Source organism: Gobius niger, assembly GCF_951799975.1.
Source record: "Gobius niger genome assembly, chromosome: 12".
NCBI classification, from domain to species: domain Eukaryota; kingdom Metazoa; phylum Chordata; class Actinopteri; order Gobiiformes; family Gobiidae; genus Gobius; species Gobius niger.
The window spans coordinates 11837159-11894053 of NC_136863.1; the positions used below are offsets into that span (position 1 = coordinate 11837159).

A 56895-nucleotide genomic window follows, 5' to 3' on the forward strand; every position below is an offset into this window, starting at 1 on the left:
TTATGGAAAGCAAACATTGATTCCATGTCTCTTCATGCAAAATCATAACTTTGCAAATACCATCACTTCACCTAATGCTACCTTTAACTTTCAAAAAAAAGGCCCCTGAACTATGTTGACAACCGTGCCGTCTTGGATTTACACCGTGAAAGATTCCCACTGCGCAGGTGACCCGAGCCCTCACATGACTTCCAGGCTGGATAAGGGGGCGCTTGTCCCAATGTTTGTCACATGCGATTATGTAACGTCCCTATATCAACAACTGTGATAACACACCATATGTAGTCCTGTGTAATCCGCTGACTTCCTTTACCGACCAGTCATTAAGAACATTGAATGGCTCAAGTATGGTGCCTGAGGGTGTAGTCATGGGAACTGGCTCTGTCATGACCTTTCTCCTTTGTCGCTGGTCTGATACAAAAAAAAAAAAACACTTGATGATAAACTGTCTTTTGAATGTGTACCTTTCAGAAGACTGATTGGAGAACTTAAAATTAAAAGCAGTTGCAGATCAGTAAAAACAAGCTAAGAAAATGCATGAAAACAAAGCAATACTGCTGTTTTTTTTTTAATGATCTGTCCATCTACTCTCTGACATCCTTACAAGTGCCCCTCAGTAATGCTCCATAAATAACCAAACAGGAACAGTCAAACAATAGTGTTCAAGGAGGAGACTCTTGACTTCCCCTATAGCCCAGACACCTGCAACATGTGGATCTCTGTGGGCTAGTAAAGTTCTGGTTTGGTCCTGAGTGAGTCCTGGTCAAATCTGAACTCAGTAGCAATTTAGCACAGCAATTTAATACAGAAAAGGTGTTGGCAGAAAAATCAAAAGTGATACAGATCTGGCAGTGTTTTTTTTGGTGTTTTTTTAGAAAAGGAAGTCGTTCACAGGTTGCACGGTTTTGCATCTTATCATGGCTTCCTGTCATCGCTGTTGCCTTGGTGATGTTTGTTTGTTTTAACACTGCAGTGACAAAAAAAAAAAAAAAAAAAAACTGTGGCAAGAGCAAGTAATCACACACCGAGAAAGATCAGCATGAGACAGATTGAATACTGACCAAAAAGGCAATGACAAACAAAAATAATCCTGATGAATAAAAACAACACAGCTGCACTATATTTGTCATTTTCGCTTTTGTCACTACATTGGCCTCACAGTTTGGAGGAGCAAACAGTAACAGCATCTGTCAACAATAGGTATGAAAAGACAGAAATGGAAAATTCTGATAGATGCCAGATCCCAACATCCCATATTTAATGCATCCAAAGTGGCTATGTTTGTGCGTGCGGAGGTGAGATAATGGAGATAACTGGTGAGGACCCAAAAGTGGGTTGTGGAACCGTTTTCAGTGGTTGGCGAGGTAACACTTGCCGCCTGTCCGTTTCAGGGGGTCGGGTTAAATGGTAAATGGTCTCAACTTATATAGCACTTTTCCGACTACATTAAGCACTCAAGGCGCTTTACAGCAAGGATCCACTCGCCCATTCACACTCGCATTCATACACCGATGTTCGCAGACACTGGGGGCAATGTGAAGTGTCTTGACACACAACAGACAGTGTTCACCTTCAGGAGGCCGGATTCGATCCCCTGACCTTCCGATCATGAGATGCCTAACCTGCGCCCTAACCTGCGCCACTGTCGACCGGTTAGGGATACGGTTATGATGAGGGTTAGGAATGGCAAATGTCATGTAAGTTGTGTTTCACTCACAAAGATCTCCCACATATTTTTTAGAAACTGGAGGGTCTTGGCTTTCAAATGAAGTATCCCACTCATAATATGCTTTGAGATTTGTGTATGCATTGTTAAAACCTATTGGGCAATTTTGGTCTGAAATCATATTTGCTTGTTTAACAAAAAATTGTGTGGAAAAATACAATATTTTTTTACGATATATGACAAATGACATGATTATTTGGGTTGTGGCTTGTCATTCCAGGCAGGGTAATGAAGTGTCCTGAAGGCACTTGAAAACCACTGGCTACAATCTGGCATGGCATGCTTACATGCGACTCATTTATTTTTATTGACATGCACTGTCATTACCAGATGAAGTCATAATGATAATTGAGGAATATAACCCATGGCCTTCTGCATCAGCACCAGTGGCAGAAAGCACCTTAGGCATCTTACATAGGCTACAAGGATACTTGCATTGCGTGGACCATCTGCAGCACATGCTGCTCTTTGGCTCTCGGACTGACAAAGGTCTGGCATTGTTCACATGAATCCCAGAGCCAGTCCTTCTTTGACCTGATTTAATCCTAGTATAATAATACTTTAGGGGAGGTTGAGTCTTCACATTCATTGCACAACATACTATTAAACTGGTTACGTCTGTTTACAGACTCAGTTCTAGTATTCATGGGAAGAATTGGCTCCCTCGATGCAAATATTGCTGAACCTTGGCAACTTCATGTATTTTCCTGACTCCAAACTGGATTCTTGAAATACAATATTTACCCATAAATATCAAAGAAAAACTCAGCTCTTTCAAAACCATTTATTTAGACTTCAAGTATAGTATGACATCTATGCTTCTTCATGATGCTTTGAGCAGAAGGTTCTCCTTTATTTCAAGTGACAGAGTGTCCAAATCTAGTGATAAGCAACGGCAGCCATAGACACATAAAGAGCCAGATTTAGACAAACCAAACAGAGAAGATGGATTAGACACATATAGACTTTTCAACTGAACAAAGTGTGGCCTAGTTCTGCCTTGGGAGAAACTCTGACATAATCTGAAGTGGTGTGTTTTTAACGGGTTGCTGGGTCAATGAGTAACCACTAAGGTATGACGCAAGAATGTAATTTCACTTTATTAAGCCTCCATGTTGATGATCTGCTCTCGATCGTTGTCATTTTGGTCAAACAAGATCCATTTTAATGCGATAATGTGTTGGAAATCTAATCTCAAAGTACATGTGTAAAGGGACAAGTGCACGAGGAAGTAGTTACCAAGACATGTGAAGTCGGATGTTGCGTGTAACACCACTACAAGCACTTGGGGCGCAATCCCTCTATCTGCCTATCTATCAGCTGCAGTAAAGATGAAAGACTCAGATAACCTTTCTTAAGTTTTATGTGCGATTAGTTATCTTATCATGTAGGGCTTTTTCCCATTGTGTGACTAGCTTTCCCGATCGAATCTCAGTATTTTGATCACCCCTTGGACAGTATTGATTCCAAATAGGACAGCATCTGGAATTGAATGGGAATTTTGAGAATTCTTGTGGCTCAGTAAGTGTGAAAGAGGATATGAAACAGGGCGGGGAAGTTCTTTGCTAAATGAGTTCCCAAACTGTTCCGCGCAACATTGTCCTCATGAATGGGGAAAGCCGCAACAGTCGGAGCATGAGTTATCTTCAGATTAAACATCAGGCTGCTGAGTCAGCTATGACGCACCCATCATCAACTGTTTCCATGACGGTGAACAGGAATCTGGACACACAGAGGCAGATGTGGTGAGGACTTTGTGGCAGAGGCCGACCAAGAGGACCACATCTGTAATTCTGAACAGCAACATCCTTAGTATCACAGTACAGGATGGTGAATAAAACACATCTGAGTATAGTAAGTCTTCTACAAACATGAGTGGTATAAACAGCTTCAACAGACAGAGGTAATGCCCTTAGCCCAAACAAGGTAATGCCCTTAGCCCACAAAGCCAAAGGTTAATGATTTGATCCCTGTTCTGAGCATTTCCATGTACATTTATACCATTGGGCAAGACATTTTGCTCAGGTTGCCTGTGCAGAGTGCGTCTGAGTTTATGTGGTCAAAGGCGCTATTGGAGCAGATTGCGAGACACATTTCCATAGCAAGACGCTTCAAGTTTCTCTACAATTTTAAGGATTATTTATTCACTACTTCTACAATTACCAATCTGCAGCATCGGTTTCTCTGACCACCACCCACTTATACACACTTTAATTGGGCTTTCTAATATACACTTTCCCAATCTGCTTAGCTTCTACAATCTGACGGTAACAGCATTCACAAGGCAGTAGGGCCTGTCAGAGAGCAGTTGTTGAACAGGAAGTAGCTTATCCAAAACTGAGCGTAACAGCAGAACAAATGACTATAAAAGTGTGTCTTTAAAGGTGCTAATTCATATTAGGAGTAACTTTGTGCTTTAGGGTCACTAAGACTCCTTGCATTGTTATGAGTAATAATCAATAATGTACACGGCCTCTGACATCACGACTGAACTCAGGCTCACTCTCACTGATGTGCCTCTGTGGGCGGAGAGCTTCAAAGACCTGGCGCTGTGCTATGACAACATGCCCAGCTCAGGGTTTGTGTTTGCCCACTGGGACATTGCACGGTTGTTTCAGACAGTGTGTCACACATACTGTACATCCCACAGGAATGTCCCGTGTCATCCCCCGTCCACCAACATCTCGCTAGCAGATTGGGTCCCATGAATGAGGGGAGATGGGATTGGTGTAATCTTTATTACACTTATAAAGAGGAAACTGAAACCTCTTGAAACATCAACAAGACCCCAAACATCTACCAAGATGATGACGTCATCTTGCGATAGTGAATCACGACTGCGTGAATGTGAGAGTTTCATTGGTTTCACTTTAAAACTTCGAGTGACTTATGTAGGTGGAAAAGTGCTATTTAAGTTGAACCTTTTACCATTTGAAAAGTAGCTTGAACACCTTCTCTGTGAGGAAAGCCATGGGCCCCCCAGGGCAAGCAGAAAAGCTCATTTTACTCAGAGGGACTTTAAGGCACTCCCATAATTGGACATTTTGCACAAGAGGATCACAGTTTTAATGGGAAATGAGAAGTGACAGCATGGTGACTAAAAGAGTAAAACAGAAGAAATCCCCTCAACAGAGTGACGATATATCCAATGTTTAGATGGGCCAAGTAACTTCTGAGTAACATGGCTTTGTGGTGAGTAAGTAATGGCTCCGTAGGAAAAAGGTCAATCCCGTGTATGGAATTCACCAGTTATTTTACATTATAAGCCAAAACGTATAGGCAGTACATGTACCTCGTTGTCAATCAAATTGTAGATTCCTCTTTGTTGCATAAATGTGCACAGGTCCTGGTACATTTCTATCTACAATAAAGAGTAGCTACTGCATGTGTTGGGGTTGAACTTTGAAAACCCTGCAGTAAGAGTGAGCCGCTGGCACCAGATTCAGTACCAGAATCCTGGTCAGGAGAACCAGGGCATGGCCTGTATTTCAGGTTGATGAAGGAAATGCGGAACCTTCTTGTTGCCAAAGTCCTGCTTACCAAGTCATCATTACTATAGTATAAAGACTGTTCCATGATGCATTAAGAACATCAACAGACAGTGGTAGAGATGAATTACATTCTGTAGGTGCGAGACTGAATGATGAATGTAAAATACCCGCTCCTTTTTCGCTGGACGCACTGGCGAGTTACTCACACATTCCATTTATTGAAACCCATCAGGCTTCCATCATCGCAACACATCAAACAGCGTATCTCAAGGACGTCCAAATAACGCCGGAAACACAAGTGCAGGCGCCCACTTCCGTCGCCATAGCAACTGCCCCCGTCCCGTCCCGCCCGCATGCTGCGTGTCCATGAGCCTGACCTCCACTGGTACCTTGGTCCCCACAATAACTCCCCGGCCTGTGCGTCCAAATCTCGGTGGGTACAAATAGGATTTCGGATGTCTGGTGTCTGTCTAATCCAGCGGTTTCACAGAACAAGATTACTGTGGAGATTGAAGGCGGCAAAATGTCAGTCCACATCCAGAAAAAGCCAAGGAAATGTCAAGATGGTGTTTTGGTCCAGTGGCCATCGAGGTGGTATCGGAGAGGGATAGATGTGTTGTTGTTTCATATAAACAGTGTCATGACAACCAGGGATGAGGTAAAACTTGCCAAATTTAGATACAGACATACTAGATGGTATTTGGTAGATTGCAAGATAGAAAAAGGGCTCTTTCCTTTATATATCGGAGTTTTCTTTGAATTAATGTTGCAGTGTTGGCATATAGAAGATAAGAGGTGTGCAAATCTGGCCCATGAGTGGATGCTGACATTTGTAAGAGATGTCTTTGATTCAATGGACTAAATATAATGCCAATAGTTGATAGGGAGACTGGCTTATGCTGCCTTCATGTGCTCTGGTAAAGATGATCCCTTCCAGTTGTGAAGAGGAAGTTACAAGGGCATTGTCTCTTTTGTGCTTTTGTGTCATAGCAAAGTGAAACATAAATAAAAAATACACCAATAATCATGATACTAAATTATCACAAAGTCATCAAGAAATCGCTGAACTACTGCAACTATGTATCTGCTTTTGTAAAAAAATAAAATAAACACACGTAAAGAGAAAAGACAGTAGTAAAGTTGAGAAACTAAATAGCTAAATTCATAGTGTCGGCTTCATAATTAGCTGAGAGACCCAAATGTTGATTTTCGCTCATCTGTTGTGTTGAAAGGTCAAAGGTTATATCATCTTGGAAACTTGGGCATCAAAATGATCTCCCAGTTTCCCAGTGGAAAATACCAGATGAGGTGGTGTTCATGTGCAATTTTCTACTCGGCAAGTGGTATTTACGAGACCACATGAAGGCAGCATTAAACTTGTGTTTTTCCCACTATGTAAACTTGCTGCGGTGGTCCTTGGCTGTGGTTGGTGGATTGTGTTCGGAGTGCACTTTTCTTTATAAAAATATAAAATCTGATGCAAATAGTTTTGTTCTGTGTCTTAAAGGGACTATACGGAGTTTAAAATTGTTAAGACTAAGTATTTTCATCCCCCTATGTTCCAGCCATGTCCTAATGTGTAGAATGAGCTCAGACCTATTCACCACAACTGCCTCTAAAATCCTGCAGTCACCCAAAAAGGTGTTAATTCGGGTCCGAAGTGCCGTCATGCACAAGCTTAATATAGAAGCTGCAGTTACGCATAAGGCCTAAGGTAGCAGTAGTGAGCATAAAATTACTAACTTGCTTCTAGCCCCTTTAAAAAGGGGGAAATCATGAGGTCATTAGAATGAAATGTCTTGACCCCAGTCAGATGGTGACTTTGTGATGTGGATATTGCATCAGCCTATAGAGGCAACCATCATTTGTCGATATACTGTGAAGCCTAATAGCAACATAATAAAGTTTCCACTTAGACTTGGCTGGCCGTGTTAGAGGGCGCCGCGCTTTTATGTGAATGTACCTTGCGTCTCCGTGGTAACCGCTATGTTAGTCAGTCCTGAGGTCTGCCTGTAATCCACCCTCGGCTTCTCCGCCTGCTACTTTCATTATAGGACCCTGCTCAGCACAGAGTACACACGTCTTTATTTGATGCCAGAGCAACCAGAACGAAATGTGCCAGAACAACAGCCGAGAGATTAACAGATGAGTGAGATGCAAAATCAACACGAGCAGTTCTTAACCCTTGCTCGTTCATATTGATGGATAGAAGAGATATGCTGAATTATTTTTTAAGAAGGAATTATCGGTGACTAAGAAATAAGGTCGTCCCACACTAAAATGTGCTATAAAAAGGAGACACACAAGTTTACAGCTGAAATAATGTTGCACAAATGTATGTAAGGTTGAACAGTTGTTTATTGGCGGCATGTAAAATTAATGTACTGTATTGCAGTAAGATGAAAAGTCCTTGATGTGGCAATCGTAAATTTGTAAGCAAATACGTTTATGTTAGTTAAAAGGTGTCTGCAACAGATCTCAGTAATAAATATAATGGACAAAAACACATAAATTGGCTGCAAATTGATAAACAGGAAAAGGACTATATATATACACACCGGAGTGCTATACAACCTCAGTAGTTTAACATGTGTCACCCAGTGTCTTAATGTCGTGAGGTTGTTTTTACACCATATTGCCTCCTCCATGACTGAGGCAACAACTGTACAAGAAGACCAAAAGCTGACATTTCATAAATAACTACCAGGCGTTCAGGGGCCTGGCTACACATACATGGATGTTTTGTATCAAGACACATTATTTGAAAACAAGTATTCCAAATAACAGTCAATTAATAAGCACTTGATTAGCACCTTTTATTGTAACTGCAGTGGTTGGTAGATACTGGGGGATAATCTTATAAACATTAATGAACAAGAATATGCTTCACTTAAAATACAAGAAGTTTGAAGAAATCAAATCCATCCACCAAATCTATCATCCATTCGGGGTGGCAGTGGCTCAGAGGGTTGAGCGTTGGACAAAATGCATCCCCCACAATGCTTCTGTGAATGCACCTGATTGAGGAAGTGATGGTACGTAAGTTTGTGGTTAGGTAATACTATATACTTCCACATTTGCATTTGACCTATTCTGCAATGCTGCTGGGGAAGTAGGGATCATAGCGCGCTTGGGATGGGCCCAATCTTTAGATCTTGTGAAAGGTTCAGCTAACCACTGAGCCACCGTACTGCCAACAAGAGAATATATAATGCAGATCGCGTAGTTAATATATTTCAAGTTAGCCTTTTACAGAACTGAAAAATGTTCAATGAATGAATGCAGAAGTCAATCTTCCTGATTTTAAGCAGCAGATTTCTCAACATAAAATTCCTGTGACTGAAATATACATGTATAGTAGCCAAGTCTCTAATCCAAACAAGAGATACTATCAGACCTTTGCTAGGAAGTTTTTAAATCTGCGTCAAGTTATGTCCATTTACGCCACGGCCATGCGTTGGGGCTGCTCCAGGTTGGCTCTGAACTTATCGAGAAAGCGCGAAGCCAATTCGTCATCCACCAGTCGGCCGTCGCTGGAAAGTGTAACGGTCATGAGCTGCCTGGTCCGGAGGCCCTGCTCGTCATCACTCAGCTGCAGTTCCTGTCGGGACGTCCCGACGGCGAGGATACAAGCTTGAGGAGGGTTGATCACCGCGCTGAAGCCGCTGATGCCGAACATGCCCAGGTTGGATATGCTGCAGAATCAATGAGGCAAGAACAACATACAGTCACAATAACCAGGGAGAATAGGAACGTCTGATGTTAAATGAAAGTAATGAGCGTGATAACTGTTAGTTTTCTTACTGCTTGTGGTATAAAACATGTTTGTGTTTTGCAACAGCAATCCCTGACAATGAAAGTAACAATATGGACACTGTATGAGGACACACATCTATAAGGATGTGCCTTGTATCATGAGACCCCACACCTTGTCAGCTGTGTTACCCTTTTCCCCTTTAAAATACATGCTGCAGATGAAGCTGTGATACCAAATTAGGGAAAAAAAAACAACGTTCAACTAATACCCCAAACTGCTTTTAAAATATGAAAAAGTAGGTCTGACCGGTCTAGGCTGGGTTGATACAATATTATTTAGTACCCCTTGAAAACAGTCCACTGATCAGTTGAAGATGAGCACATTATGAAGTGAGTAAGCCTCACCCTGGGGCCTGTAGTCTGCCATTCACCTTAATGAGAATTCTAACCCGAGGGACTGAAGGCAGAATAGATCAGCGGAGCGCGTATACAGCCCCTTGAGGAAAAAGACGAGCATCTCCATAAGAAATCATCGCCTCTGCCTGACACAGAAACCCCATTCAAGTCTAAATGATGCCATTAATTCTAACGAGTTGAAACGCCTGCCTCCCACTTTTCTCCGACTGATGGCACAGTAACTGATAGTCCTAGCCTCGCTCGAGCTATAATAAAATGCAGAATAGGCCAAAATGAAATAATAAAAGGTGTCATCCGTTTGCATCTGAAGATAATTATAATTCTTTTTTTAATATTTACCTGAAAGAACCACCCTGGTATTCTTCTGGGAGGAGTTTGCCATCTCGGGCCTTTTGAGCCAACATCTATAAAAGAGGAAAAATATGATTTGAAGTAATAACAGAAGATGCAGAAAACCCATTATGTCTTTGGACTACAGCCTTTTACAAAAAATAGCATTTAGAGACACAATGACTGTCATTTAAAAGTTTTCGAAGTGAACAGTTTAGTTTAGTCCTTCACAGTAAAATGTAGGGGCTCACTTTCATTGTTTGTAGACTGGTTTTTAAACTTGAAAGCGATCACCAATAAATATACAACCCTTGTAAATGCATCTTTTTTTAAATCAAATTACATAGGACAGCGGTGGTGGTCTGAGAATGTTTTTTTGGTGTTTTGTGTTCTTTCTTTAGCCTTTTTTTTTGCCAGACAGAAGGGCTCCAATCGAAAACCCAGCCAGGCAGGATCCACAACAGAAAGAGGTGAGATAAATGGGAGCCAGCAGAGTGTGCAGTGTCAGAATGAGAGAGGGGAATAGACAACACCCAAATGAGGAAGCAGAGCACCTAGACACACGTTATCAGAGGCAGGTTTGGTCAATCCATAAACAACTAGAGCATGACAAGCAGTGTCCGTCGCGACTGGCTGGTGGTGGAAAATAAAGTTTAAATGTTTAAAAAAAAAAGGAAAAGGGAGAGCTATAATTCACGATTTGAAATGATCCTCTGCAAATAACTCCTTGGAGTCTTTTCACATCAAAACTCAACTATGTCGATGCTGGATATTTCTCCAAAATGCTTCAGGCCCAGACTTATCTCATTGTGCTGTTCCGCTACTCTAAATGAGCTCCAAAAGGTTATCACAAACCACGCCAACGCAGAAAAGTCAAGAGTGAGGCAGCCTGGTAGACAATGTGTTGCTGTCAGATGGCGTCACAGATTTGACAAAAACAGACCGAAGCACATTCATACCCAAATGGCCACAACTGACCTTTTTTTTTTAACCTCATTCATATTGCATGCTCATTATATTCAAGGCCAATTAACACCAGCATGAATAATTAGCCTAATGGAGGTGGGTCACGCCAGTGGATGGCTTGTATTCCCTTGAATCCACAGCTTCCCGTTGTCTTTCACAGCATCCACAAGCCTTCATTCAAAAATGTAATAAAATGAGTGGTTATAAAGTTTTTATAGTTGACCTTTATTGACCATTGACGCTGGGGACCCGGCAGCACACAGCTCCACAGGTGAAGCTGAACAAACGGCTGAACTTCCAAAAGGTGATTTGAACCAATCTACAAACAAACCAGCACTGCTTTACCCCATTTCCTTGACTATTCATCAATATTTTTGGTGCAAAAAACATCACGGGTGGCGCCATATTGTTTTGGCGCCACCCGAAAGTATGACACACGAGGAAGTATGAATGCGGTAATAGCCTAAAGGGGCTTTTAAAGCACAACTATGTAACTCATGACCCCAGAGGCCATAAGCGCCACTGCATGTTTTTTTTTTTTTTACACATTAATTGTCCGTGAGAGTAAATACTGACAGAAAAAACAAAGGGAGAGAGGGATATTGTACTTTGTGCCACAACTCAATTGAGATTTTTTTCACTAAAACTTGACTGTAAACACTGCTAAAGCTAGCTTTGCCCGTTAGCCTGTTATCTTCTTCTTCGTGATTCTATTAGTGTAGTTGCAAGGGTGATTTTCTGGACAGAGACACCAGGGGGAGATGAAAGACCCCCCAATCAACCCATTAACATGAAAAGGATTTATTAAGGTAAACAACTTACTTAATTCTTCTTTAAATGGGTGGCTCTCACTATGCAGTATGCACTATGTGTCATGGCTAATTCCCTTAGCTGCCAGCGGAGGGCGCTCGAAGCAACATACAAGCTCCCTAAAAAGCAGTCTTTTACTCATCAATTGTATTTTCCATGCATACATTTATGTTTAAAACTGAATAATCAATGCTGAGGTGCCCAAAAGAAGGTTTATAAGCTCGTTTTATAAGTCATTTTTTAATAGACTTTTCCAGAAATTAGGACCGACTTATTTGTACATCCATAAATAAGATGTCCAAATTGAGATGGTTGAGGAAACTTGCATTCATCCAGTTAAGAGCGAGGCACTTGACACATATTTATGACTGAATGCCGCGTACACTGACACCAAATTAAAAGTCTGGTCTATTCCCAGAAATGAGCCGCAAGATACCCATTACGCAATCTACTGTACTCTTCGCCATGTGCTTGAGAATGCCCAAGCCAGTAAATTTTAAGTTCACGTGTGCTATAAATGTCTGTCCCCAGCTGCTGTCTGTGTGCAGGACAGAGAGACAACAATCGCTGCTTTGTGCTCCATATGTGGCCACTAACAGCTGAGACAGTCGAAGCCAAAAAGCCGGGGCCGGCAAATCCAACCAGTTCTCGACAGGAGCCAGGACGTGTCTAATGGGGTATGCTGCACAGGTTTGCTGAGCACAACTGAGCAACCAAAAGCAATTACCGATACATACAATACACATCACTGCCAACAAGACTGTGGGCGTCAGTACTTCTTCTTCTTCTACTGCTGGGAGTCAACATAGAAAGGAGCGTATTAACAGCAGTTTGGCAGGACATAAGATAAATGCAATGGGTCACAATATTCAGATGTTGTACGGTGCATAAACAAGATCTAGATCAGTGTTTGTCAAACTGTGGTACATGGATTGCTTGTGGTGGGGCATTCAAGAGCCCTTCACAAACAGTACAGTAATGAACACAATGAAATAATTCGTTTGGTACTTTGGTGTTTTTGTTGTGAGCAACCGAGGAGGCAGGAGGGGAGATGGGAGCGGTGCATGATTTATGGTAAATTTAATTTAAGCACTATACCCGATGTAGCAGTGGAGCTAAATTTGTTTTGTCCTCCTTTAGCATGTTGTAAACTCTATGTTGTAAAACAGAAAGGATTTATATCCAGTTCATGAACTTGCAGGCTACTTTTCTAGCATTTCTGTGACGTTGACCCTGTAGGAAAGTAGGAAACTTGTAGGAAAGTTAGGAATGAGCTTGGACCACATTGCGATTGTTGATATTTTCATCGATATCCCACACAACCAAACCATAACAGAGAAATGTGAGGCATAAACACGTGATGGACTATGCACAGCCTTCGAGCGCTGCCTTTCCCTCAAACCCAAAGTGCTGTTAACCCCTCCGTTGTACCCCTGCTACAGTTTTTCTTTACGCATACAGTTTTGCTAATGCTAATACTTCATACAACTATTTAATCACTTTTATAGACACTGGTTTGTTATGAAAACAAGCGAGTGCCAAGGCTGTTTACCTTGGCATTAGCGGAAATCTCCTGGACACCTTTGTTGGCAGCGTCTTTGATGATCGGAGTGATGAGGCCTCGGTCTGTTGCCACGGCGATGGCGATGTGAATTGTGTCAAGCTCGTGTGCTCCATCTCCCGACCATGTCACATTCACTTCTGGCATTTCCTAATGGACACAAGAGGGACATTAAAATGGCCTTAGTTCTTTATGAGTTTAAGAGCAGCAAAGTCAAATGGTTTATGCCTTTATGTTTATTGGCCTAAAGAATGTTTACAATGTGTCAGACATTAATGCACTTCCCCCGACTATAAAACGGCACATTTACGCTTCACATTGCTCATGAAATGTTCTTGCATCATAATTTCTCAGAACCCTCTGATGTGACTTTAAATCTATGAAAAACGCTTACGTCTGATGTAACGGACAAAGACATTATTTTATTTTTCAGTACACCCAGTGTTTCATGTCTGAATTTTACAATCATGCACTGAATTCAATAATACTATCAATAATACAAATAATATCCAGAGTATTACAGTAATGCTCAACAGTGATGGACAGAATGAGTTAATGGGTAAGTTCTCCATCGACTGATCTGTAAAACCAAGAAAACCCTTGTGTTATCTCGCCAACATGAACAAGTCGAGTATTATGCTCGCTTTACATTCATTTCTAAAAATAAACTTGCCACATGTGGATCACAAAGAATGTACTTACTTTCAGTGTCACAGCAGCTGCCTTGATAATGAAGTCATTAACAGACACTTTTATTTGTTCTGGAAAGACAAAAGGCATGAATGAGAACATCTGTTAGTCAGTTCACGACTTAGCAAGACAGATTTTTAAAACAAGCAGACAAGAGGATAACAATCTCCCAAACATCCCACTAGGCACTTTTTTTTTTTTTTTTTTATTACCCAGCGTTTGGTGCAACACTGGTGGGACAGTGGAGTCGGGCCTGGCACAGAGCTGTACCAGACTGTTATGAATGCCGTGAGCAGGATGATTAATGAGCTAACCGTGAAATCTCGCTGGTCCTGAACAAAGGAGGCCCGGCAAAAACAACCGGCAGAGAATCCCCCCGAACACACATAGGCCCTAATAGGTCTGGAATGATGGGAGCGTTCCCTCATGGCGCAGAGATTTACTGTTTGCTTAGTAGATTATGCGTGCTGAAGTCTGGGTAACTACTTGAGATCATGTAGCTCAAACTTTCAAGATCATTTTACTCAAAAATCTAGAGAATTAATTACTCAAGTAAAAGTTGGAAAATACTTGAGCACTGAGTGTATAGAGAGAACGTACTGAGAGTAAACAACAACTGAGGGCCAAGTTGACCCAAGCATGACAGGCATTTTAGGTAACAGTTGTGACACAAAGATAACCTTCCCTTTTCTGAAGTAGCTTTTGGTTTGTCCAACAACCACAAAGCTGTTGCGGCAAGTGTGTTTGGAAACGGTTTCTAAGGAAGTTCAGAAGCGAGAGTAGTTGATATATACGCAAAAGCACAGACAGACTAGTCACGTTTCCAGTCAGATGTCCAACGTACTTGCACACGGGTTTCACAGAACATTTGATGTACGTTTACTTCCATCACACAACACGCATGAGTCGATAGGCACAACCAATGAGCGTTGAAATCCATTGTACACACTGGCAACTATAGAAAAACGATTGCCCACAACAGTACGTTCTGTTCATACTACTGAGGACAGATTGGAGTCTCCTTAATGTTAACAAGTCATAGGTTTAAACTGTCAACAAGTCATAGGTTTAAACTGTCAACAAGACAGGAGGTTATTTGGAACCTAAAACAGATTCTCGATTGGTTTGACTGAGGCTGGAAAGTGTTTTTTGGTCGGATCAATTTGTCATGATATTAACAAATGTGTTATTGGTAGATAAAGATGTCAAGATGCTAGGTAAGATCCACTTTTTCACGGCTCAATTGCTATTTGTTGGCATACAGCAGCCCGAAAAAGTAAATCTGTTGCTTTTAACTTAAATTTTGCTTTTAACTTAAATTTTGTTATCTGGTTGAGGTTACCTTTGGCTAATTCTTTGCGCAGTAGCATGACAGCCGCCACGTCACAGTCCACAGTGGCGTACGCGTGGGGGATGGTGGTCTTCGACTGCGTTAGCCTCTGAGCGATCACGCGGCGGATATTCGTGGCCGGGATTTCTGTGAAAGTACCCTGAGGAAGAGGAGAAAAGGAGGAATGAAAACAATAGCAAGAGATAGATGCGAGATGTGGCTAAACTGCATTGTGGCTAATGCTCCGCTAGTGCCCAGAGCAGCTTAAACGCCGACTGTGGAAGCTCTGCAGACACACAAACTAGTTGTATTTATTTGATACCTTTTTTTAGAGCGGAGGAGGATATAAGTCGCACTTTTTTTTCAATGTTTGGCTGGGGGGTGTGACTTATACTCAGGTGCGACTTGTATATCAAAATATATAATTTCAAATGTTTATTTTCATACTGACAGCCCGTAGAGGGCGCTTTAGGCTTGTGTAACTTTATCTGCTACTCCTGAACCACTGAAGATTTAAAAAAACGGTAATCAAGCAGCAGAAAAAAAGTTTGCAGTGAGCGAGAAACTTGTGAGGGACTGGCGAAAAGCGAAGATTACTCTTACTGCAATGAAGAAAATCGCAGGCTAAAAGCTCTATGGCCACAGCAAGAGGAACGAGTTCGCAAATGGGAGCTTGAACAACGTGATGCCGGGAGAGGCTTGTCCGGAGCTAGAAATATATGTTTTTTTCTGCTTCATTACGCATTTTTTGGCTGGTGCGACTTATACTCCGGAGCGACTTATAGTCCAAAAAATATTGTACTGAGGCTTAGTGGCTTAACTGATATGGTCTACTTAAAATACAGCAAGTAGCAAATGTCAATTTATAAAACTCTCTGTCAAAGGTCATGTCTCAGACCTTAATAATAAGTGCTATGGCTAAAGCAGGGTTTAAAGTGGAAGAGGTACGGCAGCTCACCGGTGTGCCTGGCTTCCCTGGCACAGAAAGAGGAGGGACATTGGGTCTGCTGCCGGGGGGTGGTGGAGCGGCAGCTGGAGCTGGGGCTGCAGTGGGGGCCGCTGGGCTTGGGGCCGTGGGCGGAGGAGCGACAACAGGCGAAATCAATTTAGCGTCAGGTGATGCCTTCAAAAGATTCATCGCGTCTCTGCAAAAGGGGAGAAAAACAAGTGAATCCATTGAAAATTATAAAATGGAGTAGATAAAACACAAGAAGCAGGCTTTTATCAGTCAACTTAAAGCACAGTAAGAGCAGGGTAATTGGATGCCATTTCCGTCCTGTTTCCATGTTATTGCGCTGTAAAGTAATGCTTGTTTGTGTAATTGTTTTTCTTTATTGTATTCGGCACAGCAGGCTTGAAGTCATCTCTCCTCCGAAACCGTCTCTGCAGCAGCTATCCTGGGAACAAACAAACCTGCTGGGGCTAGCATCAGGTGTCGGCACATAACAACCCCGCTCACGACTTCACCTTATTATGTTCCAACAGGTTTTGTGAGCTCGCGACACGCTGACTTTTCTCTTGTCAACATAATGGGAGTCTGGTAAAACATTGAAACCATTCAAATGTGGGCTAATATTTCGAGCAATTTTCCTGCAAAGTATGTGGGATTGTAAGGGGGAAGGCATCAGATGCGTCAGAGTTAATTCCCCTAGTTTCAGTTGATCGCCCTCAATTCGCTTGTCATGTCCAGACCAGCTGCCCCTGCCCTCAGAGTGAGAAAACATTCAGGTACACACACATTTCCTTTAGTCGTGTGTGTATTTGTGATTGGGCTGCTGGGGCCACTTGGAAATCCCCGTGTAGTAAATGTAGAACTTCCTCAACAACTACCAATAAAAAAAGAGGGCTCGGACAACTGAATAAACAGTAACAGTATTTGCTATGTTGTTTAAATTAGATAACTAAATTAGCTGGAAGGCTGTGAGTAAAGCGTTTAAGTGAAAAATAACCAGCAAAAATCCCCTGCTTTCTGGGGAAATAGTACACGCACTAAACACTTAAGTCTTCCAGGTCAAAGCTGTCATCCAATTTGGCTTTCTTTTTTTTTTTTGTAACATTATGAGGTGGCAGTGCTTTTTCACAATGACCATTAAAGTGAACGGACTGCCAAAGGGAGCCAGTGACTAGAATACTAACAAGCAGAAGCTCCATCTCTCGCATGCACAGGGGCGTGAGCTAAATGAGCAGCAGATGCACAAAGGCTGCCATTAATAAACTGGATTGTGCTGCCATCTAGGACCCGCTGAGGCGCTTCAAGATTAATAAACACAAGCTTTCCCATGAGGTAAATGCATTAACATGTTGCTTTACATCTTGTCCTTTGTGCGTGCGATAAAAGTAAACGCTTATTGCTGAACTTTTTGTAAAGAAGAGAAAAAAATAAGTAAAATGCAGACATTGCAACACTGCTGGCTTTACAGTGGTATGGAACGAGTGATGCATTCAATGTTGCTTAAGTGCCTTTCAGTACTTCTCCAACTACCACCTCTGAATATCCTGTACAAAGTTGAAGAAACAAGGTTCCAGGAGCTCAACACTCGTGAGCCTCGCATTTTTGCTGTTGACAATGAAGCCCTTCCTGTGGTTACGTAACTCGCCGTGATCTCATCCATAGGTTGTGTGACCCGTGTTATTCATGCCCGATAAAGACCGGCCTCACGACAAGGAGCAGAGGGAGGGGTGCCCTGCTCCGATGTACCCCACAACAAAAGAAAGGAAACCAAGTCTATTCTGGCCTTTTCTCAAGAAGCTCAGCCTATGTGTAACCGAGGCTTAGTTTACAATGCAGTGTAGATTTACGGCAACAGGCGGAAGCTGAACTACTTTAGAGCCCAACTTTGGGAACACAAAATAAATAAAAATATCAAATTGATCTAATACAGGGGTGCGATTATTAGTCAAGTTTGTTCACAGTTTAAAGCTTTGTAATCGAGACTACTGGTGGGTACCATTAAATAATACCAGTATGGTACCTCTATTTTTTGCAAGTACTGTAAAAATATATATCTTTATAGACCCAGTTTTGATGCTGTTGGGTCCAGGGACAGTTAAAGGAAGTTACTTGCTTGTTTCAGCTCAAATAAATGAAACACATTTAAGAGAAATAGTCTATATATGGAATATATTAACATTATTTTTCTGTTTTCTAGATCTAGATGACAAATATTTTAGTATAGGTATCGAAAAAACGATCGTTAAGGTGTTTTTTCTAGCCATTAAAATGACGCTTTTTGGATTATAAATCAAGCAATTAAAGAGAGCTATATTTGGAGTTTAAGAGCAGAATAAGGTTCTACATCACTGCAACGAGATCGTCAGTGATCTTGTACCAGGAATTCAACAATCATTTAATGCATTGTCTATGGCAAATGGACTGTTAATTTGCATCACTTTCTCTTTCTTTTCAGCACTGCTGCACTAATTGATTGCGGTTCGTCAGTGCGCACAGAGAGTAATAATTTAGCAAAGATTAATCAAGGATTCAAGCAAAAAGGGTACTTCATAAGCCACAAATTGCGTATCCCTCGCTTCTCCCCATGGTACAGGGGCTGTTACTATGGGCACCAGTGGGTCCTGGAGACTGGGTTGCCATGGAGACTGAAGTTGCTTAATGAGATTCCCCAGCAGGGTGTGAGCTGGGTAACGAGGGCATTCAATCAGCTCCCTCCTGACAGCAGGTAGCTCCGTGAGTGTGTGTGTGCGCAGCTAACTGCTTACTTTAGGCTGAACTTATCATATAACGAGATTGAATTGGCTGAAATGTAACAAGTGCTCTTTTCAACGACCCAAACCTTTTATGTTTCTATCATCACAGCACCACTGGCCTGACAGGTCTGTCCTTCAGAGACACCACTGAGAGCTCCGGGGGCAGGGTGTGAGTGCAGATGCTAACAGGTGCCTCCTGCAGATAGGCTAATGTCCTGTTTGTGTAAACAAATTATGGAGGACTACAGAGGACAATCGTTAATAGCATCCAGCACCCTCACAGTAAGTTGGTTTAATCTTGTAGCACACTTATTCAAATAGTTTAGGCTATAACAGTATACTACCAAATTATTATTTTTACAATATAAGGTGATGATGCAATATCCATAACACAAGAAGCCACACTATACAGTAAAATCACTGAGGTCTTCGATCTGAACGAGAGTCAAAAATGTGCAAATATTCCGTTTTCCCAATTTAGCTCCATTTTAGGCTTGTTTTTGTCCCACTTTAATTTAGTTGTCTTTTTTTAAATCTGGCATTGACATATTCTAATAAACAATTCCTTTGAGTTTGTGTTTAAAGTTAATGGAGGGTATTGTGTTGAAATCATTTGGTAAAAATATTGCAACACTCAAATACCACAAGTCATAGTGTGCAATTTTAAGGTGCTTTAATTTATTTTTTCAATTTCCAAACATTAAAGTTGTAAGAATTAAGCCTGCATACAGACTTGGTGACATCAAGTCTGTGTTGGACTTTTAGATACAGATTAGAACAGCCCTCGGGGGAAGCCGCCCAGCATGATACAAGAAAATACATCACTGACATCAGCACCAAGGCTTCAACCCAACAGGGGTTAACTACAATCAATGCTGTGGTAGGCAAACAACTGTGTGAAGAGCTCTAGGTCTAATGTATAGTGTATTGTACTGTGTATTCTCATAAATCTGTCATAGTGAGCATAAGGCGCAGACTTGTGGCTTATAAACCTGCTTTTGGGCACCTGGAAATGGATGTGTGTGGGAAAAGATCCTTGAGAAAGAAGTGCTCTTTTAATCAGATCGGGGAATTATCCGAGATAAAAAACAAAAAACACAAGAAACACCTTCAGCCAACGGCATGCTAACAAAATCAAAGGCGCAATGATAAATTTATGTTGAGACCAGAACAGCTCAGAAAGGTCCATGTACACTTCTATTACTCATCCAAATGCTGAAAATCGAGATCGATGTACTTTTGCAGTAAAGGAAGAAAAAACAAATTGAATCTACTCTAACCTAACAAGTTAATAATATCTGAAAAGGCATGAAGATCAAGGATATGTTAAATGGTATGAATTAAAAACTAATATCAGTGACTTACTCCTTGGTAATGAGTCCTCTTGGTCCAGTGGCCGTTGCTAACTTTGGGTCGAGTCCGTGCGAGTCCAGAATGTGTCTTGCTGCTGGACTAAGACGCAACCTAAAGAAAAGATCAGAGAGAAACACATGACTGAAATTATTTATCAATTCTCATCATGACAATCAACGTGTCACTTTATTTCACTAACACTGCCTGGACATAATTTAACCCGAAATAATTACATGACAGGTTTGGATTTGTTTAGACTGCCATAAAATGACGCACATTCACTCACTGTCGCCTCTAATTGTTTCTGATGTGATGCATGTCGTGTTTACCACAGGGCACACAATCGATGTAAATGTCAGCGCGGGAGGTATTGACGCGGGTCAAGCTGATTCTCCGAGTGTGTAATCTTCCATAAATCAAGCCTCTGCCTCTCAAGTGTCAGGACGAGGCTGCAGAGGAAACCTGCGTGTGTCTGCACTCAGCATGAAATGTTTGCATAACAAGCACAGGCTCAGTTTGTTTGGGAGGAAATCCTCTTCACCTTTGCATTTATTGTGTAAATAACATAGTAAAAGATGGCAAAAATGTGTTGTCATACTAAGCTGAGCAAACTGTTGCTATTTGGATGAAAGCTATGGGAAACAAAAATAAACTATTCATTCAGGAATGTTTAAATGAGAAATCATTTTAAAACGTGATTAATCTAGTCATTCATTGCAAGGCTGGAACGATAAAAAAAATATATTTCTCTTTTAGGCTATTTGTTGTTTACAGAATTTTAAAAAGTCTACTCAGTCTATCTATATCTATAAAATATGCCATTGTAAGCCACATTTATCTTTAAATTAACGTATAAATCACTGGTAATTCATCCATCCATCCATCCATCCATCCATCCATCCATCCATCCATCCATCCATCCATCCATCCATTTCCACTTGTCCGTTGCCGGGTCGTGGGGGCAGCTGTCTGAGCTGCCCAAATCACATTGCACCAGCCCCTTATGGCTCCTCCTGCAGGTGGTGGGTCCACAGAAGGACGGCCTCATGATTCTAACCAGGCCTGTTGGTCTCTCATAAGGGGCTTCTGAACCGCTCTTTACTGACCCGTCACCGAGGACCTGTTTGCCATGGGAGACCCTACCAGGGGCACAAAGCCCCCGACAACAGAACTCCCAGGATCACGTTAAGGTGGCGGTTCCAGGAGGGGTGGTAATTCATTCATTTTTTTTTTTTAACATATCGTCTAGATCTAGTCTTAGACGTATAAGGATGCTGGTGCAGTTTTCCGTTTGACTGTACATTATTTAGCTATACAGCGTGTAGGCCATTATTCTCAGGGTCAATGGTGCATTTCATTGTGCCATTTTCTCACCAGCAGAGAGAGCGGAGTGAAGGAAACATCCATCTGTCAGTCAATTGAGCTACAATGCCATGTTATGCTTAGATATTATGGAAGACTAAATGTCATGTAATCTGTGAAAATACAATAAACTTACGGTCCGGATGTGGGTTTTGGCGTCGGGGGTGCAGCTTGTGCCGGTGGGGGAGTTGCGGCTTGCGGGGCAGGGGGAGCCTCAGACGGGGCAGCAGCAGCTTCGGGAGGGGGCATCTCCACCTGTTTCCAGTCCTGACCCTCCTCCACCATCAGGGCGATCAGAGTGCCCAGAGGGATGTTGCGGCTCCCCTCCTCTATCTGAGAGGCACAGAATAAAACACACGTGATGCTAATATTTCAGTGATCTCTCATATGGTAATTGTACTTGGGGTGAGATGCGAGGCAAAGATGTTATATTGCTATTCCAAAATCATTCATCGAGTATAACAGACTGGACATCTACTGTGTTGTCACTGTCCACTTTGCTGCGGTACACATTTGTTTTTACCAATTTCAGGAAACAAATAAAAGTAGAAAATACACCTATATGTCCTATGTCAGCCACGTATTGTAATGCAAATTGAACCACTTCAATATTTCATTTTTACCATTCAAATTTTCATAGAATGATCTTGCAATAAGGACACTTAAGCAGCACAACCTCTTTACCTCCTGAGCTCCAGTCGCCCCATTACATTTGTATTCTACAGTTCTACATTTTCCAAAGACTGAACCGATCTGTAAATCTTCTGGGACCTCCAACGGAAACCCTTTGCATTTCCATCACTTCATTGCAATCGCTGTTGCCCCGACACAGACCGTGCAAAAGCGCAGCCCTGATGCGGCGGGCTCCCGGAGTGCAATGGACGCTGATAGCCGCCAGTCATTGATTGACCGTCTTGTTGACGGCAGTAGAAGCCAAATCCACAGCCGGCTCGCTCTGTTCTCCCCGAGCAAGGTGTTGTTGCTCGCTCACTATTGATCAGGGTAAATGAAAGGCCTGGTGCAATGTACAGGGACCGGTGGCTTAACTTCAGCCCATATGAGAGGGTATTGACTGGGAGAGAGCTACTTCTTAAAGGTCTTAAGTTGCTAGATGAGAAAATTAAAGATGGGGGAACTCTGGAATACAGGCATGAAAAACATACTGATATTTACTGAACAGCAACAGACTGAAACTTGAATAAACCATTTAAATCAATAAAGATCTTATATTGTACAATCCACAATATAAATTATCGATATTGTCAAACAAACTAAAAACTATGTCCAAAATCATCAGAATCATAAGAAATTCAAGTCAACGTTGTGCATGTTGTAGTGAGTGGGTTTGTCGTTTGGTAGTCTGCATATAGTTATGGGTATTATCTCTTCAGGAATGAGAAAAAAAGTAACATTTTTACTTGTCACCAAATGACTAATCATGCCCCCCCCGAACCAAGTATTGGATTAGAGCTTTGAGCAATTAAACCGTAACTAGACATTCCCAACTATGCCCCACCCCCTCCACACCAACCTGCTTTTAAAAATAGCACGGAAATTCACTGGAAGGGAAACAAGTGGGGGATATGAACACCTGCGCACACCAGAGGGAGATACTTTTATCTGACTCTTTAATACAAAGAGATGAATAAACAAGTAAAAAAAACAAAAAGGGCTTAATATTCTTGCGTGCCCTCTTGAACCCAAGTTTATCTGTTGCTCGCAGAAGAGGTGATGGATGAGGGTAAGGGCCTGAGGGCTACAAAGGGAAATTTCCAACTTAGTTCCAGAGGGTTTTTCCATACGCTACAAACAATTAGAGCTGAAAAAATAATTAGTGCATTAATCATGAACTACTTAATCGCGTACTATGTGTTTTGACCAAACAGACTCCTGCATCTGAGCACACGCACTTTACCTGAAAGACAAAGCATGTGTATTAACTACATACTAAGCCAGAGGTCTTACCTTTATGTAACCTCCTCAGAGAGCTACTTGTGCATCAAAGAGGCTTGTCTAAATATGCCATTTAGATGAAAAATACTTTATTTTTGTCCTTATACTCTACTATTTTGTGTACCCAAGTTTGCAGATTCTGTTCAAAAAGAAAATGATCTTATTTTAGGTATAATATTCAGATTTTTCCCCAAAAGCAATACACTTTTTTGATTTATTCTCTTTTTAACTATGTTGCGCATACTGAATCACAACATACATATCATTACAGGAGTGTTATTTATCCCCCGAGCTTCTAAACATTGAGGAACTTACCCCGATCATTATGTATGCCATATTTAACTAAAGATTCATGTAAATTCATGAAGAGCACATTGTTTACACTTGCAGAGGTCTTGTGAGTGAGTCTAAAGTTGGGTATGACGCTGAACACAGGATGTGATTAAGGAAGACACATCGAGGTGGGCACAGCACTGCCATCAAATGGTCAGGGGAATGAAATGTGTCCTGGATTATCAGTTGTACAAGCAACACACGAAGAGCTGTGCGATGTGAGAAAATAATGTGATGTTTTAGAGAATATTGTGACATTGTGAAATTTGAACCTTCAACCTTGAACACTTAAGTTCCATTACAATTAAGCAAACGTACTTAGTATTTTTGTCAAAGTAGGTAAACAAGAATGAAAAAATATATCAATACTAAAATAAAAATTAACCAGATAAGGAAATTTGTGACTTAACGGGAACTTTTGCACATGTGCGCAGCGTTTGCAAAAAATGTCTACATCTCAGTCACATGGAAGACCTGATTTTACGATATATTGTGTCACTCACGATCACAGTAATTTCGGAATATATTATGCAGCCTTAAATAAATTATTCCTTGAGTAAAAAGAGATAGGCACATCACTTCTTAAATAATGCTTGTACATCAAAGTTTGTCCAGTTATTTTTTTTAAATGTATAATGTTCTTTTCACAGTGTGCACAATGTCTTTCAGTCAGAGATTTAAAATGGCCACTGTAAGTCTGCTCTGACTGAATGACCCAACAGTGGAATAGAGGCTGTTCTACATGAATGAGCTGGCGGTTAAGAATGAACATGTGCTGTGAACTGTGATTGATATTTCCACATTCATCTGCTTTCTGGTGATAAATAGGCTGAAAGTCTAAATGCTGGACTCACTGTATTTAATATATTTCTATTGCAGTATTAGTGAAGACATACTGTACATTTGTTGAAAACTATTACTTCTGAAACTTAGCTGAGTATCCTCTCTTAATGGGAACCACTGAAGCTTGTCAAGCTGTAGACAGGGCCAAGGAGAGATTACTGGGGATCTACAGGCAGAAGCAAGTAAAATGTAATGCTTTTTATATGATTTTTTTTCTTATATTCTGCTCATGTTTCTTAAGATTCTAAAAATTCATTCAAACTGAGAAATTTGGGTTTTGGGTTTGTTTGATTTAATGCTAGTTGGAATCAAATATAATGCTTTTCAATACATTTCAGGCCTTAATATTGGCACAGTTAATTTGATGACTATTAATGCTGCACCATGGAAACTCTGGATTGAGACAGAAGGCTGTTTAAGTTGCTCGCTGAGGTGAAAGGGGAGATTAATGTTACAGTTATTTTCCAGTTTGTCTCACACACGCACAAATATCGACATACAAACCTCATACATCAAACCGTAAAGCTGCATTTTCAAAAAATACCTTGCTCAGTTCAGTTCACCACCACGTTGATCCAATAAGAAGAGCTATGCGTTTATGAAAGCCCCGCACTTTCTTACGGAGCGTGATTTATTATATCCCTGGCAGATTTTCAGATTGGAAACCCCTGGGTCACAGCAGGGCAGAGCATTGAGGTTATGATGAGATACAGTAATCTGCGCTTTCGGGCTGCAGCAAACCCCCCTCCCCACGGCTTCCACATCTCAATACACATGAAATCCACACACACACACACACACACACACACACACACACACAAGTCCCCCAACGCTACAGTAGTACGCTTTAAAATTGGTGAAGGGCCATAGTCGCTGTTGACCCTCATAAATAATGTTGGCCGTGCGCGGGATACGCCGTATTCGCTGCAGGCTACAGGCGAGTAATTATCTGAAAATTAAAATCCTGTTTGGAAGGCTGTACACTACCCTCTGATAGGCTAATGATCTTTGACCCTGGAGAGCGCGGGCGCCGCATTAGCTGTAACGCCGTTCCCCGAGAAATAAAATGTTGTTTTCCTTATTAACTCGGCTTTCTATGAATAAGAGGGCTAGAGCTTGGGGGCTTATCTAATACAGACCATCTTTCTTTGCCAGCTCCAGCCGCGGAAGACCCTACCCCCCAGTTCTTGGGCGGTTGTCATGGAAACTGCCTCGTGCTCGTAGTAGCCGAGACAAGGATGGAGTAAGGGAATGTAAACGGATGGGGGGAAAACATGGAAATTGGACACAAGAAGCTGCAAAATTGATAATGTAATTCAGTTGGGCTTCATAATATAGTTATTCACTGGTTCAGACAAATATTGATGACTGCAGAGTTAAAGTAAACACATTTTACAACTCTATTTTGTGTTATAATCATATGGCACAGAGGCTGGGAAAATAACGACCACCATTTCTCCTGCTTTACATGATGTATGAGAATATCCCTGAGATCAATGAACAACGATGAAAGAATGCCATGGCTTTCTTTCGGCGGCTGAACATGTGGCACAGATGAGAGGTGACGGATGGCTGTGTCGGTGACAGCCCATTAAAAATTCAAACAACAAACAGAACAATGGGGGCTGAAGCGTGAGGAGGGCAGTCTCTGCTGGACTCTGCTGTCAGATTACAGTGAAAGAAGATGAAACAGGCGTAGCCAATTAGTACAAGGGACGGGACAGCCGCCATTTACAGGTAGCGCCGAGTTTAAGGCAGAACAAGAAATGTGGCAATATATGGTTAAAATGCTAGAGTAAAACAATCCAATGTAATCTGTCTGATATTGAGATTTTGGTTGAGTTTACTCTAGTGTTATTCTATCAAAATGTTCAAAAAACCCAAACAGCAATTTTTTTTATTGAGTTTGTTTTTTCTAGGTGACTGCAGTCTATTAAAACTAAGGTGCAAGAAAACTTTGGAGCCTGTCTTTGAAGCTGTTTTTGGGAGGTGTAAAGTCTCTATTGAAATCCATTCTTAAAGCAGTACTAAGTAACTTAAATCCTTTTTGTAGTCTCACTGGGGGTAATACAAGAGTTAATGGGATGATTGGGGGGGGTCTTTCATCTCCTCCTGGTGTCTCTGGCCAGAAAACCACAATTGCAACTTCGCTGCCACCAATACACACTAATGGAATCACGAAGGGCTAATAGGCAACGCGGAAAGCTAACTGCAGGCGAACGCCACTAAACAGTATTTACAGCCAAGTTTGAGTGAAAAAATATGTTCATTGTGTAATTGGATGTAACTTGGGGTACAAGTTACTTATTACTGCTTAAAGGTTTATTGCGGGGAAAGGGGTATTGCAATGTCAGCTCCCCACCAAGAGGACCAAAGAGAAGTGCTTTCCTCACTCATTGGTCCCAGCTCTACTGTATTTCAGCTCACTCACCAATATCTTTGCCATGACACCGTCATCATTGGAGTCCATGGTAACCACCGCTTTATCTGTCTCTATTTCACAAAGGGCATCACCTGCCGCAACCGCCTCACCTGCAAAAGTAAAAAATGAGGCTTAAGAAATGACAATCATCAAGCTTTTCTTGCCGCTTTCCTGCACAGAATAAATGATGTGCCAATGCCATTTAGGGACAAAACCAGGGTGGCTCTTTTGCTTGTGTATTACATAGGAAATGAAACGCCTAATCAAAGTTTCATGGGAAGGAATGTGCGATATGGAAAGGCCGCGTGTCTGATAGTTGCTTGGAAGTCTGCCTGCTTCTAAACCACAGATTCCCAGTGGTCGACCACGTGAGAGACAGAATATATTAGCATGTTCTCACTGGATGGCAATTAGCAAGCGCTGGCTCATTTCCTCTATTCATATATTAGTTTTAAGCTTGAGCAGTTTAAGCATCCTTTCATTCGGACCACAGCATTGACGAAAGAATGTTATTACCTACAGAGACACAACAATTGACAAGTTGTGTCAGCTTCAAGGGTCATTTGTGGCTCGAAATCAATAGTGTCTCCTGACAAGTTATGTTTTTGGTGATTTTCTTGCACCCAATAATTTAGTCGTAAACTACTCAACTGCACAATTTAACGCCAAATTATCATTTCAGAAGGTTTTTGTTTAAATTTAATGTGGCGCACTGTCTGAAACGGTTAATATCGCAATAGTATTGTTATATTAATCGAATATCACCATTTTTCTCATTGCAGTCCTGCTACTCATAACCTACTGCACTCCCTTAGATGGAGGATCTTGGTGTACAGAAAAGGGCAGGACTAGAGGACCATGTTGAAATGAAAAGGGTGGAAAAAGGGTTAGAGAGGGCTGTGAAGGAGTGGCTGAGGGTGAAGGGGGCGCGCAGAGTATTGATGTTGTAGCCCCTTGAGGACATGGAGTACTACAGTCCAGATTGGATTGGTATGAGGCACTAACACGGGGTGGCCCCAGGGGTTGAGCCGCTCTTTTTATAATTAAACATTCTATAGACGCCCCTCTCGCCCAAGCAGGGTGGAGGACATTGTAATGAATTTGTAAGATAATGCTTAAATATGAAAGTCACAACACGACTACTGGTATAATCCCACTGGAGTGGTGTGTGTGTGTTTATCGGGCTTTTTTGCAAATCCTACTTAAATTACACTGTGACTGTAATTTCCCTGGCATGCCGTGTGCAATCATAATCAAAATGAAAATATTGCCAATCTAGGATAAGAACCGTTTACATCATGAGCCCTGAGTGTTTTAGCGCCATTCATCGGAGCTGTGTTTTCACTGACACAACGACACATGGCAACACAGCGAAGCGGCCAATCAGAAATGGACTTGCTGCCTCATGATAGATGAGCGTGTGTGCGGTGCCTGGTTGAGCGGAGTTGCTAAGCAGTGATGAATAGTGACAGCAGCGGTTTCTTTGAGCCAATTAGCACCAACGGGCCCTTGGGTGCTCCCGGCTCCCAGCCCCTCTGCCCTACACAGCCAACCAGTGTCATCCTGGGAGCCATTACTGCTGCTGCTGGTGCTGCTCGATTAGACTGAGAACATACACAGAGCTCTGGGAAACTATTTATCAGCATGTTTATGGTTACAGCTGCACAAATGATATTACTGTTATGGGACGGCAGTCTATAATAAAAGAACATTTTATTGGATGGCATAAACATTTTGTTGACTTCCACAATCCATATATTACTTTGATTACTGAAAAACAAAAACAAACATGGAGGTGCATATTCCTTTGTATAAATCAAAGATATTAAGTTGACAAAAGAAATACGGAAGAGTAATTATTTCAATACCTTCTTTCTTGAGCCATTTGACTATGTTTCCCTCTGCCATAGTAGGGGACAGCGCTGGCATCTGCACCTTGAGTGGGGCGACCCCTGCAGGTTAAAAAGGAAAATAGTCTTAAACATTATACAAATCAGTAAAGAATTGGTTTCTTTCACAAAGTCTAATTCCATTAACTTGTTAAGCTTGCAATTCCATAACAGTACTGGGCACATAATACTAAAACAAAATACAATAACTTTTTTGAACAGAGTAGCATAAGAATATAACATAAGAATATTCTAAAGGTAACATAAAAATGAGAGAATGGAATTGGGTAACGTCTCAAAACTAATTGCATCTCGGATGACTAGAATTAAAGTACGGAAATAATTTTTTGAACACCATTACCCTGCTTTTGGAAAACCAGCCACAACCATCAAGTCGTTTAAAACATTAAAGTTGGCAGAGGAAATAACTGCAGTGACAGGTCGCTTATGTAAGAGATGTTGCCTCGTACAACACCAAACTGAAGCCCTGAAGGCAGCATCGCACTAAACAGCCGCAGACTCTCAGAAGGTTAAAGTTCACCGGGACTTTGGGTTCAGCGCCACAAAATCAGTGGTAAATAGCAATATATAGTGGCTGGCTGACATCACTGTGCATAGAGATTCCCATTTGTATTATTTCGCATGGTAGCGCAGCAGTTAGCGCGTCTGCTTCACAGCAAAAAGGTCCCGGGTTTGATTCTCACCTGGACGGGGCCTTCCTGTGTGGAGTTTGCATGTTTTCCAGCGGCCTCAAAGGATGGGTCAAATACAGAGGACACATTTCCGTACGGGAACCATAAAGTATGTCAACTACTAGGACTAGGTGATATGACGATAAAAAGTGAAGGCTTATCTGATCCCTGTGACAATCTGCTTATTTGGTGATATCGTTATATCATGACTCAGTGGTTTTTAAGTTAATGCAGCACTATGCTCAACTACAGACACTTTCCATCTGCTTCTGCAGGTCGGTCTCGTCAAGAGTGAGTGACTGGGAATCAAGCAATCTTAACTTTAAACTTAACTCTCTGGAAAAGCAGATGGCTTTAGTTGCCTCTAAAGGGTGATACACAGCTACCAAATAAATGATGGAATAAAAATCATGATCTATGCCAAAGAAAAATAAGTGATATAAATGTTTTGCCCCTCCTGGAACCGCCACCTTAACGTGGTGGAGGGGTTTGAGCACCCAAATCATCCTGGGAGCTTTGTTATCGGAGGCTTCGTGCCCCTGGTAGGGTCTCCAATGGCAAACAGGTCCTAGGTGATGGGTCAGAAAAAAGAGCAGTTCAGAAGCCCTTTATGAGAGACCAACAGGCCCGGTTAATCGTGAGGCCGTCCTTCCGTGGACCCACCACCTGCAGAAGGAACCATAGGGGCTGGTGCAATGTGATTTGGGCAGCTCCAACGGCTGCCCCAACCACCCGGAAATGGAAAAGTGGAAGAAAATGGATGGATAAATGTTTTGTCATATTGTCAATGCCAATCCCTAATCTGTAATAGCTTTATTTTCAAGATAATTCCCATGAATCTGTGCTGGTCACGGGAAATGTGCTGAAATATTCAAACATATTTTTTCATTTGTTTGTTTATTGAATTGTATGTTTTCTACACTACACTTAAAATGTTATTAACCATCTTCTCAATGAGAAGATTTCTAGTTCTTGACGTTGCTGCCATCTGCTGGATACTATGACCAGTGTGTTCGTGTCCATGCACAGTGACCTTAACAAGCTTATGCGCATAACTCAAACAATACATGCAATTAATTACAGCAAAAGCTCAAGAAAAACAAATATGCAAATACATCATGTACCAGAATGCCCTGCAATGATAAGCTATTAAGCCTATTTACTAAAATTGCAAGGATCTTTACACCAGGTTGGGCTACGAGTTTGTGTGACGGTGTAATTGAAAGAGGGAAAAGATGCAAAACTGTAAAGCAGGTCTCTGACAGTCTGCCCCGCGGCAACGGTGGCGGCGACCACCACCACTGAAAGTGACGGAGACTGTAGCCAGCCATGCCTTGTCTCACACAATGAATATGTGATAAGAGAAATGATATTGAGGAAAGATGTGAACTGCCTAATGCAAAGGACGCATGGCATGTTTATTGACAGCCTAAAACAACAGGGCGGGCAACAATAACACTCAGTGGACACCTTGTTTTCAGAGGACATCGCAGCCTTTGCGACTCGTGAACTACTCCCAACAAGCAATCCAGCAGCCCCGGTGTATCTAACCTCGTGTATTTATATGTTCATGTTCCCTTTGCTGCACAGAACATCTATCACACCCGTATTTCAAGATCATAACGGCTAACAAACAGACAGACAACCTGCCACTCGTTTAAAACCTCGACACTGACAAAACTTACCAAGGCAATGGGCGGACTGGAAGAAGTGTCTTGTGCTCTCCTGCCATGACTGCAAACCCCAAACACATTTATTGAATTGCGTTAACCTGAGGCCAAATAATATCCCCTGACGACCCAGGCGCAAGGAGGCCGCCATGTTGTCGTCCTCCGCCGGTGAGACGTGCCCGCGGATATGCCTGACGGAAAAGCATACAATTTACAAATGTGTGCGTTTGTTCTCAAAACGAGTACAATAACTACAGTGTTGTTGGTTTAAAAATATTTTTACTTTATTGACAATGCAGGATCATTTAAATAATGAAATTCACATATTGTCATAAAAAAAACTACAACTGAGGACCTCGAGGGTCCTAAACAGCATTTTCTTTTACCCTTTTCTGCAACACGAGTTCTTCGAATTGGTGTCCTCTACTGGATGAAGAAGAAAACTACTCACAAACCTGTTGGAATATTTTTAGATTTTTACCATTTAATTACAATTCAACGCTTGATTCTCATCTAAGTTGGTATTTTGTGCGTAAACTACCAATCTGCGACAGGCCAGCCAAACAGTGTGAGAAATACGCCATGGTAAGTCGCTAATACAAATGTCTGTAAATGCATGCAGAAATTAATTATCTACTTAGGGTGGGGATCTGGCTGGATAGAATTTTCTGCTCAAACAAGGAAAAGGAATGAGGTTGTAGTCAAATAATGTTACGGCCAAAGACAACATCAAAATGCCCTCACTTCCGAGCGGTAAACTGGCAACAAAATGCACCAGTATCAGATGTTTTGGCACTCAAACACTTCCTCATAACTGAATTCAAGCCATGTAGCCTATGTCTTGAAAGGTGTTTTGAAATGGCTATCTTTCTCGGATTGGTTTACTTCTTTTCTTCTGCGTTTCTTTAAAGGAATAGGCCACCGTTTTTACACACTGAGATATGTTCTTACCTAACCTTAGACGAGTTAATATATACCCGTCTGGTCTTTGTCCGTGCGCTCTGTCACGCAAACGGAGCACATACACAGCCTCTCCCACATGTCAAGCTCTTCCACGTGTTCCCTATTTAAATAAGGTTATGCAAAGTATATTTACACAGAAATGTAAAATGACGATTTTATAAGCAGATAAAAAGGGGTACTATATTGTGAGGCGTAATGATACGAGGAGCACAACGTCCGCGCAGTAACTCCTAAAGGTTATTGACGGAAGTGAGCGGGGGGAAGACTTCGTATGAAAACACTTCACGTAACTTTATTTAAATAGGGAACACGTGGAAGAGCTTGGTAGCTTCTATCGTGAGCTTTTTTGGAGCTATATGACATGTGGGAGAGGCTGGGTATGTGCTCCGTTTGCGTGACAGAGCGCAAAAGACCAGACGGGTATATATTAACTGGTCTAAGGTTAGGTAAGAACATATCTCAGTATGTAAAAACGGTGGCCTATTCCTTTAATGATCATATAAATAGCACAACACAATAATTACAATAAACAACAAGAATGCATCTTAACTGCTCTCTTTTCCACACACCTAAAGTTAGGGCACCACACATTTGATCCACACTCTTTTGGAATGACAGAAAATCATCGTATTTCAATTGTAGAGATACGTTCCCTGGGTCCAACATTGCAACAAGATTTTGTCATTCTGATATGTTTGCATCACAATGGCCTTACTGATCACAGTGGTGTCATCATTTCGTCCACCCACAATCAGAACCACAATCAAATGAGAACATCATTTAATAACAAAGGATCCATGCATGACAGATGAAAATCTCAATAACCATGCACACTGAACAATAACGTCAATTGTGCATGAACTAAGCGCACACACAGAAAGCCTTTGCAGATCAAATTCCTTGTCATTAGTGGAAAAATATTCTTCCCAGACAAGCACGTGTCGCTCCACTGGTGCCAAGCATTTTGAACATGGACTGTAAAATTGCCACAATACCAGTCACGCAGGTTTAACCGTACTTTCCCAAATGCCTTTCTCGCACCACATTTTATCAAAAAATCTAATGAAATGATATGCTTTTTAGGTTGTGTACGTGAGGTGGCTGCTTCACGCTGACTCGCACTGACTGAGGGAGCATCACAGTTTCAAAGGTGCACATAGAGATCCTTGAACATTTTGATGCTAATGAAAAGGAAAAAAAAGAGAGAGAAGTGTCTAATAACAATTGCAAGCTGGAAAATCATACTTTTTTTTCCAGCACATTGAAATGATGTGTAACAAGGCCACACATAGGAAGAAGATAGAAAATGCTGCATGAGTAAAAAACAACAACAATACGCAGATCTGAGCCATTCACATAAGAAAGAGCTGCGGAGATCCAGTTTGGGCTAGAATGTGACATGACTGCAAATGATTAATATCAGTTGGGGCATAGGCAAACTGACTGTAAATTATGTAAAGGGTGAATTTGCATGCAGGCTCCACTGACTGTTAATCAAAGCAGTCCCCTTGTCTCTGTGCGCAGATCAGTTGTGACAAGTTGCTTAACTGTTGGCTCCCATCATTATCATCACATCTTTGTCCCCGCTCCTGGCGGCACTGATCGGACATGAGAAACACCATTAGAGTCCACACGTGCTGATGCATAAATGGCAATGAAGCTGCCGGTCACTCTTCGGGTTTGCCAGTTAGAGACGACTGGACATCCATTATGTTTCAGTAATGAGACAAAAATGTCTGCGTATAGTTTTTTGTCTGCAGCATACTCAGGGACCCCTAACCATTTTCCTGGAGTAAGGCTCTTGATTGATTATATTATCTATTTTTTTTCCTAAGGAATCGAGGCAGAACTCGGCATTGTGCCACTTGAGCTCAAATTGCACAAGCCACTTGTTTCATTAAAGAACAATGTCGCCAATGAGCTAATCAGTGTTTATTATCTTAGAGGACATGCTGTTATATACATTCAGTCTGTGATTATTTTTTCCTCAAACATCAGTGTGGAGTTCCTTTAATCATAGAAGAGACTGGCTAATTTCTGCTCATTCACTATCAACTCACCTGAACACAGTGCAAACATCTCGGTTTCATAATCTACAGTTCTCTTCTCTTACATTCACTCCTCATATTCAGAGTCTGGTCAAAGTTAGACTTGGTTTCTAGTGTTACAACTTCCCTCTCTGTTGGTACAGCTGCATTTTTTGCCTTTTTCTGCGAACTGCATTTGTTCTTTCTGTGTGACATTGTTTTACTGGATACTTTAGTAGGTCTTTGCCGTGTTGTTGTGGGGATCGGTGGATTTCTTTTTTTACTCCAAAGAGTCCATAATGGTCCGGAAGAAAGCTGTTTTTTAAAAGTAAACAGCTAGCTTATCAGCTAAACCCGGGCGACAGTGGTGCAGATGGTAGAGCGGTTCGTCTCATGATCGGAAGATTAGGGGTTTGAATCCTGGCTTCTGCAGGTACAGACTGTCGTTGTGTCGGGCAAGACACTTCACCCACTTCACACCCCAACCCAGTGTGAGTGGTTGGTGGTGGTCGGAGGGATCGTTGGCGCAGATGTGAGCAGCCTCACTTCTGTCAGTCTACCCCAGGGGAAACTGTGGTTACAAATGTAGCTTATCAGCATGGAGTGAATGAACCCCCCTCCCTTTCATGCGTGAAGCGCTTTGGGTGTGACTTGTGTCATATGAAAAGCGCTATACAAATTAGATTCCCTTCCCTTCCCCAAACCCATTTGAGACCTACAAATTTCTTCTTCTGAGACACTGAAGAGGCACCAAGAGCCCCCACACCTGCAGCACAGTGGAGGCAGCAGAGTGGAGGCATCACAAGAGGAGCTACAGGAAGCAAAAAAGGAACAAATGAGGAGGTAACCAGGCGAGACTCACAGCTAAGCCACACATGCCTTCTAGTGTTCTGGCTAATGGACGTTCACTGGAGAATAAAACAGACTAACTTCTAAACTCTTCCCAGAAGATGGTGAAAGACTGTTGTGGAGTGAAGGGAGTTGTGCAGGAGGAAGAGGAGGGAAGAGGTGGAGCTGACCAGTGCAGGACACCACGCTCTGAAACAGGGACAAACCCAGGAGGCTCTGCACTGTTTTTAGAGGATCAGAGGATCACTTAAGGCAACCAGCCAGGTTTCCTCCGGGTACTACGGTTTCCTCTACCTCCAAAAACATGCTGGTCAGGTTGACCCACAGTGGCGGCGCAGCTCAGTCGCAGCGGCTCAGGACTAACACCTGAACACTGTTTAGTTATAAAGCACTTACTTACTCACTCACTCATCTTTTAGGGCCAAAAAATCAACTTGTTGCCGCAACTTCCCAGTCTTGGATCATAGTGACATTATTCACAGGCATGCTTCTACTAAGGTGCTGCAGTCACTGTCTCCATTGTTGGTTGGCCGTCTCTCTCTTCTCGCCGTTTTATTAATTGGGACATGTTTATTTACAAAACATGACTTGGTTATTTTCCTCTTATTTACAGTCACACGTCTCTCAAACCAAGCACTGGTTACATCCTTTGTACTCTGTGTAAGGACTGAGATGGGGAAAAGGCTTTTCAAATGTGTGCTCCCTTTGATTGGAATCAGCTGCAAAATGAGCTGAGTTTTGTTTTCGAGAGTTGGTCCCTCCAAGCTCTTTTAAATTGAAGTTTCCAGAATTGGTACAAAGTCGTGGCGGTTGCAGATGTTTCACCAAGATGTATTTGGTATTTGATATGTGCACTGTTTTATGGACGTGTTTGCTGCCTCTTTGTTACTCTTGTAAAAGAGATCGGAAATCGCAATGAGTTTTTTTTTATGGTTAAGTAAAGGTTAAATAAATAAGACAGACATACCTAAATATAGATTTTAATAAGTTACTAAGTAAAGTTTAATGAACTACAAAATTTACTTACTTACATTACTTTGAGGAAATAGCACCAGGACTTATTATCACAATCTAAATTTAGGCACAACCTAAATTGTGCCTACATAGGGGTTTTTGGATGTTGCTTAAAATTTGCAAGAACACACACTTTTGTCATAGCAATTACCTTTACTTTACAATTTCTCAATCTATAGGTGACTGACTTCCAATTCAGATTCATGTTTGCTCTTGCCATACTGTAGCCACACTACAACTGTCTAGTGTCTACACAAGTTCATGCGAGGACACTACATACACTGTCCTTATACCTGCACCTCCACTCAAGCTATGTTGATTTTTGTGTGTGAGTGTGTAATCTTGTCACTTGATAAACCTGTTTGTCATGAAGGAGACTGTAATTACCTTTAGTTTTTACAAAGAAAAGATTACACCCGATAGTTTATGTTTTACGTGTATTTGCATAGTCTTTGGAGCATACAAAGTCCATGTCAGTCAAACTGTTAACAATCTTTGAGTCTGTCATGATCAATGTTTCCAGTAAGAAAAAAAAAACATAGCTTATGGCCAGATATGCAACAAAGTCCCGCACCTGTAGACTACAAGAAAAAAACAAGAAAAGTTCATCAAGTTCATATTAGGTTATGAACACAACACCAGATAGAAACCATACTGTAACCCACGCAGGCCAGGCTTTGGCAATATCATTCAAAATATAACACAAATTGACCAAGGTCATCTGGTTTTGTCACATGCACACACTCAATATGTAACTACTAGATTGCACGATTGTATTGTTTGATATGTGGGAACATTGTACTATCGACTTGTAATTCAGGTTTCTGTGTGGTTTATGTGTGGTTTATGGGATGAATTGTGAAATAATTAACAGTAAAGTTTCATGATAAAGTGTACAGAGGGACAAAACTATAAAAGCAGCACTGGTTTACTGTTTACGAGACTGTGGTATGCATGGGAATCCATTAGTCCCACTGCGGACTGGATTGACTGGGCAGCAAAATGTTATATGTACAGGGCAATACTACAATAATAATAATAATAATAATAATAATAATAATAATAATAATAATATTAAAGGGAAACTATAAAAACAAATGTTTTATTGTTTAAGACATCAAAATATGGACATTGGTGTATAGTTTACAGCAGTGGCGGCTGGTCCATTATGGGCGGTGGGGCGCCGCCCCTCCTATCAATTTTGCAAATAAAATAAAAAGTTTTAAGTTTAGAAAAGTCATAACTTTCTTATGTACAGGTGTTTTTTACACTGAGGGAGGGAGAGCGGAGGTGAAGGAGCGTGTCATTTTGTCTGCCTGGTTCATCTTGTGCTGTAACCGCTGTAACAGCTTCATAAATGTGTAGTTTTGTGCTTGGGGCGGCAGGAACAGCGCCCACGCGATCTAACCAATGGCGCTCTGATATGGTATAAAAACGTCACTGTATATCATTAATTCAACCAATCAGAGACGCGCAATAATAAATCCCCGATGGGCGCTGAGGCCAAGCGCCCATCGGGGATTTAACAGGTGAAAGACGAGGAAGTGTCTACTGTAAACAAACATGAGCAGCAGCTCTGAGCTCACGGACGATCGGAGGAAAAACTTCTTATTTGATAGACGGAGGAGCTTCGTGTTGTTTCCTGAGAGGAGGTGAAAGGATTTAGTCAAACTAATGGACTTGGGACAACTTTCTTCCGTCAGAAGTCACGTCTATACGGACTTTCCTGGAGGTAGCATGACGATGCTAACTAGCTCATCTGCTTTAGCTGCTGCTTGTTTATTTCACACTTTGGGACAACCCTCGCTGACTTGGACAGACATGTCCCAGGACGTGGACATTTGATGGAGAGAAGATTCAGGACCGTGAGGAGGAGCTACGACAGGAGAGGAGAACGTCATTCATTCACTGAGGGAAACAGAGGAGGAGCTCCAGGTGCTACAGGAGGAGGAGGAGGAGGAGGAGGAGGAGGAGGAGGAGGAGGAGGAGGAGGAGGACTCTCTTCTAAACGTGAGCTGCACATTATTTCTGAGCGGATCATTTGTCTGACGGTTTATACGGGTTTAAACCTGTGGCTCTGAGGCTCTTAATGGAACCATAGCAGGTCTGGGACTAAAACTGTACATGAAATCAAAGAGGAAACACCTCCTGCCTTTGTTCTGGTTCTGTTGGTACAAAACACAACTCAGTGGTGCACAACAAAAATATGTATAGTGACTATCATTACACTTAAGGCAGAAATTATTTATTTTATTGTTGAATAAAACTAAACAATAAGTTTTGAATATATTCTACATAAAATAATGATATTATTACATGCCCCAAAGATAACTTTCTTTTTTAAGTTAAAAACAATGTTTATAAGCATCTTCTAAAATATAATTGAAGGTAGGTAGAGGCAACAGCCCCCCCTGGTTTAAACATCACCAGCCGCCACTGGTTTACAGATGCAAAGCCAGTGCATTCTATGAGGCACTTAAAGTTCTCTCTCGAAAGACAAATATGTTAATTTCACCCATTCATTTGACATACCACAACAAACACAAGTTTTGTATAATGATACTAAGTACCTCTGCATTGGACTTGACAAAGTCATGCCTATAATTGTCTGAGTTTATAAGAACAACTTCAGCCTGTGTGAAAAAATGTGTAAACGTACACTTCAGGGAACAGTGGACTACAACTTGTAGGGCTTCCATGCAAATTGACAGTGTAACTCAAAACTCAGTGCTGACAGTCTGTGATGAGACAGTACACGTCACAAAATAATTACATAAACACCATGGTATGTAGGCAAGTGAGTGCTAAGCTCTAAGTGGCTTGCTAATGTATTCTCACTGTCATCACATACTGTAGGTATGTATGTTATCAGAAGGTTTCCAGATTGAAACAGGAGTTTGAGAAGTTGGCCATGTGATAATTATGTCACTGTGATCCTACAGGACCAATCACAGCATAGACTAAGCATATTAAAATATAAAACCTGTTTTATTTGGATTATGACAAAAGACAGTGCTAGTCTTCTCGAGGCACACATTGTATGAGTCAGTGCAATGTTACAACACAATAAAATATTCAGAGAAAGTCATTAAAGCAAACTAGTGTAAACAGTCTCAGTAAGCATTATAAAAAAAAAAACGTAAAACACACCATACAAAATACATATATACAAAGAAAGTAATCACTTCTCAGTCTCTTTCCATCCTCTTGCGTTACGTCCAAACTTGTAAACCAACCGTCGCCCATCCACACGCTCCAAGATTTCTCTTTTGTAATAATATCTGGAAAACAAACACTCTATTTAGGAATTTACTATTATTTTTATTATCAAAGGTGGATTAGGCTCACAGTAGAACATTTCATCATTAACAATAAAAGTATCATGGTGTATCCTACCTCATGGCTCGACTTAATTTTTCGTACGTCATGCTGCTGTTATTCTTTTTCCTTCCCCAGAGCTGAGCCACTGCTTCAGATTTAAGGAACCTGAAGACCCCCTCTGTCCGGTCCTCCCACTTTATAAGGCCCGGGTTGCGTTCTGGATGCAGCAGAATGTCCCGGATGAACTCCCATAGGTGGGTACCTCTGGGGCCTGAGCAGGGGAGAGAGGACAGAGTTTAATCATTTTGGATGTAAATGCAATTTTTCTGAAAAGTGTTGGCATTGTTTGTGCTATACAGTTCTTTTTAGCATCGGGAATGTGTTCAAAGTGCGTGTTTTAAACTCATCCTGGGAGACTGAAAGCCTGAACGGCTAATCTAGAATCGCATGCATTTCAAAACATTTGTATAGAGTTCATCTAACCTACGACAGGAGGGCCCAAAGCAAAACTTCATGGAGTTTGATTTGGCCCGCTATGGGAAGCCAACCTGCGTAAAGGGTATGGATTATGATTAATGTGTGCATTAGATAGAGCTCCAATAAATAGTTGGGAAAACAACCAGTCTTCTTGAGCACAATTAAAAGCTTATTAATCACGGATCAACTTGCTTATAATTTGCAAAACATTATTGAGTGTTGGCTCATAGCACAGCAATCCAAGCTGCTTTGGCACTGTTATTTTTTACACAATATGTAACAGGCAGCACTTAACAACAATAATTGCATTGAAATTATATAAAAAATGGCTTAGTAAACAAAGTGTTATATCATGGTGATTACATGAAAATAAAAACACACACCTAATTAATTTCATGATAATAAGATTGTAACTCATACCCTAACACTAATTCTGTGTAAAGACTGATATACCAGGAAACATAACCAATTCCTTGGTAATGATAAAAACATTACCATTATGCATCCTCTGTTATGCATACTTTGCATGCTATTCCCATCCTATTATTACCATGTTATTACTGTGCCAAAGCCAATTTTTGTTTTTCCTAGTGGGTGCCCAGTCAAACGACTGACCCTCTGAAGAAAAAAATAGATGAGTGTTAGGTTTGACACTCATCACAGCATCACAGTCTGGTGCTCTCTTTATGAAGCTAAACAGGTGACACGCCATTCTTAGGGTAGCCTGCATTTGACATTTGACCCATCCTTTGATGCTGCTGTTGATGCAGTGTTATTAGCAGGTCTACATTAATATTCAAACGGGATTATAAATCACGTAACTCCCCTACTGTTGATGTGTTTTGATTGACTGATGTCCCTTTGTATAAGAAAAATACAGAGGGCGGTGATTCTGGACGTGCCAGGATGTGCCAAACCGTGACCTTCTCGCTTAAGGACCTCAGGAGTGGTTGTTTATCAGCTTTTGCTTCGGCCCACTCCTTTTGAGCAGAACTTCAACAGCTCAAATAAACAAATAAAACTGTGAGGCAAGAATGCTAACCGCTCAGCCCCTGTCCTGCCACAATCTGTCAGACTGACCCGACTGGCTGGCTCAGATTATGTTGTAATCGGGCAATATCGCCTGAGAGCCTAAAGATTTGGGTGGGGGCTCGAGCCCCGCAGCACCCACGGGACTGGTGCCTGTGACCTGATCAGCATATTTTTCTGCTTGCAACAATTATTGTGTGACATTACTGCAGCCTTTGCAACTTGCTATTGCAGCCCTATAGTATGTTATAAAACACATTGCAACACAAGTTGTTGGACTCCAATCTTCCTCTGGTACTTACTTTGTCTTTTGGCCTGATGCGACCGACTGTTGCACCTTTTAATTTCTGCAGAATGAAAAGTGAAAGTGTCAAGTCAGTTTATGGGGTTGTAAAACTTGATGAAGCAATGTCTGAGTGACTTCATACCGGGGCTTGAAGGCACGGGGGAGGCAACAGGTGGGATGGAACAAAATGGGGGTTCGTAGATTTCTGTGAAAGTAAACAATAACTTACACAAGAAATGACTAAAGGTAGTTGAGTGTATGCCATTTAATACGATACCTGTGGGCGACAAGCTGGGATCTGGATCTGGGTATGTGTCAACTGTGGGGAAAAAAAAGGATCTGTTACTTTTTTCTGCTTTATTTCACTGAGTCACAGCGTGCACAGAAGAGCTTCATAAAATACAGTGTGGTGATATATACTAGTGTAAGGAATGTTTTTCAGTTCTGCAGATGGAAATGAACTAAATATGCAGGATTTTTAAAAGAATACAACATTAAACAATGGTTAAAAGCTCAAAAAGAATATTTGCATTGTATAGCGGCAGCAGGAATTATACCTTCTTGTTTGAGATGCAGTTGTCCTATTTCCATTTGATATTGCCCTGTGTGCAGAAACAGTAAAGTAAGTAAGTAAGTAAATATAAAATATAAAATATGGCTTAATCAATAACCAAAGGGATTTGTTTTTTTCTGCATGCAAATGCCTATTTGAATACCAACATCACATTCTGCACACAATGACAATAGAAGCTCTATGTGTCTGTGACACAGAGCTAGATTTTCTTACCGGAGGTTAAACCTGTTGTGTTACACGTTTTTTCACTGGAAATTCCATGGAACTTTACACATGTCACATTGCTCAACATTTTGAACTTCTTTGGTAAGTTTGTGAAAGACCTAAAACCGTGTAAGCTGGTGCCTTTTGCTTCCAGCTCCCTGTGCGCTTTGTTAGGAAAGCTGTTTTTCAGCAAGTGTAAACAACAAATTCATCATCTCTGTTGCTTACAGTGATGTGTTGGCCCTCTAGAACAGCATGCGGTGCGACCCCTGACTAGCTTGCAATTCCCCCTAACCAACACTTCATCAACACTATCTCTGTACTGGGAACAAAACATATTCCCCTTTCGCGCACACTCCCTACAGAAAAAAGTGTTTTCTTAAAGCGCTTCATTCACAAGTTTTATCATTTTAGACACTAGGCACTAGTATGGAAGTAAAGAACTGGAAGCAATGGCTTTGTGTTAGTGTTTAGTAATTCAAAGGTTTTCGACATGACGCTAAAAGAGGGTTGAAACCAGCTTAACATCTGGAGATAAAAGACAACCTCAGTCAGATAAAACTAGTCTGTATGTTTTTAAGGGAAAAACACTTTACAACATGATCAATTCCAAAAAAACGCACCGCTCAGCTTGAGTTCTGAGAGGCTGTGGAAGAGGATGGGCCCGACGCTGCCTGCGGCCAACAGAAAGTCCTGGTAGCTGAGGCTGCAGAGCTGATGTCCGTCCATGTCAAAGTTCTGCAGGGGAAGGTTGGACATGTCGATCTGGTGCACGTCCATGATCTGCTGGAGCCAGTCCCAAACCTGGTATTTACTCCAGAACTGAGGGGGCGACTCGTGGGGAAACAGGTGAGCTGAATATCCAGAGATCATGGTGTGGACTGCAATGAGACAAACAATGGGTGTTTGTTTATACCGACGCTTTGTATGATTTATATTAATACAGGTTAATATAATTCAACTGTGCAAACACTGACGACATAAAGCAAAACCCCAGTTGTGTTTTTCACCAGGGAACAACATAAATGCAGCTTGAATCCAGGACCGAGCCCTCCAAAATGGCAAGCTTTCTTCCCTATGTCCTTGTTTCATTTGATATCAGCAAAGGGATCAGACGAGGGGGGAGGGGAAAATCATTCGGTTGAGAAAATACCAAGTCGATATCTGATGAGCACGAAGCGTCACCAGAAACAGTAATAGTATTATTGCTCTGTGAATTCCCTCCCTGACACAACTGGCATTTATGTCACGGTCACTGTATAGACTGAAAAAGGTCACAGCAGACATTTGCGCAGGTGACAAAGAAACATTTCCTCCTTATCTTCTTCTTTGTTTAGTGAGGCTTCCTACTCCTCAGGCGGTGTACAAACATATCAAAGCTGGTGATCTTTGTTGAGAGCAAAACATGTTTACAGTAAAGTGAAAGTGCATTTATTCTGGAATTCATTTTGCATATCTAGTTTCTCAATAACTTGATTCATACCTCGGTACATCCGAGGCTATTTACTTTGCCATTAGAGGCTAATCAAGATTCTCCCCTGAATCAGAGTAGCATTCAAACTTTTTCAACCCAATCACAATATTACACCCAAGACTCATTTAAATAACATGATAAATAAATACACAATGCTGCGTAAGCTGCTAACTTACTGTCATGGTAAGGATTGAGTAGGTCCCAGGTCAGGGGGCTCTCCAAAAGGCTGCTCGATGTTACGCTCATTCTGTTGCAGGTAAACTCCTATGTTTCATGGCGCAGAAGCTCTACGGCGAGAATACCACATGTTATAGCATATGGCACAAAATAATTTGCATACTCTGCATATAATAATAGAGCAACATTTTCGGAAACGCTTCATATTAAGGTGTGCTCATTAAGTGTTAATAAGGTACTAATAAGCATTCATAATATGCTTGTAAAGTATTTACACACTTTTTCCTGTTAACATACTAATAGGCCATTAATAATCGGCTTATTCATAGCCGACCCTTAACCTAACCCTGACCTTAACCCTTAACCTAACCCTGAAATTATTACTAATGCTTATTAATACTTAATGAGCATTTCTAGCTGCTGCACTTGGTCACCTCATTTGCTTTACTTATCTTTAATATGCACACCGGTGTTGTTATATGGCAAGCCTTCTTTGGCATATGTGGAACTAAATAAAGCCAACAATGATCATACAGTAAGTGTACTTAAATTTGCATCACATGTAAATAAAGGAATTCTAGCAGTCGCACTGAAGCGGAAATGGCAACACATTAAATATAGTCTATTCACTGAAAACAATTCTAGAATTAAAAGCCTAATTGCATACAACTGTCAGGCAGCCTCCTGTCGTTCAGAAGCTACCAGTAACAGCTTTTTTTTTATTTTTATAGCGCAATAAACATCAACCTCATGCAAATCCGTTGACGCCGCATTGATGTCACTTATTCATACGGAACATCTGTTTGACACGCGTTGACAAAGAGACCTGCGCTAAGGATCCGACAAATCACTTTTCAAAGAGTTCAAGTCACCGTGATCATTCAGTGAGATTCCCCCGGAGACATAGTACGTGCCACCGTGCCGTAATTCCGCAGAAGATCCCGTCCCTTCTTTTGACAGCCTGCCAAGTGTGTTCAGAAGCAGCACGTGGCATGAGCGTTAACCGTGGCTTAGCAGGTATCATCTTATCTGTTCCAGAGAACAGTAAGAGCAGAAATCTTAGGAGAATCAGGCGTAAATTTCCTTATAAAAGTTTTTTTTTTGTGTAGTTTTAGTTAGGATTAGGTTTCGAGTCAGGTTATGGTTTGGGTTACGAGCGGCAAATGTGATGTAAGTTGTGTTTCACTCACACAGATCTTACACATATTTTCAGGAACTAGAAGGTCTTGGCATTCAAATGAGGTATCAGACTGGCATATGGGCTGTAAGCTCTCCTGCCTATGCGCTTTAAGATTTGGATATGCATAATTGCTAACCCTAAGGTAACAGGTTAAATCATTGAGTTTCATGTACATTTCTTGATTAGTAATAACAGTAAAATGCATTTATATAATATGAATCCAAGGTTTTCGAATCGACTGATAATGTTGCCTAAATATTAATCAAAATAACAATTAGCGATGTATTTATTTCAGGGACTGTGTACATCTCTGTGAATATGCTGCACAAGGATACTTTTCAGTACAGCTGTTAAAATCAGCTTAAAACAAGAACAATAAAATACATCATTTACAAATTTTAGTATCAGCATCTTAGCATAAGTACGACCACATAAAATATTTGACTATCTAAAATAAGTGTCTAAGTTGGACTAAATGATGTCTAAAGCGGGTGTAAACTATGTCTAAACTAGAAAAGAAAACACTTATATACATCACTAAATGAAAATAAATGATGATCACAAATCCTCTGACATATTTCCCAGCACTACAGACACACACTACACTCACACTACACTCTGGCCCCTCTAATGTTTACCGAAACAGCGTGACTGCTTACCAGAGTTGTTGAACGTGATCCCACCCGGGCTGTAATGGGGTCACAGCGAGTGCCACTCTTGGCTCCGGCTTTCCCAAAAACAGTGCACTGCCACGAACAGGTGTTTACAGCGAGCACTCTCCCCTGGACTTCCCAGACGCTTCCAATCAGTGATGACAGCATAATACGAACCACACAACTAGGTGCTGCCCCAGCCACAATAGCTGTTTTATATCCCTGACTTCCTTATCCTCCCAATTGGTGGCCATCCTGTCTTAATGCCAGGTAACGCTTTTGCATATCGGCCACCCACGCAACCTGTTTCCCGCCCACACGCGCTGCAACGTTTGCACACCTCGCCGGTAGTTTTAGATCTCAAAGGTTTATTCAAAGGTAAAGGCGTTAAGTTCTTGTGAAAGTAAAACAGCATTCTTCTATTCAGGAGAATTTCACAATGTTTTTTTCCAGCTGTGACAGTTTACGTAAGAAGAGGCTAAACGTGTGTATGGTGTGTGAAAAGAGTATACTACTGTCATGGTGGGTACACATTAACAAAACGTTTGAGTAATGCGTTTGTGTCACTGCTGCTCAGGAATTTGGTGTGTGTGTGTGTGTGTGTGTGTGTGTGTGTGTGTGAGTGTGTGTGTGTGTGTGTGCGTGCGTGCGTGCGTGCGTGCGTGCGTGCGTGCGTGCGTGCGTGCGTGCGTGCGCGCGTGTGTGTGTGTTTTAGCAGACAGCAAAATATAACATTGCATTATGCGACATAACAATAGCAGTTGTCTTGCAGGAAACAAAAGAAAGAAAATCATTAGGTCTGTTGCTGATTGACTGTACTGATTTCAAACACATAAAGTACATTGACAGTATGAATGTGCTCTAGGACTTACCGCTTGACATAGGCACAATTGATAGCAATCAAATCGATACAACAAATTACTAAAATGCTTGTATTTAAATTATATTTATTGGGTAAAATTCTACGTGGTGTGGCTTAAAGGTTTAATAGGCTGTATGTTTTAGTTTACATTTAACTCTTTAAAACACATGAAGGAAAAAAATACTATGCCAAAGAGATGGAGGACAGTCTCGATTGATCCTATTATTTATCAGTACTTTTTTAAATGATGCAATTCATGTGCATCTAAACTTTTATATTTTTTATGAATCTACTGACATTATGTTGAAGTAAATAATACTCATGAGTCATGCATGACCAGTGTTGGTGCTAACGTATTACAAAAGTAATGAGTTACAGAAATATTTTACTTTTCTCATTAACTAAGGAATATAACATATTACTTAAACAACATATGGGAATATATTAGTCATTGCAATTTAAGTAATGTTATTTATTTTTATTTTTTTAATATATATAATATATTTTAATATATATATATATATATATATATATATATATATATATATATAATATATTTTTTAATATATATATATATATATATCTATAATAGAAAACGCTATCTCAATGGCCGCCGCCTGTGCGCCGCCATGTTTATTTCCCATACCGACTTTGAAGCTAAGCAGGGACGGGCCTGGTTAGGACTGGGATGGGAGACCGTTTGGGAACACCAGGAAGCCTGGCGACAGTACTGAGTGTGTGCGTGGTTGGTGCTGCCGTGCGTGTGCGCGCATCCAAACAGGGCGGTGTGTGCGCATGTGTGTGTGTGCGCGCGCGTGTGTGCGTGTGTGTGTGTGTGCGTGCGCGCGTGTATGTGTGCGCGCGCGCATCCCACCAGGGCGATGTGTGCCATTGTCACTCACCGCTAACCTGCAGACGCTCCGCACAGGTACAGTTACATCCTCCAAAACACATCTGCGTGTCTTTGTTTAAGTCTCTCCTGCAGTGACCGAGGCTGTGGTTCATTTTACATCCAGGGCTGCGTCATGTTAGAGACGCAGACAAATGCCTAACATCCAATCCTGCCCATATACGTCTCCAAAGCTTTGTCTCCGAAAAAACAGTACACGCTAAACATTGCTCAAAACCTGCTCTAACACGAGCCTCTAATCAAACGCGCTGCTCCGACTGATTTATCCTCCGTGTGCGTAAAAGCGAAAATGAAACTACTACTTAACGAGCGCATGGCCTGCACTGCGTAGTTTTTTTTCTTTTTTTTTACTTTGCTGCTGTACCATTTGTTTTCTATTTTGCTTTCACGTATTGTGAGCCCAGAGGTTCATTTTATTCTAAAGCAGCTTTGAAAGCATTGCCAATTGTATTGTAAGGTTATAAATACTGTCTAACAACGATCATTAGGCTATTTCAGTTCTAAACCTACTCATTATTTTTTTGATTGTCCACTACCGTGATGCACCAAACCACGGGTCCTGCACCGTGAACCAAACCGTTAGAGCTGAACCCCTAATATTTATCCATAATTATTCCACTGTCTCTTGAATTCTATTCCCTGAGTTTAGCGAAAATATTGTCGATGTAGTTTATAAGAAAGGAGTGCGGGTGCATCAAACACTCCAATTGCAGTTTGTTTGACATTATTTTTAGCATTCATTATTTTACTCATTTGTAGTGGCCACAGTTTTTGGAATGGGTTGGGAACCACTGGTCTACAGCTGAACTGTGTGACGGGTTGGACATTTCTTTGTAATCACTCATAATCTCAGAATATCAAATGTGGAGACTAGCGAGGCCCGGCCGAAGGCCGGGTCTCAGCTAGTATATATATATGTATATAAACTTATTTACGTACTTTTCTTCGACGCCGGTGAATTGGCAAAGCTTGGTCTCTGGTGCCGATGCCTAAACAGAGTTTCTTCCGATACCTATTCTAAGTTAGCTGTCACCTTTTATTCATTTTCCCCTACATGTTTTATTTAAATTTTTTATTTATTTTTTTTCCTCCCAAAGTTACCTCAAATTTTTTCACATGTTTTTTTCCCGATTCTCCCAAAATGTGCATTTTTTACCCCAATCTGCCCCAAATTTTCACATTATTTCCCAAATGTTTCCAATATTTCCCAAATTTACCCCAGTTCTTTTTTCGAGAACAACATAAAACATATAACACAGCATTTATATAAAAATAAGCTATGGAAACCTTTAAGTCTATAAGACTATAAGGGCATGCTATAAGGATCTATTATAATAAAATCTGCCAGATGTTGCTATACAATATTTCAGTCTTCTGTCAAATATTCGAATGCTCATTTTAACACTGTGAACTGAATTTTGATGGAATATTGTCAGGATTTATTGCAATTATGCTCTGTCTCAAACTCGTGCATTCCTTGCATAGAACGTAACGTCATCTAACAGCACTTTTGGCTTGGCTGCTCCTGACACCTGACACTTTCCTCTTGTAAGACACTTTGGATTATCCTCATTACTAAACCCCAAGATCAGCAGTTTGATCAAGTGAACGAGTGAATGATTGAAAGGACCAAAGGTGCCATTTGGCAGGCTTGACTTTCTTAGTCTACCCCACCCCCACCCATATATAAAAGACTCATTTTGCCAACTCAAAGTTATAGAGTTTGTGCATTCAGATTGCTACAATGTAGCACATTTTCAGAAATTATCCAAAAAGTACAACCTTTGAAACATTATAATGTATTTCTCGTCACTTGAAAAATCGTACTTCCTGCTTCGGGAATGATTTTTAAGCTGGTCTAAATATACCTTCCAGTAACAGCGCCTGACAACTAGCTTTGGTATTTTCTAAAAAGCCCCAGTATTTCCATCAGCGACAGTGTGAAAGTTTACTGTCTGCTGATTGGCACATGCGAAATACTTCCTTGTAATGCCTCAGATACGGCAAATGAAGTGCGGAGCTATGAAAACAACGCAACAGAAATTCCTATCGGCAATCATTCGTTACTTTCCACATCTGTGTCACCTCCTAGAGAGATTTACGCCTCGTGCTCTATACTGACAGTGGAAGTTCAAACATGCTCTATTTTTGCTCAACGCCAATTAGAGTTTGGGCAAAAGACACCAACTTTATAGATCTAAATCTGATCTGTAACACTTTGCACAGGTGCAATGTTTGCTGTAGTATTGTAAAATAAATAAATAAATAAAATAAAAGATAAAAAGGCAGGGGAAATATAATATGTGTATTTAGGCTTGTATGTTTATCCACTATCAATCAAGCTTATTTTTTCTAATAAAAGACACACTTAACATTTTGGACTGTACTGTGCCATCAGTACAAAACATGCTCTTAATGACCAGCTCGAAACAGAAAATGCTATTTTTGCAGTGAGTAATCAAATAATGGATTTGGATGAGAACATCTCAAACTCTGCTGCATCTCCATGGAGACGAGCTGGAGACGTACCCACTTCAGGTAACGTTACAGTCATGTCTTAGGAGAGGTGAGGCGCTCACAGCAAAGGCTCATGTTTGTTCAAAGTATCTGTCATAAAAAAAAATGCTTGTATTTAAATTATATTTATTGGGTAAAATTCTACGTGGTGTGGCTTAAAGGTTTAATAGGCTGTATGTTTTAGTTTACATTTAACTCTTTAAAACATATGAAGGAAGAAAATACTATGCCAAAGAGATGGAGGACAGTCTCGATTGATCCTATTATTTATCAGTACTTTTTTTAAATGATACAATTCATGTGCATCTAAACTTTTATATTTTTTATGAATCTACTGACATTATTTTGAAGTAAATAATACTCATGAGTCATGCATGACCAGTGTTGGTGCTAACGTATTACAAAAGTAATGAGTTACAGAAATATTTTACTTTTCTCAGTAACTAAGGAATATAACATATTACTTAAACAACATATGGGAATATATTAGTCATTATAATTTAAGTAACTTAAGTTACAAGTGCTTTTAAATGGTTTGTATCTCTGTACAAACGAAAACAACTCCCCCCAAATATTCTGGTGTATAAGATCTGCATTTGTGTAGTAGCTGATGTCGTCAAAACAAAACACGAGAGAATGTGGATAGAGAAGGAAAAGGAAATCTCTGCACTTTTGCTCGGTGGCATTATTACTATTTTCAGTTTATATTTTGCCAAAAGTAACTCAAAGTAGTGTTGAAACAGTAATATGTAACACAAACATATTACATGTTTAAAGCTGTAACTACTAATATAGAATACTCACCTTATTCCACCCCGCCCACTTTTGCCTCTTTTTGCCTCTTTTTGCCTGAAGCCCGTTCATTGTTTTAAATGTTGTAATCTGTAAAGCGCTTTGTGATACCTTTCGGTATGAAAAGCGCTTTATAAATAAAGTTTGATTGATTGATTGAAAATGGAGAGCGAGGGAAAATGTTCGCCGCTAAAATCTGATGTTTAGTAGATTGATTTGTGTAAAATGTCCACCGTTTCTCGGCGCGGCCTATAATCGGCTTTGTTCTCGTGTAGTAGCTGATTTCACCTTGACTTCTCCAGTCCTATGTTAACTGATAGGAGAAAAGGGGCGGGCACAATTCATGGTGGCGCCCACTCGAACTATAAGGTGAATACCACCATTTTAAAGTAACTTGCCCAACACTGGTCATGACATAATAGATGGACCATTCCCACAGCTATGAGCATGTCTTTAAGTGACAGAGACTTTATGTTGATTTATTTTTTCACTGTCGCCACTGAGCTGATATCTCAAAATGAATAATACAATAAAAACAAAAACATAACTTCAAAGATAAAAGACCTCATATCGCTGCACAGTCACTGTAACACTGCTCACTGAAGAGAGCAGAGAGTGAAACTATAGAAAGAGTCATATATTGTGGCCTCATTATTAAATGTGTTCTTTTTTTCCTTGCTATCATTCTTTTTTAATTTACTTTTTCTCCCCCCGCCATGTCGCACGCAAGGAGAGCCTGGTCTTTGGCATCTCATTTCACGGATCTTGGTTCTGCCTTTTTCGGGTGGATGTGGGTCGGCATCCGCGAAGTCCACTGAGGGAAAAAGCAAAGGAGTGAAGCCGCAGATCAAAGTCTGTCATATCAAGTGCGCTCTGTGTGAGTCAGCCTCCCGACAAGAAGACACCCTCCCAGACCCGCCGAAAATGTCATCAAAACACTGGCATTATAGATAGCGCCATCTATTTTTAAACAGCCAGCCGAGTGGAGGCTTATGTCACCCGCCCAATAATAGTTCGCTGCTGATCCATTTATTAAAAAAAGAAAAAAAGGGGCTTGATGACTTGCCTTTAGTTGTGACGTGCAATATTAATGACTTATTTGAGGATGCGGTCAAAAGTTTGCCATTTGACGAGGGGGGGGGGGGGGGGGCTGTCACGGAGTCGGCAATCTGGAGAAGCGGATCAGACAGGTTTGTGGGGGGGGTGGGGGGGGTAGTGCGTGTGCGCAGGGCGGGCGTGCTCAAATGAACAGGAACTTATTAGCCGGGGTATGTCTGCGGCTGTCCCTCTGCCTCTTTCATCTTCGCCCGTTTTGTCATCTTTAATACTTCCAATTTTGATTTGCATATGATCCAAGGGGAAGGGGAAAAAAAAAAATGCATTAGCGTCAATTATGGCTACGAACGACAGTTTCTCCACAGCGTCTGGGATGTAATCTGACTTTTCCGCCCTGTCAACGGGTAATACATGCGCAATTACAGCAAGTGCTCTGGTTAAACAAACTGTTACATGTGTTCTCTTTGGATCCGTCTGATATGCACTTTGATCAATCAGTATTTCATTTTTTTTATATTCCCCCTTTACTGTGACTGTCTCATCATTAAAAAGACGGTCTCAGGCAAGTCATTGTTGCAATATTGTGAAAAATAAATAAATAAAAAACAAGCCACTAAAGTAATGAAATAATAATAAAATCAAGAAGACGCTACCATCACTGTGGCCAAGTGGTTAACCGATCATTGAAATGCGTGCCCCCGTCTTGCCCCCATCTTGCATCAAAACAAAACACGACATGTCAGCTTGACGAGAAGACGGCATGCTTCAAACATGATCATTATAAAACACACAGGCGACGGAAAAACAGTGGAAACTTCCGGCCAGATCGATGGGCAAAGTAGTAGGCGTCTTCTTCTAGGCGCAGTGAGTTGCCTTGTGAATGAAATGTGCGGTATAAATAAACATGCCTTGCCTTCTGCAGTTGTAAGATGCAGTGTAATAAGTTTACCAGACCTATGAGGAATTTGGTGTGAGCGGGAAGTTACCACCCATAAACTCATGCTTTCAAAAAGAAAGGGCTGGCTTAACATGCTGTCATTGTCCATACTACATCATTTCTTTAATCAAATTTAGATTCATGCTCCAGACAGTGACAGACACATTACTGGTAATCTCATATATTTATCAGTAAAGCCTAAATACCTAGATTAAAGAGACGCATTTGATTTTTTTTTTTTTTGCAGAAACATAGTTAACACGATTAGATTTAAGAGTTTTTGCTAAATATTGTACCCAGCTTTCTTTAGTTTGGTCATTTCTGTGATGTTTATAGTTTCACTTCCTTATTGGACTCTGACAGGAAGAGACATAAGTGAAGACAAACAGTGTTAAATTGTTGCTGTGCCAACTATGTTAGGTCAATGGGAAATGAGTGCTATGGAACTTTACCTTTATCTATGTCACTTCCTGTCAGCAGCTTAAAAATTCCAATAAAAATACATTTTCTGCCCAACATTTCTTCATTAAAAGGGCTGCTTAATTTGTTGTGACAAGCTTAGCCAGTTAAGCTGGTAAACCACCCATGGCGTCCTGTCGCTGGGTCACCTGCTGGGGCCTCTGACTAAACCAGGTAGATATACAACCTGTGCTCCAGACGAGACCCTCACACCTCTAGACAATAGGGCCCAAATGGCCCGTCTCCTCAACATGACAAAGATCTCCTTCTGTCTCCAAACGCCACCTTGATGCATTACCATGCAAAGCGCCTTTTGGTGGCCTGCATTGACATCTCCAACTGTATTACCATTTCTATGTGTTTCTGTGCTTCCCTTGTTGTGTGCCTTTGGTGTCTTTGGTGTGCTCACCTATAAAAGGTGATGCCAAAGCTAACTTGGGCAGAGCTTACCATGAACTCGCGTTATGTGTAACCCTCTCCACAATGCATCGTGTAATAAACTTCACATCTTGACTAGACAAACATCTCTTAAGCTTTATTAAGCAAGAAAATCCACAACAAACTGAAATAAAATAAAATAAACACAACTAACACAAATAACACAACTGATGACCTCAATGTTATCTTTCTAGATAAGTCATATTTTCAAAGGCATTAGAACCTGTCACTTTAAGTTTGAAAGCAGAGCTGCTGCCACACAAAAAAGACATTTATAACAGGCCTAATGATGCATCTTATTCGTGCCACACTTTACAACAAAATCTCAAAGTGCTACAAACTACAGAAAAAGCAAAACAAAAAACATTGAACATTCATGAGAAAAATGGATTACATTGTCCATCTAATATCTTACACATTTTATAGGGATTGACTAGGTCTTTTCACAACACAGAATGCCATAATGTGTATCATGCAGTTGCACCTCACAGATTTTAATTCAGCCCGTAGATGTCACTGTTGCTCCACACAAAGGGAACGTCTTCTACGCAAGGTTAGGCGTAGCGAGAAGTGAGAGTGTGTAGGCGACGGAACATGGCCCTGACAGTTATTGACGAAGGCTGCGGGTGTAGTCAGACGGGCTACGGTAACCCATGCATTATCGCGCTGTGGCTCAAAGGTGTTACAAGGATGTAGCGAGAACAGCCGGGCGCGCTTCGGAGGAGAGGAGCGGGAGGAGCAGAAATGGATCAAGGAGATGAGGCTGGCACTCAACACTAAATGTGTGATTATAAGCGTATCAAGTGGAGCACTGCTAAGGCACAATGAGCGAGTTCTCCCCTGTGCAACAAATCCTTCGCCTGTGTATCTGAACTTGAAAGTAATGTATGTCATGTTCACTCACTATTCCACCATACCAGCACTTCTTCTCGCTCTACCGTCGGAAGCCGCTGCCCCCAATTCAATAATCCTAAAGGAGAGGACATGTGTGTTTGCTTCAGTGCACAGGGTGGCCTTTTCACTGTGACTAGTTTGATGTGGTGATCTGAAAAGAGGGCGAAGGGAAGGTGAAGATAGATTTATAGTCAACTCGTCCACATGAAAAGAACACAGGCAATTGAAAATATGTCATTCTAAACACTAGGAAGCAGTATGTTGATCAAAATCTGAAAATACAGAAATTAATATAAAAACATGTGCCAGTCTTTTAACCACTTACACCGTAACCAAAAACATTTTCTCCGGTTTGGCTTTACCCAAATCTTGAAGCTTCTTGACCATTGTAACACCTCATTTGAAAGCTAAGACATGCACAACTCATCGAAGCTTCTTCCTTGTTTTGTTCTCATCGATTTTTGTTGGGCTTATGCCACATTTTTGTCACGTTCTCGTCAAATATTTGTTGTTTTCTTCGCATTCTTGCCGTGTTTTCATTGCTTTCTTTGTAGCGTTTTGGCCGCATTTCGTTTTTTTGTGTAACTGCAATAAAGCCACAAAAACGTGACAATAACGCAGGGCCGACCTTAGCCAATTTGGCGCCCTAGGCAAGATTGAACTTTGGTGGGCCCCCCACCCCCTCTACAAAAAGAAGAGGAAAATTATTTATATTTTTGTGTGTTTCTTGACCCAAATACCATGCTATAGTAGTAGTGTTTTTTTTGTTTTTTTTCACCCAATCTTTTTTGGGCATGTGCATCAACAGTTCTATTGGAGGAGAAACCTCAACTTCTGAAGTAAATTTACAAATGTTCATCGCGATGTTATGCTGCTCCCCGGAGGCATAGAGGGATCAGAGGGGGCTCGTTTGAAAGACTGAAATCTCTAGTTTTCAACACAAAAGACCGCAAGTCTCTATCTCTTTCTGTTCCAAAGTTATATCCGAAAATCCCCGATTTTGTGCAGCTGCTGGTGATTCCATATGTTTGAAAATATGAGATGCATTTGACAATCCCAATATTTGGTGTTAAGCTGACTCAAGCTGAAAGCATTCTGACCACAGAGGAAAGTGGAGTCTGTTGCATCTTTCAGCCATTGTCAGCATTTGTTTTCTGTTATATCCAGTTTTATTTTTTACACCTAAACAGCCACACCGTTCTCTGCCACAAAAGCGTTCGACAGACTAATCGACTAAGTGCCTACAATAGGACACAGTCATTTTGTGAAAGCTCTGCCACTGTTTGCTTCGAAGCCTTATTTTTTTAATTGAATCATCGTTTCTAATACATGACACAACCATTTGCTATATTTGAACGAATGGCTTTTTTAATTGGAAAAACTAAGCCCATTATTAGGAGTGTATTCTAATGGACCATGACTTACAAATGTGCTCTATGTGACCCAATAACATGATCAATCTGGAGCAGTCTATAAACATGCCGGGCTAATAAGGTTCATTTAGTTTGCTTTATGCCTCGATAAATCTTTTTTTTTTTTTTCTGTGTAATCACAATTTTAAATAGCTTTCTTCATTGGAAATACTTGGGGTTTGGAATCCTAAAAAAAAAGCAATGCTGACTCAGGAACTACATTGCAAAACGGGTATAATAACAATTTTCTCATATACTGTCTGGCGCTAGCATGAACATCAACTTTACCCTTTATATAAAACAGTGTGTGGGACGTTTGAATAAACAGACCCTGCTCCTTCCACTCCCATGAGCTTCTGACTTGGGGCTTGTTTTGAGCTCTTACAAGAAAAGGCAGTTAGTTTTATGAATTTAGCTCCACACAACTCCTGGAAATGTATTTAGTTATTTCCTTATGCCTATGAACATGACCCTACTTGCCTTCCACTTGCTGATGCCATGAGATGCTACACTTTTGTTTTTTATTTTTTCACTCTGCTTCAACTGGACTTTCCCAAATTTCCTACACTGCAAATCGTTTCTTGGCTGGCAGCTCTTGTTTTTAGAAGGTCATTTTAATCTGGGTACTATGCAATTTGACACTATATTTTGTGTATGTGTCACGGGCACGAACAAACTGGGTTTTAAGTTGTTTTAAGTGTGTTTTAAGTTGTTTTAAGGCGGCACAGGCCTGGACGGGCTACGCCATGGCAACTGCGGCAAATGTGGAGGAGAGCAGAGCGTGAGGCACCGGGGACACACGGGACGCTGTGGGGCGACGAGTAGGAGGCAAGCGAGGGCACGAGGACGGGACGCAACGCGCCACGATGCGAAGCACCGGGAGGTGAAAGCGGCGAGGGAGCAGCACGTCCTGGCCAGGGAAGTTCCCCGGACAGGCAGCAAGTATGTTTTAACCGTGCTTTTAACTCAACTACATTCAATTGTATTTTACCAATTTTTTAACCTGGTTTTATCATTGGCTACACCACAACAACCTCCAGAGAAGTCAAACCTGTGACATATGCTTTATTTTTTTTATTACTTATATTTTA

The 56895-nt window shown here is 41.1% G+C and overlaps 2 protein-coding genes across 2 annotated transcripts; both read right to left on the reverse strand.

Moving 5' to 3' along the window:
- Positions 1 to 7557: 7557 nt before the first annotated feature.
- On the reverse strand, positions 7558 to 31472 carry pdhx (pyruvate dehydrogenase complex component X). Its single transcript, XM_079567849.1, has 11 exons — positions 31315 to 31472; positions 28917 to 29000; positions 27058 to 27158; positions 21634 to 21830; positions 20148 to 20246; positions 16036 to 16222; positions 15090 to 15237; positions 13760 to 13818; positions 13049 to 13207; positions 9730 to 9794; positions 7558 to 8912 (listed from the first exon to the last, which is right to left on the reverse strand). Exons 1-11 carry the CDS (start codon positions 31448 to 31450, stop codon positions 8657 to 8659), a joined length of 1491 nt encoding a protein of 496 aa, XP_079423975.1. The 5' UTR covers positions 31451 to 31472; the 3' UTR covers positions 7558 to 8656.
- A 7798-nt stretch (positions 31473 to 39270) lies between these two features.
- On the reverse strand, positions 39271 to 45594 carry ehf (ets homologous factor). Its single transcript, XM_079568452.1, has 9 exons — positions 45534 to 45594; positions 43694 to 43804; positions 42667 to 42924; positions 41823 to 41867; positions 41543 to 41584; positions 41408 to 41470; positions 41282 to 41326; positions 39549 to 39744; positions 39271 to 39433 (listed from the first exon to the last, which is right to left on the reverse strand). Exons 2-9 carry the CDS (start codon positions 43761 to 43763, stop codon positions 39334 to 39336), a joined length of 819 nt encoding a protein of 272 aa, XP_079424578.1. The 5' UTR covers positions 43764 to 43804; positions 45534 to 45594; the 3' UTR covers positions 39271 to 39333.
- Between the last annotated feature and the right edge of the window lie 11301 nt (positions 45595 to 56895).

What these genes read in the sequence shown, in the direction of transcription:
- pdhx (XM_079567849.1), bottom strand. Translation starts at nt 31,450, where the DNA reads ATGGCGGCCTCCTTGCGCCTGGGTCGTCAGGGGATATTATTTGGCCTC. An exon ending in GTGTCATGGCAAAGATATTG is followed by an intron (nt 21,831 to 27,057) that starts GTGAGTGAGCTG and finishes TGTGCCTCTCAG; the next exon opens with ATAGAGGAGGGGAGCCGCAA. An exon ending in AGAGGACTCATTACCAAGGA is followed by an intron (nt 16,223 to 20,147) that starts GTAAGTCACTGA and finishes CCCCTTTTGCAG; the next exon opens with AGACGCGATGAATCTTTTGA.
- ehf (XM_079568452.1), bottom strand. Translation starts at nt 43,763, where the DNA reads ATGAGCGTAACATCGAGCAGCCTTTTGGAGAGCCCCCTGACCTGGGAC. An exon ending in GCATCAGGCCAAAAGACAAA is followed by an intron (nt 39,745 to 41,281) that starts GTAAGTACCAGA and finishes TCCCCTGCTCAG; the next exon opens with GCCCCAGAGGTACCCACCTA. An exon ending in AAATTAAGTCGAGCCATGAG is followed by an intron (nt 39,434 to 39,548) that starts GTAGGATACACC and finishes TTTGTTTTCCAG; the next exon opens with ATATTATTACAAAAGAGAAA.